We start from the raw sequence: 72,089 nt of genomic DNA, 5'->3' as shown, positions 1-72,089 counted from the left end.
TCTGTGAGTCATCTACTCAATTATAACAGCAGATTTTTCATACAAAGAGGCAGCAAAGCATAGGTGATAGAGATCTAAACTCTAAGATAACTAAAGAAAGAAGGAAGGAAGGAAGGAAGGTGATAACTAAAGAAAGAAGGAAGGAAGGAAGGAAGGAGAGAAGGATTTATTAAACACATATTGTATGCTATGCACTGTTCAAAATGCTTATAAATATTATCTCATTTGATTCTCATAACAATCCCAAAAGGTAGGTGCTATTATGATCCACATTTTACAGTTGAGGAAAGTGAGGCAGGTAGACATTAAATGACTTTGCCCAAGGTCACACAGGTATTATCTGAGTCTGGATTTGAACTTAGGCCTTCTTGACTCCCAGACCAGCACCTCTATGTACTGGGTCACCCAGATGCCTCTGTCTGCTTGGTGAACTAGGAATAGTCTTACACAAATTAGGTTTAAATCAACGTCTTACATAATATACCTCAATAAAAAAAATAAGAGAATGCACCATAAAAAATAGAAGAAAACAATCATTTACTAACCATCTAGTATATGTCAAGTATTGTGCTAATCACCAGATTATGTACTACTCATAATTGTGGCTAGAAGGAGAGTTCTTAACCAAACAAGGGATAGATGCAATCACAAGAGACAGAATATATCATTTGCTTATGAAACAAAAAGCTTTTCAATACAACTATGACAAGAAAGCTACAAATTAGAATTAATCTTTGCATGAAATATCTGTAAGTGTCTGGTATTCATGACATATAAGGAATTAACCCAAATATAAGACACAATGCCAATGAATAATTGGTCCACAGATATGAACAAGCAGTTCCTAAAAGAATTTCAAAATATTAATGACCACTTGATATATCGTTCCAAATCACTAATAAGAAGAATGCAAATCAAAACAACCCTGACTTTGCACCCTACAAATTAGAAAAGATTATGGTGGGAATACTTTAGTGTTGGACGGGTTATGGAAAAACAGGTACATCAATGTACTATCGGTGTAATTGATCCAAGCAATCTGAAAAACACTTCTTAATTATTCTAAGAAAGTGACTAAAATGTCCATACCATTATTTGACCCAGAGATGCCACTAGTGGGATATACTCCAAGGAAGTCAGGGATTTTTTAAGAAAAAAAAAATTAAACAAAGCAGATGACCATCTATTGGAGAACGGATAAACAAATTGTGGTGTGCTGTATGTCTATGAAGCATAGTAGAGTACTGAACTTTCACTTAATGAGACTTGATTCCAAATCTCACCTCAGACAATAGTCACATGACCTTGAGCAGTCACCTCATCTCTACTAGCCTCAGTTTCTTCATCTGTAAAATAAGCATGATAATGGTGCCTACTGAATTCACAAAGTTGCTATGAGGATCAAATGAGATGGAAAGTGTTTTATCAATCTTAAAGCATTATGTAAATTTTAGCCATTTATGAAAATAACCAAATATTAATAAACTGTAAGAAATACTAGGAATACAGAGGAGTTTTGGAAATCTTATATGAACAATTGCAGAGTGAAATAAGCAGAACAAGGGGCAGTTGGGTGGTGCAACGGACAGAGTACCAGTCCTGGAGTCAGGAGGACCTGAATTCAAATCTGGCCTCAGACACATAATAGTTCCTAGCTGTGTGACTCTGGGCAAGTCACTTAACCCCAACTGCCTCACACACACACACACAAAAAAAGAAAGAAAGAAAGAAAAGAAAGCAAAACAAAAAATAAGCAGAACAAGAAAAGTAAGAGATACTGTGTAAAAAAAAATTAACAACAAAACAAAAACCATGTTGCTGTTTAACTATAATAAGCATGGTTGGCCATGAGAGAGATGAGAAAAAAATCTCTCTCTTTTCTTTGTAGAGATGGAGGACTATGGGTGTGAATCACTGTATATACTGTCAGACTTGGCTAATGTGTTAGTTTTCATAAACTAATTTTCTTTTTATTCTCTTTTTTTATTCTTTGTTTTAAATAGGGTAGCTCCCTGGATAAGAGAAGGTAGAGGGATATGTCTGGAACAAATCTGATGTAAAAAAAAAAGATTTTTTTTAAATCAACTTAGTTTTTTCCAAATAGAAGTTAAGCTCCTTGGCTTTCACTCTGCATGTTCCCTTGTCTTTTTTTTTTTTTTTTTTGAAAATGAGATAACATTTGCCCCTCTCCAGTATTGTGGCATTTCTCCCATTCCCTGTGAATTTGCAAATATCTCTAATAGTAGCCTAGCAATCATATCCATGAATTCTTTCTGTACCTGAAGATGTGCAGTTCATCTGGGCCAAGTGACTTGAACTCATTGGGAATTCTAGATGCATCCTATGTATTTTAGGTATCAGCTTTCTATTAGCCATATGTGTTGTTTCCTTTCTAGTACAAAGGTAATTTTTCTTGCAGGGGAAAAAACAGAAACAAACAAACAAAAAAAGAATTAAGCTTCTTTACCTTACATCTACTGGCTGTTGTCCCATCAATACTGAGCAATAAGCCTTCTCCTTACTTGGTCCTCCTTTTTAATTGCAATATAGCAAAAATTCAAAACAAAATCCTCCTTTTACTGTACTTAGCTCATTCTAAGCTTTAGCACTCCTGATACTATTCTTATAATATTTTCTATATTTCTGTATTCATCTTTTAACTTGACTTGCTTCCATCCAGTCAATTCCATTCAACAAGCATTAAGTAAGCTTCTAATACATGTTAGACATCATGATAGATGTTGGTGATACAAAGACAAACATGACTCCCTTTTCTCAGAGACCTTTCATTCTACTGGCATGAGACAACATGTACACAACTGAGTTATTTTGAAAAGGGGGAGGGGGTACCTAATAACTTAGGAGAATTAGGAAAAGTCTCTTGTAGGAAGTGTTATTTAAGCAGAATTCTGAAAGGAGCTAGAGGTTCCAAGAGATGGAGGTGAGAAGGAAAAGCCTTCTGGTTATGATTGACAAGTGACATGAATGAATGAAGATAGGAAATGGTATGTAATAAATTTGGAGGGAATATCAAGCAGTTTAATTCTAATTAAGCATAGAGTTCATGATGAGGAACAATGTGTATGTAATCAGCCTAGAAAACTGGGCTTGAATTAGTGAAGGGTATTAAATACACAAATGTAGTTTATATTTTATCCCAGAGGGAATATGGAGACTCTTGAGATTTTTGAGCATGGAGTGACATGGTCATACCTATTTGGCGGTTGTGAGGAAGATGAATTGGAGAGAAAGAAGAAGTTGAATGCAGAGAAACTAACTAGTAGGCTACCATTATGTTTCAGTCAAGCAGTGTTGATGACCCGAATGACAGTGGTGACCATGTATGTAAAGAAAATGGAACTAATGCATAAGATGGTGTGAAAGGAGAATTTGCAAGCTGGGGAAATTGGTAGGTTATTGGGCATACTGAGACTGAAGAATCATGGATCACTCCTTGGTTGTGACCTGAGGTCACTCCACAGAAATAATAAAGTTAGGAGGAGAGATGGGTTTGGAGGGGAAAGGTAACAAGTTCTGTTCTAGCTATGTTGATTTGAAATGTCTAAAGAACATCCAGATAGTGATAGTCAGCAGGCACTATGGTATCAGAGCTCAGGAGAGAGGTAATCTGCCTAGCACTAATTCTGGAAAGCTAACAGGGCAAATTTCAAGGCACTCAGGCTATTTAATAGTACTTAATAGGGCTTTCTAGAGTAGTGAAGTATTTTCTTTTCAGTGTTAACTTTTCTTGCTGTTATTAGCACCATCATTTTTCTGGCCATGTATTATGTCACTAAAGGAGAGAATGGAAAAGAAAAGTATTTGGTGGTCATCTACTCCTTCTCAGCAGATAAGGCACTTTTTGGTGGCAGAACACTGGGGGTAGTTCTTCAGGAGCAGAGAATAGTGTTTGCAGTGGAAGCATTTCTGGGATGACACCACAGGGAATAGGGTAATAAAGTGAGAGATAGTGAAAGGCAGAAGCTGAGTGACTAACCTATACTTCACTTCCCTCACCCCCAAGAAAAATGAAATACAGCCTACAAGCAGGCTTAGTTCAAAGTCTTGCCAAACAAAACCATTTGCACAAGTTATCACACGGTCAAGAACACCAAAAATTATGTAATTAAAAGAAATGATCTATCTTAGAGTTCTAAGCCCTTCACTAAAGTCATTACATGGAAGTTACCCTGGGTTTCCAAAGATTGCACCAAAGGAAAATAAGCTCTGACAGACCCTACCAACCTGGAGATGATTTGAGCACAAACCTGGTGTTTTGCTGAATATCTCTCATTCAAGGACTAATCTAGTTATTTCTGGGAGTTGGTAGAAGGAGATGTGGATCATTATCAGAAATTAGCCACCAAGTGATATTATTTTTACTTACACAGAAACTCTTCAAGACCATGCATTAAGGTATAGTCCTTGGTGATGGAAACCAGCCATTGGGAGTAGTAAAAGAAGGAGTAAGTGCAAAGAAGATTCAGTGAGAGAGGGAAGGGATTGTGAGGTATATAAGGAACAAATAGTATGTGAGTGCTAAGAATGTGTAGAGCTGACAGGATCTGACTGTGCACTAACTTCTGATGAGAGAAATTGTGTGCACAGAAAGAATCATGTCATCATAGGTTCATGATACAAAACTTGGAAGTACCCCAGAAATCAGCTAATCCAACTCCCCACTTTATAGATGCTTCAGGATAGGAGACATAACTAGTAAAAAGACAAAGACTTCTCTTTTAGGAAGATATTCTCAGAAAATGGAAAGAACACTGACTCTAAATTCAGAGGACCTGGATTAAAATCCCTGTTCTGACATTTACTACCTTTGTGACATTGGGCAAGTCCCTTAACCCCTCTAAGCCTCGGTTTTCTGATCTGTAAAATGAGAGTTTGACTTCTAAAGGCTGTCAGTAAAATATATTCATATATGTATACGTATATATGTATATGTGTGTTGTGAATTTATGTGTATACCTGCATATTCATATAAACACATATGTGTGCATATACATACATATGTATCTCTATCTTCATGGCTGATCTGATAATAACCATCCTCCCTCCCTTCTGCCCCAACTCCCAAATTTGGCTAGGCTAGCCCTTGAATGCCAAATATTCATCCAAATACCAGACCTGTGCTCAAATCCTTTTCAGGTTGGTAGGGTAAAACTTATTTCTCTCTGGTGCAACCTTTAGAAATCCAGGTTAACTTTCATGCAATGGCTTTAGTGAAGGACTTAGAACTGTAAGACGCATCATTTCTTTAATTACATAATGTCTGGTGTTACCTACCACATAGTTCTCTGGAAAACTGCTCTGTTTGGCAGGGCTCTTGACCAAGCCTGCTTGTGTAAAAGTCTTTGGTCGTTTTCCTAGTTATGGTTCCTCATATTAGTATTTGGGACAAATCATGAAAGATTATTTAGATTTTGCCTCCTACAACTTATCTGAATTGATATATTCTGAATTCCCTATAGTTTCCCTAAGAGAAGAGAAAGTACCTAGGAGAGACAGAAGCAGGCCTAGAACTTGGGGCAAAAGGAACCATAAGTAGGTCCAAAACCAAACTGCCCAGCAGGGTGACATTCTATCCTCATTATTCTGAAATCTTGCTTTTTCACTCTTCTTTAGCGGCCCCTCCTCCACAGCATCCTTTCCAGAACAAATGTGCATTCATTATAGTATATGAAGCAACTATATAAACACACATTTATGTTTATGTGTGTATATAAATGTATGTGCATACATTTGGCGTATATATACACATATAGTATATGTGCAAATATAGTACATATATACATGTATGTGCATATATAGTGTATACGTATACATATATAGTATAAGTAAATACATATAATGTGTATATATGATGTATTGCACATATAGTATATCATATATACATATATAATGCATGTAAATATATCACAATGTATGTGTCTATATGGTATGTATATATAGATGGTGCATGTATAGAGAATGTATGTGTATATATAGTGTATGTGTATTCATATTGTGTGTGTATATATAGTACATATGTATGCATATACAGTATATGTGCATATATAGTATATGTGGATATATATAGTATATGTATATAGTGTTTTTGTCTATGCCTCAATATCTATATCCATCTACATAGATATCTAAATAAAGATAGAGATAGATATACACATATAAAGTATATGGAATTCCAGGGTAAAAAAATGAGGTGGTAGCACCTCATTTATTTGGCATTGGCCAGAAAGGAACTTTTCTACACAAGGGAGTTTTTTTTAATTAACTATAGCTTGCATAAGCACCAAAACTTAGGTTATTTTTAAAAACAATTTTCACTTTCAAAAATATATCATGCATTTCCTTGTCTTTGTAAACAGATACATGGAACAACATTTAACTTTTCTTTGATCACTAGGGATCATCCCCTACCATCTCTGTGACTTTGAACAATTCTCTCAACCTCTTGAGGCTCAGTTTCCTCATCTACAAAAAGAGGGGGGTTAGACTAAATATCCTCAAAAGTCCCTTCTAGCTCTAATTATATCATCCTAAGATGAATTAGTGTACTGTCCTCCAATATAATGGTGTCCTCAGTGGGTATCCAGGTGTTCAGTGCTGTTTGCCTTAAAAGATCCCAGGATTTAAGGTGTTTGTAATTTTTGCATCTGCTTTTATTTATTTATTTTTATTTTTTCCCCTTCTTGATAGATTATCAACTATCACTTCTTACTGATATCAATACACTTGATTCTATCTGTGCAATCTCTTCAACTATTTTCAATCTTCTATGGATCAGGAAATCAAGTAAATAATCCCATTAGAATTGTTTCTAAAATAAAAATAGATGGGCACTGAGAGAAGTTCCAACAGCTGCTTTATTTGTGTGAGACAATCTTGTATGAATAGACTGCATGCATCACTCACTGCTTCCTTGCTAGGTCTATAGAATTTTGAAGCTTTGGGGGTGGAATGTAGGAGGCTAGGAAGGGGTAGGGAGTTGATAATACTTTTTGGCTTTTTGAAAATTTTTAACATTGAAATTTTAAGCAAAATTGAAAGACATGCAACATCTTTTTTTAATGCTTTTACTTATCTAAAGTATTTTTCTTAGTTTGGGAATAGAAAAATGCATTCTGTTCAATTTGATTTTGTCATAAAATTACAGTGTTTGATTTTTGAATAATGAAGTATAATTCTAGCTCTTTTATGGATTATTATTGTCTTAGTAATAATAGTAACTTGTAATTATATGATGCTTTGAAATTTACAAAGTACTTTTCTCAAGATAATAACTGGGTTAAGGTAGATAGTACAAGAATTATTTGATGGGAGGGGAATGGACCTGTGACTTCACTGGAATTAATGAAAATTTCATTGGTAAAGCCAACAACCAGTGAGGAAACTTCTTTTGCCAATGCTGATCAGAATCTTCTCTGCAATTCATAATCAGACAGAGTTTCCTAGAGCACTGAAAGGTTTGGTGACTTGTCCCATGTATATCAGAAGCTAGATTTGAATGTAGGATTTCCTATCTCTAAAGCAGACTGTGTCTTTACTATGCAGTGCCCCCTCCATTCATGTTATTATTATCTCCATTACAAATGGAGAAAGACATGAGGTTTGGAGAGTTTAGCGGACTTGCCCAGAGTCACCTAGCTAGTAAGTATCAGAGTAGGGACTCAATACAAATCTGACTTCCAAATGAATGTTTTTCCCACCTTACTGCACTGCTTCTCAATATTAGGCAGTCTCAAGGGGCAGCAGGATTCTACTTATTTCCAATTCTAAAGCCTATGGACTTAATCTTACTTTTCTCTTTACTGAATATTTGAAGTAAGCAAGGCAATAACCCCCTTATTTTTAATGTCAAAGAACAAATGCATGCAGTGCCAACTACTCTCCTCCCAGGCCTGTCAGGCTTAGTCATTAGGACAGAAACATATCCACCCATTCTAGATTAAATATCTACAAGAAAAAGAGTACATTTAGTTCTGTATTAAAAACCAATAGGTGGAGTGTACATTTTCTAATGAAAATGGCAGTGCCCCCATAGGTTGAAATTCATCTTGTCCTTTCACTAGAGAGTTATCAATTGGCAAGTGTATTGATTGTCTTCAGTACACAGTAAGTATAATCCCATGTGACTACAGACAGCTTTACATTCAAGGACTATTGGACAAGAATCATTGCACAACTCTTAAAAATTATTTTAAGGGCAAAGACTGAATAACAATATTACATTAATTATTCCCAAAAATTTCCATTCTATTTCCATTCTATTTCATTAGGACAACTTTTAGAATCCAAAAATATCCTTTTTAAAGAATTTCAAGAAATCAATGACCTTGAAAAATCTTTTCCAAAATAGTTTCCTCCCCTCCCCCCATCTTGGCTTTTACATCCACAACTAAGCCCCAGGTCTTCCCTTCAATTCCAGATCAAAGCTATTCTCAGTACAGACAACAGAACTCTATGCACTCCACTAAGCAGCTCTAAATTTTGCCCCACTGCTTCTTTTTTAAAAAAGTACTTTTCCCTAGATGCTCATTCTCTGCCTGTGAAAATTTTCCCCAAGCAACTGCTCCCTACTTCTGTGCCTCTTTTATAGGCTTAGGTGGCTCTGTTCCATTAGGGAAAGCTACTCCAAAAGTTGACTTTCATCACATTATCTGCTTCTCTCCTCCCACTTTCCAGTCCTCGGATGCTACCTCCTACTATCCATCCTACACTATAAGCCTTTTCTGAATTTCATATGTTCTGTTTTCATGTTTTACTAATTCTGCCTTTGAAAAAAAAACCCAGCTATTTCTCCCTATTCCACAGAATCACACCACTTGGTCAAGGATTCAAGAAGAATAACGGAATCTCAGAGTTTTAAGGAAACTTTAAGGTTACTTAGGTCAGACTCCCATTAATGGCAGAAATTTCCACAAAAGGAATCCATCTTCTGTTTTAATATCTTCAAAACTTTATACTAGAACACACTTCATTCTTGTATCTGCCTCTTGAAATGTCTTAGCACAGTGCTAGGCATATCGTAGATGTTTGATAAATGTTTATTGATTGATTGTTTCCTCCTTTAAGAGCTAGCTTGTGTTACTACTTCTATGAAGTCTTCTCTGATTCTGCCTGCTGCACCCCTACAAGTGATTTCATGTGTTCAAGCTTTTTTACAGCACTTAGTTTTTATCTCTCCTAAAGATAGGTCCAACCATGTCACCCTCCTATTCAATAAACTCCAGTGGCTCCCTATTGTCTCCAGGATCAAATACAAATCCTGTTTGTCAGGATTTTGAAATTCCTTTCTAACTTTCCAGTCTTCTTACACCTTGTTTCCCACCATATACTCTTCAATCCACTGACATTGGCCTCCTGACTGCTCCATGAACTCTATCTCTTGGTTCTAGATACTTTCTTTGGAAAGGCCTTGAATGTCCTCCCTCCTCTACTCTGGTTACTGACTTCCTTGGCTTCTTTTAATTCCCAATTAAAATTTATCTTTTACAAAAAGTTGTTCCCAACCCCACTTAATTCTAGAGCCTTCCTTCTGTCAATTGTTTTCTATTTATCTTAAATACAGCTTGTTTGTATATAGTTATTTGCATGTTGCCTCTGCTATTAGATTATGAACTCCTTGACGGCAGGTACTGTCTTTCGCCTCTTTTTGTATCCGAGCACTTAGCACAATGCCTAGTACGTAGTAGGTACTTAATAAATATTGATTGATTGACCTCCTTTTTGCCTATCACACTCTATATTTTACTTTACTTCTATATATGCATATGTATGACAAAACAAATTGTAAGCTTTTTGAGGAAAAAGGCTGTCATTTTTTATTTTTTTTATCCACCATTCCTGACAGAGTGCATTGTACATAGTAGTCAATTAATATACTTTTATTTACTGAATTCTTTTAAAAATTTCTCCCAGACATTGGGTGCAAATCTTCCCAAATTTATTATAGTTTTGTTCTCTAGAGTCTAGGGAAACAAAGAACATGCCAGGAACAATTCACCCTAATCATTGTTATTTCTAACACTCCATTAGCCTAATTTACTTTAAGATTATTCCTATCTTGTCCAGACAGGATAACCATTAAAAATGAACATATTTGGAACAAGGAAGCTTTCACCACAAAAGAGGTCAAAGGGACTTCTCACAATGACTCTTGGCCTTTTAACTTGTTTATTATTAGGCTCAATGATTCTGGAAACCTCCTTGAGGCCACATTGCTTTCTATTTCTACACTTTTGGGAAAATATTTCTTCATCTAGTAGCCTTTGTATAGGAGGTTAGGTCATAGATACTCTGGATCCCCCTCCTCTTCATGGGAAACCTTACCACTGACAGGAATCTTCATATCAAACCAGTAATACCTGCTTTCTGCTTTGAGATTCTCTCTCCTATGTTGGCAAATTCTCTGAATATTGTCATCAACAAAATGGAACTGCTAAGTCATTAGAACAAGGGGCAGAAATTAGAACTAAAGTAACAATGAAAACTTCAGTCCAAAACAAATCTCTTCCATTTACATATTGCCTATATGCCTAAAATATTTGGTGGAAGTTTTAAATAAGAGACTGTTTTCAGCTGATGTTATTTGGAACCCTGTGGAAGATATATTACAAGGCTCAATCCATAAATGTTGGAATGTTAAATCTAAAAAAGAAACTATAAATATATTTTCAGCCCAAGTAGCACAATAACACCCCCAGCAATGATTATTACTATGCTAATTATGAATCATACTATCTTAGAGGTCATTCTGAAAGGTAAATTTCTCTTTCTATTCCTTTGAGGCCTCAGATTTATTCTCTTATATGAACTATATGATATAGTTTAATTGAAAAGACAAAGAGGCAGTCCTTCTAGAGCTCAATTAGCCAGTTTCTCTTCAACAGATCAAGAATAAATTAGATCATAGGATTGCCCAGGGCATGTGTGATCTTTAGAGGCAAAACTGGCCCCAGACATATATACACAGCTGCGGTAATGGTATATGTGGCAAATAATCTAGTGGTTTGTTTTAATTTTATACATGTGAAACTGAAACTTTGGAGTATACATAGAAATAGCATTTTTTTTCCTCCTGTTCAAAGATGATATTGATATCAAAGATAACCACAGCTTCAGGCATAGCCAAAGCTAACAATGCTTGGCCAAGAGGCCCTCCCGTACTGCCCATACACAAAATGTGTGATTTTGTTTGTGGCTATAGTTACAATTAGGGGTACATTTCACCATTTGGAACTCTGCCTCACAGATTCATACTTATCAGTGCTTCTTCTAAAAAAAAAGAAAAAACAAAACTCACCAACTCTGTCTTTGCAGTATACTATGGTGATTATACTTCAAGTCTGTAAGTTATGGTCTATTAAGGCATATCACTTAAAGGTGTGTCTTTGTGGTTTCTGAAAACTCTTCTTTTGTCGACTAGTAAACAGTGGTAAAATCCTAGAATGTACCAGATGTGGCAGTAATAATAGCCATGTTGCAAAAGAAAAAAAAGAAAAATAGGTATGAAGAGTATGCTTCAGTCTGCACTTAGAATTCATCAGTTCTCTTTCTGGAGGTAGATAGCATTTTCCATCATGAATCCTTTCAACTTGTCTTGGATCATTTTCTTTATCAGAGTAGATAAGTCTTTCACAGTTGATCATCTTACAATATTGCTGTTATTGTGTATTCTCCTATTCAGTTCATTTTACTTTGCATCAGTTCATATAAGTCTTTCCAGATTTTTCTGAAACCATCCTGCTCATTATTTCTTATACCACAATAGTATTCCATCACAATTATATACCACAGCTTGTTTGACCATTCCCCAATTGCTCAGCATCCCTTCAATTTCCAATTCTTCCAATATGCTATTATCATTAACATTTTGTAGGTGGATAGAAAGAATAAAGAAGTGAGGAAAAGAGAAAGGGAGGGAGGAAAGGAGTAGGGAGTGGAGGTAAAAAGGAAGGAAGGAAGGAAGGAAGGAAGGAAGGAAGGAAGGAAGGAAGGAAGGAAGGAAGGAAGGAAGGAAGGAAGGAAGGAAGGAAGAAAGAAAGGAAGGATTAATGTACTATGTATCAGGCACTTTGCTAAGTGCTTTACAAATATTATCTCATGTCATGTTCAAAACAACCCTGAGAGGTAGATGCTATTATCTTTATTTTAGAGTTGAGAACAATGAGGCAGAGAGGTAAAGTGCTTTCTCCCAGGGTCACATAGTTAGTAAGTGTCTTGGGCTGGATTTGAACTGAGGTCTTTTTATCTCTATCTACTGCCACCTAGCTGGGGAGAAATTGACCAGACTTTAAATAATTTGTCCAGGACCACTCAAGTAGTATTTGAAGTGGCATTTAACTACTGTTCTTCCTGAATCCAAGTCCATAGCTCTATATACTACCACAGGCTTTTTTTCATAACCACCAGCTCTGTATATGAAAAGTAGTTGTCACTAGCCCACAAAGCAATGGTTGTCCTTTATTCTCAAAGAGGACCAAAATGACATCACTATTTTAGGGTCAAGGTACAGTGTGTCCAACTGTGGCTTATCAGACCAATATGAGCTTGGAAGGCTCTACCACAATTTGGGCACAAATAATCCACATGAATATTTGGAATGGAGATGTCTCTAAATTTGTACATCTCACATTTCTTTTGAACTATTGAAATTCTGCTTTGCTCATAGAGCATGGTGTCTTTTCCGAAATGAGCTTGCCATGCTGGGCGGTCAAGATCCACTAGGTTCACCATAGGTCTGGATGTGTGTGTCAGTGTAATTGATCAAACATCTCAAATTTTGAAAATGGCAAATATTTGAAGCTATAGACCAGTGAGTTTGAATAGAATATTAAAATTCTAGTTTGTGAACACTTTGAAAGGGAAAGGAAAATCATAAGCCAGCATGAGTTCATTAAGAACAAGTCATTCCAAATTAATTTCATTTTTACAGGTTTATTAGATTAATACATCAGGAAAGTGTCGTGAATGTAGTTTATCTTGATTTTGGCAAGGCATCCAAAAAGATTTGTTTTTCATTTTTCAAAATTTGTTATTGTTGTTGTTGTTTTAATGGTATTCTTGTGAACAAAACATAGGGATATGGACCAGTTAGTCATGTGGGTTATAAATGCAGATCCTCTTCAATGATAGACACATCAACCCCCAACCCTCTTCACTATGGACTCTTCTCTTGATGATCTTTAAGGGGACTGGCCAAGGCCAGCCCTTATAAACATGAGCGTTATGCTTGGCCAATGCAATCCCCACATATAAAAGGTTGAGAAAACCTACCTCCATGAAAATGTAATGATACATAATGGAAGGGCGCTGATCCCCATTTTAGGGCATCCTTACCACATAAAGAAGTAAAGCTTTTTACTGACTGGTGAACTTAAATGGAAAATGCATTCAAAAGATATTGACCATACAAGGCATTTCTCTGAAACCTGGGGTTACAGTTGGGTTGACTGATTAGACAGTTGGCTTGATTGACTGGACACAGACTGAGGATGAATATGTGGAAGTCAATCTGGAAGGAATCTATAACTTGGCCCTATTCTGTTCAATCATTTTACCAATGATTTGGATAAAAACATAGTTATCAAAATGATGAATGACACTATTATAATGCAATTATGGATTAAAAGAAAAGAAACATTTAGAAAATATACTCCACTATAACTTATTGATATAAAAATAAAATTTCAGTAGAAAGGATATATCAAGGAGACATAAGTTAACAAAGGGGCCACTATCTCAGTTCTGAGCCTTCAGCATTGCTCTGGGCATGCAGACTGATTTAAGTGGGCTAATATTGTTTTATACTCAGAAGTAGATAAAGGACATCGGCACCATTTGAAAATGTGCTATTCTAATATGAGCACAATCATGTAAATATGCAAATGTATTAATCATAGGTAGGTCAGATGAAAATATAAACTTGAGTTGATAAAATGTATTTGAACTCACTTCTGGGAGCCAAGATGGCAGAGTAAGGAGAAAATCATCTGAGCTCTCCCATATTCACCCCTAAACAATTATAAAATAGCACCCCAAAATGAATTTTGGAATGGCGGAACCAACAAAAAGACAGAGTGAAACAATTTTCTATCTGAAGACAACTTGGAAGGTCAGCAGGAAAGGCCTGTCTCACTTGAGTAAAAGGCGAGCACAGCCCAGGGCAGGCAGCATTACAGCAAGCTAGCAGGAGGCCCTGAGCCCCAGCGCAGGTAATGATTGAGGCACTGAGGCTCCATTGCAGCAACAGATAAGCAACTATCTCTGCTACTTGCCCTGGTGAAGAACCATTCCCACTCCCTACCCCTGCAGGCCACAGCACAACATCAGGTGAGCCACCAGGACAGGCCCCTATGGCACCACTCAGCACCAGCCACCACACCCCCAGTCCCCCATTCCTCTTTTCACTTGAGCACCAGAGGAGCCACCAAGCCTCCACAGCCCCATTGCAGCATGAAGGTCCCACACAGGCCTCAGGACAGCACTAGCACAGCACTAGACAAACAGCTGGGGCCTATCGGCCCCCTCCAAAGAAGCTTGGGAGGGTACCCCTTGTACCTCAGGAGCAAAGTTCAACTTTAAAAGTAATGAAATGGACTGGAAAAGTTGGGCAAAAACCAAACAAAAGAATCTGACCATTGAAAGTTATTACAGTGATAGGAAAGATCAAGATACAAACTCAGAAAAGGACAACATTGTCCAATTGCCTACATGCAAAACCTCAAAGAAAAATATGAATTGATCTCAAGTCCCAAAAGAATTCCTGGAAGAGATCAAAAAGGCATTTAAAAATCAAATAAGAGAGGTAGACGAAAAAAACAGGAAAAGAAATGAGAGTAATACAAAAGAATCCTGAAAAAAAAACTTGAAAAAAGAAGCACAAAAAAAGGAAAAATATACTCAAGAATTTACTAAAGAAAACAACTCCCTAAAAAGTAGAATTGACCAAATGGAAAAGGAGGCTAAAAAATTAACTAAAGAAAACAACTTCTTAAACAGTAGAATTGGACAAGTGGAAGCTAGGGAGTCCATGAGACATTAAAAATCAATCAAACAAAATCAAAAGAATGAAAAATAGGAGAAAATGTGAACTATCTCATTGGAAAAACAACTGACCTGGAAAACATATCCAGGAGAGATAATTTTTAAAATATTAGACTACCTGAAAGTCATGATCAAAAAAAAAAAAAAAGAAAGATAAAGGAGGTATACATAACAGTTCAGGAAATTATCAAAGAAAACTGCCTTGATATACTAGAACTAGAGAATTTACCTATCACCACTGGGAAGAGATCCCAAAGCGAAAACTCCCGGGAACATCACAGCCAAATTCTAGAACTCCCAGGTCAAGGAAAAAAAAATTATAAACAGACAGAAGGAAATCATCCAAATATCAGGGAGCCACAGTCAGGATAACACAGGATTTAGCAGCTTCAACATTAAAGGATCAGAGGTCATGGAATGTGATATTCCAGAAGGCAAAAGATCTAGGACTACAACCAAGAATTACCTACCCTGTGACCAAACAAGACACAGAGAAATTCAAAATTCATAATTTTGATTAGATTAAATTAAAAAATCATTCCACAAACAAAACCAGCACAACCAAGATTAGAAGGAAAATAGAAAGATGGGAAACAACTTTTACAGCCAGTATTTATGATAAAGGCCTCATTTATAAAATATGTAAAGAACTGAGGCAAATTTATAAGCAGACAAGTCATTCCCCAATTGATAAATGGCCAAAGGATATGAACCAGCAGTTTTCAGATGAAGAAGTTAAAGCTCTCTATGGTCATATGAAAAAAAAAGTATTCTAAATCCCTATTGATTAGAGAAATGCACGTTAAAACAACTCTGAGGTGCCATGTTACATCAATCAGTTTGGCTAATATGACAGAAACAGAGAAAAATAAATGTTGGAGAAGACGTGGGAAAATTGGAACACTAATGCATTGTTGGTAGAGTTGTGAATTGATTCAACCATTCTGAAGCAATTTGGAACTATGCCCAAAGGGCAATCAAACTGTGCATACCTTTGATCTAGCAATACCACTACTAAGTCTGTATCCCAAAGAGATTATAAAAAAGGGAAAAGGACCTACATGTACAAAAAATATTTATAGCAGCTCTTTTTGTGGTGGCAAAGAACTGGAAATTGAGGGGATGCCCATCAATTGGGGAATGGCTGAACAAGGTGTGGCATATGAATGTAATGAAATACTATTGTGCTTTAAGAAATGATAAGCAGGTGGAATTCAGAAAAACCTGTAAAGACTTACATGAACTGATGCTAAGTGAAATGGGCTGTACCAGGAGAACATTGTAGACAATAATAATGTGTGATGATCAACAATGGATAACTTAGCTCTTCTCCGCAATACAATGATCCAAGACAATTCCAAAGGACTCATGATGGAAAATGCTATGCACATGCAGAGAAAGAACTGATAGAGTCTGAATGCAGATTGAAAAAATACTCTTTTCACTTTTCTTGGTATTTTTTTCCTTTTTGTCTTCTTTTTTCACAACATGATTAATATGTAAATACATTTACATGATTGCCCATATATAATCTATATCAAGTTGCTTACCATTTTAGGGAGTGGGGAGAGGAGAGAAGGAAAAAATTTGGAACTCAATTTTTTTTAAATGAATACTAAAATTATGTCTTTACATGCATTTAGAAGAAATAAAATACTATTGAAAAATGTATTTGGACCTTGTGGATATATTTTATGAATCTAGTAATCATCTCTGTTGATGGGTCTTGCCCCACCATACATACACATACACATACACACACACACACACACACACACACACATTCACACATCCACATACATGGATGATGTCTGCCTTACATCACTTCATCCTTTGATTAATTCCTATGTGTAGTCGGGTAGGCTACCTCTGAGTTGCATTTATTCTTGCACAAACGATATATCTTAATGTGTGCAAAGCCGTATTAATAAAAGAACTAACAAAATCCAAAACAAAACCTCGCAAAATATGCTAACGCTACTGACAAAGTATTCTTTTCAGTTCCATTACTGAAAACATTTCCAATTGAAAAGTTCAAGTTAGCCAACCTATCTACTCAGCACATTCACTTTCACAGACCTCAATATTGAGTTTGTCACTTGCTAGAGGAATAAATCCAAGTTGTCACTAGATGAATAGTGCTATCTTGGTAGGAAGGTAAGGGTTGGGGGAAAGGGGACATTCAATAGATCACTTCATTAAAGATGTTTCAACTGGGGGTATTGAATACTCCAAGGACAAAGATTCTTTGGATTTTTAGGCCAGATTTACTTTTAACCTTGAAATAGTACCCAATTGGGGCAGTAGTTTTTTATTTTGTGCCTATGTGAGAATGTTCTTTTCAATTAAGGATTCTTAGACCCCAAAGGCAGGATATCTAATCCTCCATTATGCCTTAGAGTAGATGAAAAAGTCAGGCATCTCAGAAGTTTTTTTTTTAATTTTCATTTTGTTTTGAGATGGTGAGCAAGAACATTGGCTGAATTGTCATTTCCATCTCCTCCATACCTTACTTGCTTGTCTTTTTGTTGTCCTTTTCACCATGTAGCCAGCTAATGAGGTTGATATCATAGATAGGCTGACTTTTCAGTTGACAGATGCTGGATAATGTTGGTACTCTAGCCTACCAGGGAGGGAGATATCCACAATTAGCACAGTTGTCATTTCATCTGCCCATTTCATGTCTCAATGATATTTACTGTTTCTGAGTGATAGGGTACAAGATGTCACTCAAGTAACATTCAAGCTATGGATCCAACCTTCTACTGCCTGGACTCTTTAATATCTTTTATAAAAGGCAATATGTTGTGTAATCCTATGTGGGAAATTCATTTCTGTTTAAGGACATTAATAGCAAAAGCAGCTAATGCAGAAAGGTTAAGTCTTAGGATCTCATATTTAAAGCTGGGAGGGTTTTTCCAACCCCTTCATTTCACAGATGAGAAAACTGAGATCCAAAGAGACTAAACAGTTAACCAGAAGTAACACATACAATAAAATAGAGATCCTGGAATTGCATCCACATCCTTTACCATCAAATCCAATACTTGCCAGCATACCATGCTCACCACTCTCAGAGTCATATGTGGTACCAAGGTCCATGATGAATATATTTTAGCTATTATACTTCCAGACCTGAAAATGTGAGAAAAGACCAAGCAAAGCATCTTTCCATGAAGTAGCAGAGAGAGTCCCTGTGGATCTTATAAGTAAGGGTATCATACTAGAGGGCAAAATTTCCATGTACAATTGCCTATAGCCACAAGAGGATGATGGGTGATACATGAGTAAACCAGTCATAGTGCTTCTCCTCTGGTCATAGTTGTATGAATACATAAGCCATCAATTTGAAACTTGAGAACATCACTATCAAGAAAGAAGAGATTGATTTCCTGCTTAGATCATGGGATCATAGAACTATAGGGAAATTCAGAGCTCAACTGATCCAACTCCCTCCATCTAAAGAGGAATGTTCTGAGTCTCGGAGTAAAGAGGACCATAATAATTCCCCTCCTCATTCCTCTCAGGTTCTATCTTCTTCCTTCCCTCATTCTCTCAGGTTTATCTCATTCCCCTCATTTACTTAGGGTTTTCACATTTGACTTCAGCCATCAGCATAAGGCCTGTTAAGACATTTCATCTGAGGCTGCATGATTAAGAGAAGTAGGAGGAATGGTATGATATATAAAATTGCATGCTTTTTTCCCAGGTTTTGGTGATCCCTTTCTCAGTCCTTTTCCATGGATGGTACATACAGTAAGAATTGTATTCAGTCACCTTCCCATTCATGCATTACACTATTCTAGGAAAGTAGAGGGCCCACATGCTAATCCTTTGGCTACAGCCTGTAACAATGCTTTGATCTAGTGAGTGGAGATCAATTGATTCTGAAGCATTCACCATCTCCAGTGCTCCTCTCCAACTATAAAATCAGAGATCCCTTTATATCAGTCCTTTAACAATTTTTCACTAGTATCGCGGAACCAGGAACTGTAGCTTAACATGGGGTATGGTGTTGTTCATCTTGAGTAGCTCCATCATGTCTTCCTTCCCCAGATAACTCATATTTTGGAAATCTCATTATCCTACAATATTGAATCTGCATGGTAATCACATCCCATCTGCTCCTTTTGACCCTCTGATTAGATTTTCTGACTAGAGGAGGAGGCTAAGGGCTCCAGGGCCTTATTTAAAGAGGGTATTCAGCACAAGTTTTCTCCTCATTGCTCTGAATTCTCTGTCATGTCCCCAGTCCAAGCACCTCCCCTTCCCCTTCTTTTCAGTTTCCTCTTGTCTGATGTATTTCCCCATTAGATTGTAAGTTCCTTGAGGGTAGGGATTTTCTTTGCATTTTAGTTAAATTTGTATCTCCAGCATTTAACACAAAGCCTAGAACACAGTAGGCACTTAATAAATGTTTGTCGACTGTCAGATCACAACTCCATCTGGTATGTGGGATACTGTCTTCTGGACCATCATCTGAAAATGAGGTTGGTGCCTTGGGAGTCATCAACCTATTTATTTATCTTGTGTACTCCTATTAGAATGTGAGCTCTTGGAGAGCCTTGCTTTCCTATTTATTTTCCCAGCACTTAGAACAATATTTGACATTTAATAAGCACTGAATAAATGTGTTTTGGTTCCTTCATTCACTCATCTCCTAAGCCTAGGGATGAAGAAGAAAATCCTCTCAGATTTTCCTGACTTGAGTTTCTAGATTCCAGTTAGAACCTATCAATACTCTGACTTCTACTTCAGAAAACTTCAAAAAGTCTTGATGACGCTAGATATTTATTTGTCTGTTTTAGATCAGCAAGCTTCATAGTTGGGTTCACACCTATGATTCAGCTATATCAACTCCAGCTTTTGTCAGAGTGAATGTCTCTTGCAACACAGTATTGTTCACCACCACTTGCAACTGTGCTTTGGAGGTACATTGACTCAGGAAGATAAACTGAGCTATGCTGACACCTTCCCTACAACATTTAGGAGGCATTCCAACCCCCACTCCTTATAGTCCTTATGTTTCTTTAGCACAGACTCTGAGCTCACTCAACTCTAGCTATCTCTGACTGATCAGATCCCTAGAATTCATCTACTATTCCTCTCCATCAATGTTCTAAGGGTAGTCCAAGAGGGGCTGTGAAGTTTCTCTAGTACTCTAGATGCATTAGTCCAACTGGTGTGCCATTACTATAAGTTGATATCAATTAGCCAGCCAGAGAATTAGCTTTTGGAACTAAATCTTTACTGAAGTGATTCTAGAAAGAAAATTTGTTTTAAAAAAAAATACAAGAAAAAAAATTCATCCCTAAAAGTCTTCAATACATTCTCCCATAAGTACATGCAGAGTCCAGGAAGAAATGGACTCTGCTTAGAGAGTACATGTGGCAAAGGAGTAACTCACATCTCCTGGTTTCAGGGAGTCATTTTCTCCCTTTTGTGGGGTCCTCATGAAAGTCATGTAAGGCAGGAATTCTTAACTCTGTGTGTGTGTGTGTGTGTGTGTGTGTGTGTGTGTGTGTGTGTATGCTATGGACCCCTTTGGAAGTCTGGTAAAACCCATGCTTCTTAGAACACTAGTTTTTTAAATTTGTAATTGAAGGAAATGCTAAATTTTGGTTACAGTTTAGTGAAAATAAAGACATTATTTTGCCATCTAAGTTCAAAAACACCCTAAGATTTAAGTTCATGGACCCTAGGATAAGAATTCCTATCCTAAGGTATTTCTGTTAGGCTTCTTGTCCTGAAGTTGTCTTTCCTCAATGTGTCTTTTTGTTTTGTTTTGTTTTTTGTTTTTCCCTTGATCCCAATGTAAACACAGCCATCTGTGTTCTAGTAACATTATTTGGACACCTATGGGAAGTCCAAAATCTTCTGTTCTTTCTAAATTCACAAGGTCATTCTTTGGAGGAAGGAGACCCAGACACTTTTTCATCTGCTTCCCACCATGAATGATTCCCTGTAAGACCCCTGGCCTCTCCTCAAGGGGCACCCTGTCACTCTAATTCTGGGATAGGAACTAGCTTGCTATTTTAAATACATGTTACTTTTCTCTTCAGTGAACCTCAACACAATTCCTGTGAAGCATCACTTAAACCAATGGCTTAAAGCACTCTTTGTTGTTGTTTAGTTGTTTCAATCATCTCTGACTCTTTGGGACCACATTTGGAGTTTTCTTGGCAAAGATACTGAAATGGTTTGTCATTTTCTTCTCCAGCTCATACAGATGAAGAACTGAGGCAAGCAGGGTTAAGAGACTTGCCCAGGATCACACATCTAGTGTCTGTGGCTGGATGTGAACTCAGGAAGATAAGTCTTCCTGACCCCAGATTCAGCACTCTATCCACTGTGCCACCTAGATGCCTAAAGCACTCTATGCCTTCCTAATTTGGATTAACTAGGTTGTTCTTACTTAATTTAATGCCTTTGACTGTTTATGTTCTCAACTGATTAAAGTAGTTACTTAAAGCCGGTGATTGAACCAACTAACAACCCCACCCTTAACCTTATTTTGCTATTCTACAGTCCTTTCTTCACACAACCACCAAAGAAATATGCTAAAAGCACAGGTATGACCATGTCATCCTCCCTACTCAAACTCCAGTAGCTCCCTATTACTTCTAAGATCAAGTTAAAATTATTACTCTATATTTAAAGCTTTCTACAACCTGGTCCCCCTTCTACTTGTCCAGTATTCTTATACTTTAGACCCTTCCAGGAAATCTAAAGATCAGCCATACTGGTCTACTTGCTATTCCTCTATCTATGTGCTTTTGCCCTAGCTATGTCCCATGCCTGGAATATCCCCAAGGAATTGAGGTGATTAATACAAGTGATTAATTGTGGGAATTGAATGAACCACACTAAATCCATCTTGTTATTTAATTCTGAAGCGAGTTCAATTCCTTTTCTATTCAATTATGGGTCTAGTCCAACTTCTGTTCCATATGAAAACTTTTTTTTCAACTTGTGGGGAATTGAGAGAACACTTTGTTGCATTGTTTGAACCTGGTCCTGTGTGGCTGAGAAGCTAGACCACTTCTACTTCATGCTTAAAGTCCCTTAACTAAGGGCCTAAGCTGACCAGAAACCCAATCAGATTTGAAGATTGATTTAAGGAGTTTTCTCACAATTGTACATCTCAAACAACCCATATTTCTTATCTTAAAAGTGACCCCATACTTATCAATTAGTTATCATTTCCATGTTCTTTTAACTGTTTACAGACCTGTGAGGAGAGCGGGACAATTCTTTTTCTGAATTTAGAGAACTGTACTTGTTTGCTCTCCCTCTCCCAACTTGGAAAATCCCTAATCTTTCATCCAATTAGGAATCAGATTATCTAATGTTGTATTGTTTCCTTTTATTTAATTAGCTTTATTTGATTATTTTTTAATATGTAAGTCTCCCTCTGTATTTGGGGTCCAACTCAAAGCTGGGAAATGTCCTGATCCCAATTTGCTACGCAGTTGGCATGCATTGCTTAATAAATCGATATGCTTAGAAGACTGAACCTTTTTTTCCTCAGTCCTTTCATCTTTCACACCCCACAGTTTTTGGCAAATCAGTTATTAGGAGTCAGAACTCAGACCACACTCCTCCTCCACTTTTGCCCTTGGAAACTCTTGATTTTTCTTAACACTCAGTTCAAGCATCACCTTCTATTTGAAGCCTAAGTCCTTCTTGATGCCACCCCTATCCCACATCTAAATGTCATCCCTCCCTCCCAAAATTACCTTGTCTGTATTTTGTATAAGCTCTGTATATAGTTATATGCATATATATTTTCCTCAATGGAATGTAAGGTCCATGATGACAGGAAACAGATGTTTCACTTCTGTTTCTGTATTCTCAGGTTTTAGAACCTGGGAAATAGTAGGTACTTAATAAACCCATATTGCCATAGTAATCTAGTGTTTGATCAATTCAAAGATCTCAGTTTTGGGGAAAAGAATTCATTATTTCACAAAAATTGTTGTAAAAACTGGAAAGCAATTTGGCAGAAAATGGGTCTAGTCCAACATCTCACACCATATATCAAGATAAGATCAAAATGTGTACATGGTTTAGACATAAAGAGTGATACCATAAGCAAATTAGGGGTGCATGGAAGAGTTTACCCATCAGATCTATGAATAAAGGAATAATTTAGGACCAAATGAGATATATAGAGAATTACAGGATGTAAAATGGATAATTTTGATTACACTAAATTTAAAAGGTTTTACAAAAAACAAAACCAATGCATTCAAGATTAGAAGGAAAGCAGAAAACTAGGAGGGAGGATTTTTTACAGCAAGTTTCTCAGATAAAAGGTCTCATTTCTCAAATACCTAGAGAATTGAGTCAAATTTATAAGAAGACAAATCATTCCCCAATTGATAAATGGTCAAAGGATATGAACTGTTTTTAGATAAAGACATCAAAGCTCTCAATTGGCATATGAAAAAGTGTTCTAAATGACTAATGATTAGAAGAATGCAAATTAGAACAACTCGAGGTACCACCTGACACCTATCAGATTGGCTAATATGACATAAAAGGAAAATTACAAATGCTGGAGAGGATTGGGAAAATAGGACACTAATGCACTCTTGGTTTAGTTGTGAACTGATCCAACCATTCTGGAGAACAATTTGGAACTATGTCCAAAGAGTTATAAAACTGTGCCTTTGACCCAGCAATACCACTACTAGGTCTGTATCCCAAATAGATTTTTTTAAAAAGGAAAAGAACCTATATATTCAACAATATTTATAGCAGCTCTTTTTTTGTGGTGGCAAAAAATTGGACATTGAGGAGATAGGGAAATAGCTGACCAAGCTGTGGTATATGATTATGATGGAATACTAATATGCTATAAGAAATGGTGAGCAGCATCGGATTTGACTTATGGAGAGAATAACATACACAGTCAGTTGGAATGGAAATCTATCTTACCCTATAGGAAAATGGGGGGGGAGGGGACAAGAGAGCAGAAGAATGATAGAAGGGAGGGCAGATTGGGGGAGGGGGCAATCAGAAGCAAACACTTCTAAGGAGGGACTAGAATAAATGGGGGGCAGGATAGGATGAAGGGAAATATGCTTAGTTTTTCACAACAAGACTACTATGGAAGTGTTTTACATGACTACACATGTATAACTTGTATCAAATTGCTTGCCTTCTCAATGAGGGTAAGTGGGGAGGAAGGAAGGGAAAAAATTTGGAACCCAAAATTTTAAAAACAAAAGTTAAAAAAAAGTTTTCATATGCAACTGGAAAATAAGATATATAGGAAATAGAGTATAGAAATCTATCCTGCCCTACAGGTAAATTGAAGGGGAAGGGGATAAGAGAAGGGGGGGAGAGATAAAAGGAAGGTAGATTAGGAGAAGAGGTACTCAGAATGCATGCCATCTTGGGGTGGTGGGAGGGAAGAGACAGGGAGAAAATTTGAAACTCAAAATCTTGTGGAAGTGAATGTTGAAAACTAAAATTAAATTAATTAATTTAAAAAAAACAAACAAACAAAAAAAAAGAAATGGTGAGCAGGATGCTTTCAGAAAAACCTGGAAAGATTTATGAACTGATGCAAAATGAAGTGAGTGGAACAAGGAGAACATATCCATAGTAACAGCAATTATGGCATGATCAACTATGAATGACTTGGTTATTCTCAACAATACAAAGATCCAAGACAGTTCTGAAGGCCTTATGATGAAAACTGCTCTTCACCTCCAGAGAAAGAACTGATGGAATCTGAATGCTGATTGAAGCTTAGCAATTTTTAGTCTCTTTTTTGGCTTTTTTGTCTGTATTTTTTTCACAACAAGAAGAATATGGAAATATGTTTTACATGACTACGCATGTATAAACTATATCAAATTGCCTGACATCTCAGGGAGAGTGAGAGACAGGACGAGGGAGAGAATTTGCAATTCAACCTTTTAAAAAACAAATGTTTAAAATTGGTTTTACATGTAATTGGAAAAATATCTAATTTAAAAATAAATGCATATTGGTTGATTGATGGCTTGGTCTCCCTTAAGTTCTCTTTGCCCTCTCCAAACTTTCCACTAGCTCCTTTTCCAGGAGGGGACATCCCTTTTTGTCTCATCATAATGTAAAACCCAGCCTTAGTAGGAGCTCCATTTGACATCTGGAGTATAGGACCTTCCATCCTGGAATCACTTGGGCTGCTCAGCTTCCCTCACCTATTTATGATTCCACAGTCTTAAAGAGATCACAGAGTCTTTTCCTTATATCTTACTTAGAGTGCCAACTGTTATGGATTCTCAGAGAAGAAAACTGCTCTCAGTTTTTTTTTTTCCAACCTACCCCATCATGATTAATTGACATCAGAACAAACTGGTGGTTTAAAAAAAAAAAGATACAACAAGATGACATACTAATCAGCACCATCACTATTCTAAGTGTCAACATTATGACCTAACCCTGGGATGCATTGCAGTATACATAAACTCTAGGAAATGACTAGTCCAATCCAAAACTGCAGACTCATATGAATGATCCACAAGACATAAAGGGGCTTGCAATATTTTATATTTGGGAGTAGACAATGGTTATTGCTGCCCTTTTCAAGTGTATTGGTCTAAAATAAGCAAATTTTGATGTGTAAATGAGTGTATCAATCAGCCAAATAAGATAAAAAGATAGTTAGGCCGGTATATTTTTTCACCCTGTGTCTATCTATGGCTATTTGGCTAGTTCCCCTCTCTTCCTTCAGTATGAAATATACTTTCTTATCCAAATAGTGATTATCTCTTTCAGCAAATTAACCTTCTATAAAACATTTGTTCTTTTTACTATGCTGCCAAAACTAGGGTTTCTTATTCAGACTGTCTCACCAGACCATAGCTCCATCACTTTTGGTGATCTTTGCCCATACCCAAAGGATAAAGGATAGAGGGGTAGATGACATTAATCCATACAGACAAATACACTCTCTTTTCTCTGTTTTTGGTCCTGAGTCTATGAGGTCATGCCTATTAATTCTTCTAAAGTAGGTTGACTGAAGCTTCACCCCAGTCTTGGTTTTATTTCTCAGATTAGTGCAGGACACTGTTTCATTCAACAACTATTTATTGAGTGCCTTGTTCAGGGCACTATGCTAGGTATGTGAGGAGATAGAAAAAACAGATACAAAAGGATCTCAGCTTTCAATACTCATTTCAACAAATCTGTGATCCCATTCTTTTAGGTATTCAGTCTATCAACACCTTCTTACCTCTTAGAGGAAATGAGATGATGCAATGGATAATACTATGGACCTGGAGTCAGAAAGACCTGAGTTCAAATCCAGTTTCAGGCATTAATTAACTGTATGGGCTTTGGCAAATCACTTAATCTGTCTCTGCCTCAGTATCCTCCATTGTTAAAGGATGATAATAATAGCACCTACTTCATACAGTTGTTGTGAGGATCAAATGAGATAATATGTACAAATCACTTTGCACAGTGCCTGGTCCATAATAGGTCAATTTTTTTTTACTTCCTTTCCTTCCTTTCTGCCTTCCTCAGGACTACTATTGATATCCTTTGGTAAATCCCCCACACTCAGTCCATCCAACATAAGATCATAGACCTAAAGCCAAAAGGAATCTCAAAGCCACCTAGTTCAACCCCTTCATGATGAAGATACTGAGGCTCAGAGAGTTTGTCACTTGCCCAAGTTCACACTGAGAACATCAGAGTTAGGATTTGGGCCTAGATCCTCTGATTCCAGAACCAGAACTTTCCCCACTATATCAAGATGCTGAAAACCTTCCTGTAGATCTCATGACATTGGGTAGATATCAATGGATCATAGGCTGATCACCAGCTAAAGTAGTCTGCCTCCTCTATTCAATCATATCGTTCTCCAATGACATCTTTCACACTGCTTTGCATGTACATTTCTTCATTTATGTCTTGTTCCAATATATTCACTCCCACAATGTACCTCAAGTAGTATGAATTTGTCCTCATGGGGTTGACATTTTAGTAAGGGGTCTATGACATGTACAGAATGTGATAAAAGCATAAAGAAAAAGCCAAAATGTTATGTTAGGTCTAAGGAAAGAAATTTCCATCAGGAGTTATCAGAGAAGGCTTCCTGGAGGAGATGAGCACCTGAGATTGGTTTTGAAAGTTGAAATTTAACATGAATAGATGTGGGTCAGATTGAGGGTGGACTGGCATCCCAACTAAAGGGCATGGCACAAGTGAAGGCAGTGAGATAAGAAAGGGTGAGGTATAAATGGTATATAACAAATTATTGAGTTTAGTAGGAACACAGTAAATAAGATAAATTGATGTGGACAGATGAGGTAGTACTAGGTTATAAAGATCCACAAATATTAGGGGAGAGAAATTTGGGTTTTATCCACTAGGAAATGGAAGGATTGAAAGTTTTTGAGAAGAAAAATGACAGAATCAGATCTGTATATATGGAAGATTAATCTGCCAGTTATATGAAGCATGGATATGTGAGGAGGGGAGATGGGAGATCGAGAAACTGATGTATACTATTGCAACAGTACTGTGCAATAGTCCAAGAAGTGGTAATGAAGAAGTCTTTATTAGAATATTGGCCTCTGGAAGAGAAAGGAGGATTTAGATGTGAGATACAGGGTATCCTAAAAGACTAAGTGCAATTTTAGCCTATTAAAACTTAAAATGGCATAAAGACTTTGGGGATACTATATACTGAGGAAATATATTCATGAGACTTGGCAATTAATTGAATACAGGAAGTGAAGGAGAAGAAAGAGCCCAAAGTAAAATTGATTTTAAGCATTAAAACTTAGTGAACATTAGTGCAAGTAGCAGAAATAAAGAAGTCAGGAAGACTAAGGTTAGGCAGTAAACAAAATAATAACTTCAATTCATCATATGCTGAGTTTGGGCTACCAATGTAACATTCCAGTAGAGATATCCAGTTGGTCATTGGAAAATGCAGACCTGGAACTTGGGAGACATGTTAAAGCTGAAGACACAGAACTGAAAATTCTTCTGGGAAGGATGACAGGTGAAGCTGTGATGAGACTTCCAAGACAGTGAATTTTAAGAGAGAAGACAAGAAACATGAACATAAAATCTTAAGGATCACCAATGCTAAGGACTCCATAAGAGAAAGTCAGAATGGAAAGGAGACAAAGGCACAACCAGAGAGGCAGGAGAAGTAAACAGGGGAGTATGGCAGAACAAAAGGCAGAGAAGGAAAATGGTAACTACCACAAGAAGTCCAAGGAAGATGAAGACTCAGGAAAGCCCATGGGATGAGGTATTAGGTAACTTTTGAAAAATACATTTTTAAAAAATGACATTCCTGATGTATTTTCAAAATGTCATAGAAAATGCTTCTTCCCCTGGAAGTCCTGCTCTGACAGAAGGAGACATCTACTCAAGTGCCTCGCAAAAGGGCTGAGGCTATAGCATCAGTTCCTGCCCAGACCAAAGGTCTCTACCAGCTCAATATCTTGCAGCAGCAGCAGTATCCACAGTAAATGAAAGGAGGCAGGGATAGGAGGGCAAAAAAGGAGGGAAGGGGGTAGGCAGCTGTATTCTTATCCAAACCAGTGACCAAAGCCTGCAAAGGTTTGGTTTCAATGAAACAAAGTCCACTGATGGTTGATGGATGATGACAAGGACCAGAGGAAGCACCAGTAAGGCTGCTTTTAGACTCCAAAGAAAAAAGAAAGAAAAAGAAAAAAGGGGTGGTGGAAGCTTATAAGTCAAAGTAGCAACTGATCTGGATGGAGAATTCTCTTGTTCCTGGGGTCACAGAGTGAGAAAAAAAATTGTGACTTCAGAGCAAAGGCTTACCAGGGAGAGGGTAAAATAACCAACAATGAGCATCAGAGGGAAAGCAGACTTCATGACAACTGGCTAAAGTTAGTTTTAAAAGGTAAAAGCTGAACAGAATGGGGAAGGGAGGGAGAGGCTGGGAGAGGGGCCATATTGTTCCCCAGAAGATCATTTTTGCACCTTAGGATTAATCCTTGGGAATTCTTGCTCCAAAGGCTGTCAAGTCCTCAGATTCATGCTCAGACCTCCACTGAATTGCCACTGGCAACTCTACTATGATACTTACCTGTAATGGGGGCCCTAGAGACCATTTTTCCTTGAAAACACTCTGACTCATCCTCCTACCTTAGCCCTTCCCATCACTGGCATCTTTGACCACTACTCTGTGGGGTCCTGGGGATGGGGCACCCTTTGAGAGACAAGAATGTCACCCTCCCTGCCCTGATCCCTGTGTCAAAGCACTCCCCTTATTAAAATGATACTGGTACATTTGTCTTTCGTATCAGCAATATGGACATCCCCCAACTTCCTCTGACTGCCAGGCTTCCTCTTGACCCTCTGAGGACCCACTCTTCCCAGGAACACAGGCAAAATCAAATGTCCCCATATCCCATGTTCTTTAGGTGTCAGATCCATATGCATGGTTTGGGTAGCACTGCATTTTACAAAATGCTCACATAGAGACCAGACTGGGAAGAGCCTTCTGGACAGTGGTCCTGGTCATCTTGCTCTTCATCAAAATGAAACAACTTTTTAGGTGGCAAGGTTAGGGAAGAGAGTGGTCTCCTCCTTTCCTGAGGGCAACTCATTTTGTCCATTGATCAATCACTTGGTGGGGGGGAGGGGGAAGATGGGGGCACTGCCATTTTCAGTCACATTATTGAGATTTTTCTTTTTTTTTTTTAAATTGGAAAAATAAAAAACAAAGCAAAACAAAAAGACCCTATGGAGAAATTAGCAGGACAGTAATAAAAATGAAGAAATCATTAAAATCTCAAACAAAGAATGAGTCTGCTGGCCCCAGGCTCCCAGTTAATCCCCTAAAACTGTAATCTCCACATTGTGCACTTTGTGCTGGTGCTTTTCTATCTCAACCCACAATCTTCTGTTCAATCCTCAGCTCACTCTCCAGAAGTTTTGCCCTCAGGTTCCTTATCCTGGGGGTCTGGAGCAAGATCAGTTTTAGTGATGGTCTGCCCACTCTCAGAAGTGCCTTCCACAGCCTAGTTGGCAGAGGTCAGGCCAGACTCTATGGCCACCAGCTCTACAGGGCTCACCACCATGGCCGTGTTGCCCAAGATCCCCATCTTGTATGGCATCTGAGCTCAGCAATGTCAGATTGAATAAGGGGTGGATGGTCACCAAATCAGGGGAACTGGTCTTGGCAGAAGAGACAATGATTGCATAGCAGAAGAACTGGGAGCCAGAAGGCAGTATGTGGACAGTCACAGGGCTAGAACCCTAAGGAGGATAGCCATGGCAAGATTGCCTATGGAGAATGACTGATACATTGGTGCTATAGAAATGGACAAGATGATGGTGAACTGAGGCTGCTAGATGGAGGGGGTGGGGGGGTCAGGATAGTGCTAGAGGCCAGGTACTAGAGGTAGGGCCTTTTTGATGGTTTAGGATTGTTCCTGGGCATCAGTACCACATTCTGCACTTTCTGAGATTTTAGCCTGTAGTCCTGTGTCTACTTCTTTTGCTCCTTCAACTGGAGTTCTAGGTCTGTCAAAATGTAGAGAAAGTGTTCTTGTCCTTGCTTTGTCTGGTTCCTCCTAAAACTAAAACTAAAAAGTCTAAAACTCTCTTGACTGTGTCCATCAGGCCAAAGGTAAGGGCAAAATTATCAAGGGCAGCAGTATCTGTAATCTGAGAAGGAACCTGAAAGAGCCTTTGATAAACATCCCTGGGTAGCTATTCTATTTCCTTTTGTATATTGCAAACCACCTCCTTCACAAGCTACACATCAGCTATACCCTTCCAGAATATCAGGGTGTCCTCTGAAATCTCTTCTGGATCTTTCAATCCTTCCTCAGTGGCTATGGTGACAACTACTGTAAGAGCTGAGTTTCTACTTCAGCCTAGCCTCCTCAATATTCTCCTCTGAATCCTCCACCAGCCAAAGTACATGTCTATACCAGGCTTGTCTGCTGCCCTGGCACTGGTGCTCAGGCATTGCTGATCAGGAGGTCAAATTTGGTGCTTCTGCAAGTATTGGAGCAAACCTTCTCATGCCAGTAAAAGTCTATCTGCCCAGATTGTATCATTTTCCTCTACGTGATCCCATCCAGATGAATGGCTGTCTTCCAGTCCTTCAGACTGGACTTACCAAACGGAAGAACAAAATGTGGGTCTGATCAACTGATCATTGAACTTGACACATTTCACATTAATTCCTGAACATGCACACTTCTTCCAGAGGAAGATGGCTTTGCTCTCCCACAGGTGATAGGATGAGTAATTTCCATCTCTTCCTTTGCTTCTATGGTGCTAGCCTCAGTCCCCTCTTCAATTTTGTGTATTGTGTGGGTTTCTATAGCTACAACCTCTACATCATTCTTTGACTCTGTTTCATAAATCCCTTGCTACACAGGCAAGTTACACTACAAGATCGCTTGAGTTTTGGTGTCTTCAGGGTTCTCTCCTTGGTTCCTTTCATTTGGCATTACAGCTACATCCCCCTACAGGGACACTCACTTTAGCATTAGCCAACTTTCATGTGAAGTCAGGAAGCTGAGAATTCATCTCCAGCAGTTGAAGAGCCAGTTGAAAAACTATTTTCAATAAAGTAGTAGAGACAAGAGCCAAATTGCAAGAGGTTGAACATTTAGTAAAGAAATGGAAATAACACATGTAGACAACTTTCTAAAAGTTGGTAGTGGAACAAATAAATGGCAGAAAAGAAAAGAGAATTTATAGGCCATGAGAGTTGAAAGAAGTGGTTTTGTTTGTTTGGGACATTTTGGGATTGAAGAGACCTGAGCCTATATATGGGCAGCTGGAAAGGAACCAATGAAAAGGAAGAGAAAGAAGATGCAACAGAAAGAGAGAATGACAGCAAAGTCCCAGAGGAGCTAGAAGGGATCCAGAGCATAGGCAAAAGGGTTGGCTTTGTCAAGCTGTTTGGAGGATAGCAGGTCATCTGCTTTTTGTTCAGTGTCCTCTGGGATAATTACTAGGTCTAACTGTGTTTTTTTATTCTGAGAGAGAGACCAGCCCCCTTTCTAGGTAGAGAGCCATATTGGAAAAAAAATATATTCTTAGGAACATATGTGCTCTAACGGTTGCACTCAACTCTCCTATTAATTGGGATTACAGAAGGAATTTGCAGCTACCACTGAAGGTCATCCTGTGGGAGTCTTGTCACAACGGGAGTATCTTAAGGGATATGTTTATCACAGGATGGAAACCATCATTCCTCAGAGAAATAAGGGATAGATTTAAATAAATAGAGCCCACTAGCAACTTCTCTGTTTGGCATTTTAAGGCCTTCTCAACACAGTCGCAACCTACTTTCCAAACTTTCCATACATTCCTTCATATACTCTCCAGTTCAGACAATTGTCCTTGCTCTTTCCTTATGCGTGACATTCCATCTTTTTTCTCCATATCTTTACACAGACTGTCCCCCATTCCTGGAATTCACTCCCTTCTTGCCTCTGACTCTTACAATACCTAATATCCTTCAGGGCTCAGCTCAGACACAACACCTCCTACAGGAGGGCCTTTCCTGATCTCCCTAGCTGCTAATATATCCTTTACTCCAAATATTTCACTATGCTAATTGGTGAGTACCCCACCTGACCCTCTATTTCAGGCAGAACAAAATGATCCTTCCCTTTACTCGCTAAACATCTTCTTACCACATGCCTTATAGCTATAAGCATTCTGTGCTCTCGCCCCTTTTCCATTTCTAGAATCATAATAAATCAATACTGCCTTGCTCCGGGTAAAAGTTTCTTAATCTACTTCCCTATAGCTCCACTTGCCATTCCTGTAAATTTCCAAACCAACATACTGCCTCTCCAACAATCATCTATATGTATATTCTCCTCTTGTTGAAATGTAAACTCCTTGTGGGGAGAGACTCTTTCTTTTTATAGCTGAATTCCCAGCAGCTCTTAGCATTTATTAAAAACTTAATAAAAGCATTTGTGCTGTCTCCCCTAAAAGAACGCATTCCTTGAGGGCACAGATTGCTCCATTCTTGTCTTCATATCCCCAGGACCTAGCACAGTCTGGCAGTTAGCAGAGGCTTAATATATACTTATTGATATAAAACCTTCTCTTGGACGAAATGTTTTGTAAAGCAGAAACATTCTCAAATTAGGACAAAGCAGAGATGTTTCACTATATGCCTAACCTTTTAAAGTCAACAATACTGGGGACAACTAGGTTTTCCCACTTCTCTTTTTTTTAATTTATTTATTTATTTTTATTTTCCAACATTCACTTCCACAATATTTTGAGTTCCAAATTTTCTCCCCATCTCATCCTTCCCTGACCCCAAAATGTCATGTATTCTGTATATCCCTTCCCTTCATCTGTCCTCCCTTCTATCTCTGCCCCCCTTCTCTTATCCCCTTCTCCTTCAGTTTTCCTGTAGGGCAGGATAGATTTCTGTATCCCATTTCTTGTATATCTTATTTCCCAGTTGCATGTGAAAACAATTTTTTTAACATTTGTTTTTAAAATTTGGGTTCCAAATTTTCTCCCTTTCTCCCTCCCCACTTACCCTCATTGAGAAGGCAAGCAACTCAATACAGGTTATACATGTGTAGTCATGTAAAACATTTCCATAGTAGTCATGTTATGAAAAGCTAACTATATTTCCCTTCATCCCATCCCACCCCTATTTATTCTATTCTCTCTTTTGACCCTGTCCCTCCTTAGAAGTGTTTGCTTCTGATTACCCCCTCCCCTAATCTTCCCTCCCCTCTATCATCCCCCTGCTCTCTTGTCCCCTTCCCCCCCCCCCATTTTCCTGTAGGGTAAGATAGATTTCCATACATAATTGAGTGTGTATGTTATTCCCTCCTTAAGCCAAATCCAATGAAAATAAGATTCACTCATTCCTTCTCCCCTTTCCTTCTTCCCCTCCACTGTAAAAGCCTTTTCTTGTCTGTTTTATGTGAGATAATTTACCCCATTGCACCTCTCCCTTTCTCTTTCTCCCAGTATAAACCTCTCTCACCCTTTAATATTATTCTCCAGATATCACCCATTCATCTTCAACTCACCCTGTGCCCTCTTTATCTATCTATCTATCTATCTATCTATATAATTTTTTCCCTCCAATTACCCTAATGCTGACAAAGGTCTCACAAGTTACAAATATCATCTGTCCATGTAGGAATGTAAACAGCTCAACCTTAATAAGTCCTTTATGATTTCTCTTTCCTGTTTATCTCTTCATGTTTCACTTGAGTCTTGTATTTGAAAGTCAAATTTTCTATTCAGATCTGGTCTTTTCATCAAGAATACTTGAAAGTCCTCTATTTCATTGACTATCCATTTTTCCCCCTGAAGGATTATATTCAGTTTTGCTGGGTAGGTGATTCTTGGTTGTAATCTTATCTCCTTTGCCCTCTGGAATATCATATTCCAAGCCCTATGGTCCCTTTATGTAGTAGTTGCTAAATCCTGTGTTATCCTGATTGTATTTCTACAAAACTTGAATTATTTCTTTCTGGCTGCTTGCAATATTTTTTCCTTGACCTGGCAACTCTGGAATTTGGCTACAATATTCTTAGGAGTTTTCCTTTTGGTATCTCTTTCAGGAGGAGATTGGTGGATTCTTTCAATTTCTATTTTATCCTGTGGTTCTACAATATCAGGAAAGTTTTCCTTGATAATTTCTTGAAAGATGATGTCTAGGCTCTTTTTTTTGATCATGGCTTTCAGATAGACCAACAATTTTTAAGTTATCTCTCCTGGATCTATTTTCCAGGTCAGTTGTTTTTCCAATGAGATATCTCACATTGTCTTCTATCTTTTCATTTTTTTGGTTTTGTTTTACAATTTCTTGATTTCTCATAAAGTCACTAGCTCCCAATTGCTCCATTCTAATTTTTAAGGAAGTATTTTCTTCAGTGTGCTTTTGGACTTCCTTTTCCATTTGACCAGTTCTGCTTTTGAAGCCATTATTCTCCTCATTGGCTTTTTGGACCTCTTTTGCCATTTGGATTAGGCTATTATTTAAGGTGTTATTTTCTTCAGCATGTTTTTGAGTCTCATTTAGCAAGCTGTTGACTAGTTTTTCATGATTTTCTTGCATCACTCTCATTTCTCTTCCCAGCTTTTCCTCTTCTTCTCTTCCTTGCTTCTCAAAATCATTTTTGAGCTCTTCCATGGCCTGGGACTGATTTATATTTTTCTTGGAGGCTTTGGATATAGGAGCTTTGACTTTGTTGTCTTCTTCTGGTTGTATGTTTTGATCTTCTTTGTCACCAAAGAAAGATTCTATGGTCTGACTTTTTTTGTGCATCTATCTGTTCATGATCCCAGCTAATTACTTGAGTTATAAACTCTTTGTTAAGGTTGGGGTCTGTTTCCAGTATGGAGAATGTACTGTCCCAAGCTTTAGGGGTTTTGTGCAGCTGTTTTCAGAGATACATCTAGGGACCTATAAGGTTTCAGTTCTCCCAAGGTGGTATGATCAAGGGTAAGGTGTTTACTCCTTTCCTGGCCTGTGCTCTGAGTGACCACAAGCATTCTTTTCTGCCTTGGAACTGGGGGGAGGATGCCCTCTCCACCGCTACTACAAACTCCACTATGCCAGTGCTCCTCCTTGCCCCAGGATCACCACCCAGAACTGTGACCCAGATCCAAGCACAGGCAAAGCAAGAGAAACCTGCATCAGCACCAGCAAAAGATCCCCACCATCTCATTCTGATCAGCCACTCGATTCCCCCTCAGTCTGTGGGCTGGAAGGTACCGAAGGAGCTGCCACCCTAGGGCTGTGTGTGGGGACTGGTCACCACAGTCACAGACTTTTCCTACTGACCTTCTAAGTTGTCTTTGGTGTTTGTGGTTTGAGAAGTCTGGAAACCACCACAGCTGCCTGTGATTCAGTCCTCTGAGGCCTGCTCCAGGTTCGCTGAGGCCTGTTTTGCCTGTGTGCCCATGCTGAACTGCGTTCCTCTCCCAGCTGGTCATGATAGACCTTTCTAATCACCCATCCACGTTGTCTTGGGCTGGAAATTTGTTTCACTCTCTCTTTTTGTGGGTTCTGCTGCTCTAGAATTTGTTTAGAGTCATTTTTTACAGGTATTTGGAGGGGTTTGGGGGAAAGCTCAAGCAAGCCACTGTTTTTACTCTGCCATCTTGGCTCTTCCTCTGGTTTTCCCACTTCTAACCCTTTTTGCTAGGCTTGAATGAATATTGGATTAGATAATCTACTGGTCTGTGCAAGTCCAGTTATTCTTATATTTCAGTAATTTCTTCCCAAACATTTGCTTATGTTATACAGACCTAACATATGGATTCCTTGTTAGATTTTTCTTAGAAAAAAAAATGGATAATCACTGTTTTAAAATTTTAAAAAGAAAAAGAAAAAGCAACAGGTTATGCAGCAGAAAACTATAAGAGTTCTTAACTCTCTGTGTGTGTATATGTGTGAATGTATGCTTGCATTCGCATGCCATGGACCCCTTTGGAAGTGTGGTGAAGTCTATGGATTCTCAGAATAATGTTTTTAAGTGCATAAAATATATAGGATTGCAGAGGAAACCAATTATATTAAAATACGGTTATCAAAAAAAAATTTAACCTCATAGACCCTAGTTAAGAACATTTAATCTAGAAAAGGAACACTCAGTCCATGACACACAAGAAATGCTTTTGAAGGGCACTCACAATGCTATAACAGTTAACAAATACAGTTTACCTTCTTCATTCAGGAAATGCAGCCACATTCTTTGTTGGAGTAGACTCTTGGAATCAGGAAGGAGACAGTAACAGTCTGTATTCTCCCTATTGGGATAAAGGACAAGATAGGGAAGAAGAAAAAAGATGGAAGGAGTAGATAGAAAGAAAGAAAAGGAAGAGGAAGAGTGGAAGAGGTAGAGGCATAAAAGAAAACTGGAGAAAGATGGAAGAAAGAGGGAAAGGAAAATTTTAAAGAAGAGGAAGAGGAAGAAAGAGGGAAAAGAGCATTTTCTTACTTTTACCAAGAGATTTCTATTCCCCTAAGCTCTCTGTTTTTCATAACTTCTTCGTGTCCTCTTCCATTTCTGAACTCATAAATCCCTTAAAAGTTCCAAGCTTTTTACTTTTGTTTTTGTTTTTATTTCTTCTTCCAACTCCATTTTCTACCTTTACTTGGCTACACCAATCCACTTAAAGAACATGGAGATGGCCTAATTTTCTAAGTTTGTCTTCTTGTCTAATAATAGCATATATCTACAATCAATTTCCCTGACCCCAGACTGACAAGAAAGCTTCTAACCCCTACTGATTCGGGAGAAGAAAGAATTATTACTGGCTCAAGAAACTTTAAATTAAAGGGAATAAATGAGGACTTGGTATGCCACTTCTGAATGGTTGTTGACTTCTGCTCTGAATCTAAATTTATTGGATCATGAAATGATGAAAATATTTATTGCCTTTTCCACAAATTTCTGTCCAGCATTTATTCAACTTAACTTGTCAAGACCACAAACTAAGTGGGATAAATTCCAAGAGGAAACAAATGTACAGTTAAAAAAACAGATGAGAGATTTCATTTGAAGAATAATCATCACCTTCAGTCTTAATTGAATGTATTATGTACAGTAGTAGCTCCAAAAAAGAAAGATCTCAGATTCCATTATGCTATTGATTTATAGGGTTCCATGTGAAATCCTAAGGCGATAATTAGAAGGCCCCCCAACCCTGCAAAACACACACACACACACACACACACACACACACATATCTACACACCATAATTTCACAAGAATCTGAGGAGCCGTGGAGTGCTTTGGCCTCTTGATCATGAGCTGTTCTTTGCAAGTAATTATCAAAGTGCAGTTATCAAAAGGACATTTCAAATGTCTTATTTGCACTACTTGCTACTTTCATGGCTAAGGAGGCAAGTGATATGACTGAATTATTGACAGGAATCTCTTCAGTGTGCCTCATGCTATATTTATGGTGATTTCATTACGTGTTTCTTTTCCCCTGAGGGTTTATGATGAACTTGTGGAACAAGCAAGAACTAAGGAAGTCATTTCTTCTAATTTCCTTCTAATTTTCTGCTCTTCAATAGAAAAAGGGAATGTTTAAGAGCCATCATTCTTCACCACCCCTACCCCCCTCCCATAGTTCTAGAAGAAATAAAATCATGACAAGGCCACAGGGGATTAGAATGTGAGGACTGAAAAATTAATGCAAATTCTACAGAGCTGAAAGTTCAAAGTGTTATTTTTAGTTCAATTGAGTATTGGGACCACTGCTAAGAGGGGTGATTGATGAGGCAGGATGTTTACAGTTCTAAACCATACAAGGATCTCCATCATCCTGGTAAATGCATTTCCTCAGGTCAAGGACAATCAGGAAGCAAAACATCCTACCTCATAAACAAGAAAATAAACAGGCTGAATGTACCAGGATAGAATGTACAAAGAAGAATCAATAACTATGGGCAATTTGAGAATATTTCAAAAGACCTTATTACATCTCTGAATAAAAATGTTTCCAACTTTATATTGCAGAAATGGAATGCTACAAATTCAGACTCAGTGATGAGGGCACGTTGTGATACATACATAATAAGTGAATTCCTATGAAAGGTGTAATCTCATCTTAGTTCACTTGTATGAACTGATGCTGAGTGAAAATAAATAGATCTAGGAAAATATTCTACATAGTAATTATAGTAACAATACTAAGAGGAAGTTGAATCCTGAGTAACTATAATGATCAATCTTGGTTCCAAAGAATAGATAATGAAATAGATCTCCCTCTTCTTAGTAGAGGTGAGGGACTACAGAGGCTGAAAGCTATATATAATTTTAAATACAACTATTTTATCAATTTTTTTTCTTTTGACTTAACTTTGTTATTGTTACAATGGAGAACTCAACACTAGGTAAGGAAGAAGAACAGCATCTCCAGAAAATAATTAGATGCAAAAATACCAAAACCATCAATAAAATATTGAAAATAAAACCAAAAAAAGTGTTCTACAACTTATGACATGTCAGGGGAAACCGAAGTAGTTATATTCACAGCCAAATGGATTTGCACGTAACTTTGTATGTTCTTTGATACATGGTAATTGTTGCATATTTATGTATCATTGATACATCTGCTTGTTAGCTATGCATAAGTTTACTATTAATCTATTTGCACATATGCTACTGTTTATGCATGATTTGTTATATAGGTCAATTTGTCATATTTTTGTTTCATTTACTGCATATATTGATGTGACATATACCTGCAATATATTCTTCATGTAATTGAGACCTGTAGCCACTAGAGAATATCCACAATATGGAACTGGATAAATATGTCCAAACTTAACTTAGCTGATTTACTGGAGATAGCAAATGTGTAACTGGGGTGGGTGCGGTGGGAGGGAGGAGTGGAAGGGAGTTGGTCTTTGAAAGCCAGGACCTAATCAGAGAAAAAAGGTATTTAATTTAAAAAAAAACATGTTTGTGTCCAGTAATCCCTTTATGAGGTAAGATCAAATATCTTAAGTGAATTAGAAAGGAAGCAATGGTCCCTGGATGAAAATAATCTGCCACATTTCCATAGTAACTTTAAAAGGCAGCAGAACACTTTTTAAAAAAAAAAAAAGTCAATTCATTTGATTGAGGCCATGCAGAAAATAGATTCAAGGAGAAATGCACATTTGGAGGAATGCACATCTCTACACAGGTAGAGAAGGAGAGACCCCAAGAAAGTCATGTGAAGCTATAAGAACAGAAACAGGGTGGGGTCAGCTACCAGCTACCAAGAGTTCAGCCAGCACTTGGGAGAAAAGTTGACTGAACACAAGTAGTGTTAGGATAGATATTATAATCCTTAAAAGTCATCCCTGGGACTATATACCCCAACTTTATAATTATATATCTGTTTTCTCCACTTGCTTTACCTCCCAGAATATGAAACCCTTCTTTAAAAAAAAGTGTTTACTTTGTCTTTAAAAACAGTGTTAACTACACAGATGTTTGTTAGCCTGAATATGCTTATTGGAACTGAAGTCCAGAGGTGGTAACTGAGGGAGAAAGATCTCTGGAGAAGAAAGAGAGCTAAATTTAACACCGAGGCATTTTGTAGAGCACTATCTCTAACCAGGGGCTCAGAGTTAAAAATTTAAAAGATGAAGAGAGCATTTTAGTTCTTTCTCTTACAATTTCCCAGAATTGTAAAAAGAAAAAAATGTTATATGAGTCTTGAGAGGAAAGGCTAAGGTTAGGAAGTCACAAGGGAATTGACTATAAAAATGTTGACATATTTCTATGGTCTATGGCAAGAGAACCTAAAATTTTAGTCAGACCAACTTACTAGGAACTCTCTCAACACTCTGATAAGCAATAAGAACAATGCTTTCAGGTTATGCCAGAATAATTAGAGTAATCAGTATTCTAATTTTCATTTGAAGACAGTGAACCTTCTCTTATCTAAATTTTTTATCTTTCCCAGCACTTAGCATAATGTCCCATACACCATAGGTACTTAATAAAAACTTCTTACATTATTGTATATAGATGGGCCAAAGTAAGTTAGATTCATTGACTTTCTCAGTCCTTTATTTTATTTTATTTTATATTCATAGGTTTAATTTGTTTTTTGTTAAGTTGGTTGTTCTTCAAGAGTATAAGATCCTAAATTGCATGGAAGGAACTTGGATTTTTGCTATGATTTGGAAATTCTGCAAAGTACCTGAATTGCTCTTTGGCAGGTAGGAAAACTGAACAGATGGGTAATCCTGCAGATATAGTAAACCTGTGCCATCGGGGATATGCTGCATATGTCACCATGACATGATGCCAACAACCGTGATAATGATTACTCTTCAACATGGGAAGATGGGCTCTTTTATTCTAAAGGAAGAAGAGGAATAAATCTCAGAGTCTTGGAGTTGGAAGAAATCATAGAAGCCAAGTAGTCTAAGTCACATGTAACCAAGAATTCCCCATAACAACCCCAGTTTTCATCCAGCTTTCATTTGAAGATCTCTAGTGAAGAAATCCAATTCCCTGCCAGGGCAATCTGTTCCCCATTTTTCAATAACTCTAATTGTTAGGAGGTTAGGAATGAAAAGATGTAAACTGTGTGAATCTTCTTCTGTATTAAAGTAGTGTTGAGCTTGATTTGGACTTTGAAGTAGCAAGCTCTGGTCTGACTTGCTACAACGCTATATTTGTGTGGTAGGAGTTAATAAATTGGCAGTGACATCTGAGATGGCAAATTTAATTTTGAAATAGTTACTCATTTCATCTTAATAGAATAATGAAATCAAATTATGCACATAGAAAGACCAAAAAGAAGGAAAGTAGCCATCCCTGCTTCTGCCTTTCATTTACTTGCAATATCTTTTCTTTTAAATTGTGTCTGCTAATGGGAGATAATGAATCTAGCACGTTAGCTCAAATTTTGAGCTAAGAATTCTCCAGAATCAAAGAACCTTTGTCTAATTCCCACCTGAACAATAGTCCAGGTGGCACCCAGCCTCTGAATAAAGACCTGAAGAATGGCCCACTCTACTTTTAGTTGCATCTGATTGTAAAGAATTTGGTGTGCCCTCCCAAATCTACTTATCAATAGTTTACCCTCATTGGTTTTAGTTCAGCCTCTGGGGGAAAAAAGGCTAAATTTAATCCCTCTTCTACATAAAAGCCCTTTAAATACATGAAGACAGCCATTTTGTGCACTGCTTCCTCCCTCACCTTCCACCCAGCCTTCTCTTTTCCAGGCTAAACCTCCCCAGTTCAACAACAGATCCTCATATAGCTTACTATTGGGCTCTGCTCATCCTCTGAATGAATTCACCTCCCTGTTCTTTCTAAAGCATGGGACCCAGAACTGAAAAGGATACTCTCAATGTGCTTTGAACAAGACAAAGTAGAAATAAAACCTCTCGTACTGAACACTGTCAACTTCAATGCTGTATAGAAGAACATTAGTCTTTTTTTTTCTGTTTTTCAACTTGCCCTTAACTTCTAGTCCTCTCAACACCCCTCCCACCCAGATCTTTGCCTTTTTATAGTCACAGAATCATAGAATTTTAGAGTGGAAGAGATCTCAGCAGTCATCTCCTCCAACCCCTAATCAGAAAGACTCTGCACACTAACACATTCAACAAGTGGTCATCCAGTCTCTGCTCTAATTAAGGACACAACTCCCAACGCAACCCATTCCACTTTTGAACAGCTCTAATTATTAGAAACTTGCTTTTCTTTTCCCCTGATTCCCAGCCTAAATTCACCTCTTTGCGGCTTTCAGCTGCTGGTTCTACCCTCTGGGACTAGGAATATTACAAGTAACCCAGTGTTATTTCTTCCATTCTCCAAAATCTTTCAAAGTAATTCTATCTGCCTCTTCTTTCACTATCTAATTATATAGCCTGTCCTGCCCAGATGACTTGAAATCACTAATGGCAACTGGGTACTTCTCACCACCTCCTCATTTATCATAAGTTTCAACTCACTATTTTTGTTATTTTTGCTCTAACCTTCCTGGGCTCCCCATGACCTCCTCAAAAACCCATTCTGAAGTCAGAGTAAACTGAAGGGGGCAGTGGGTGGGGCAGAATAGCAAAGTATAGTCATTTTTTTTTAATCCAAAGAGTAAGTCAATGGCATGTTAGCACATGGGGAAGAAACTGGTCTTTTAAGCTTAAGCTTAAAGTTGCTTTTTATGTAGCATTTTAAGGTTTTCAAAATACTTTATCTCATTCAATCCCAATCACAGGTATTATTATTGTCATCTCCATTTGAGAGATGAGGGACTTAAGGCTCATAAAGGTTAAGTAAACTTATCCATGATTGTAAAATTAGTGTCAGAGGTGACACTGCTCTTTCCTGTCTGTAAGTCTAATATTCCCTTCACTACCCTACTTGGCCTTCTTTGAATAGAAGACATGGGAAGAAATGTACATTTATAATAATTACAGCTTACATGTATTTTATACTTTAGGTAGACAATCTAAGTATAAAAGCTCCCATTTTACAGAGAAAAAGAGAGGTAAAGTCACTTTCCCATAGTAGCTAATAACTGTTGAAGCAAGATCTCTTGACTCTTGACTTGGGGTCATGTGCTTACTTCAGCATACCAACTTGTCTCAATATCTTAAAAGGAACACACTAGCCAGTGAATTTATTTCTCTATTGATTTTGTTCATAAACTTGCTGTTCTTTTTTTTCCCTTTCTCTTTTTACGGTATCTAATTAAAGTAGAAGTTTCAGGGAGATGAATAAAAACATCTTAAGCTGTATATTTCCAGGATTCAACTGTATATTATTAAACACAGGAGCCACATACCCTGTAGCTTATCACAAAGCATTTACTGATCCAAGCCTGCCAGAGTCCAATGAATACATCACACCACACACACACACACACACACACACACACACAGATACACAGAAGTAAACAATGTTATATGTTCTACTAAGTGATATATGTTTTATTTATAATTATTGGACCAGGCAGAGAAGGTGATATTAAATAATTCACATGAAAACTAGTATGTCAACCAAGTATCATGTGGTTTATATGTTACCCTGAAACCTGGAAAAGGCAATGTGGAAAGAAAAATGAACTTTATGGGTTCAAGTCCCCATTCTGCCCAGGTGACCTTGGGAATATCATTTAAACTCCTTAGATCTCAGTTCCCTCATCTATAAAATAAGGAGATTGAACTAAATGGATTCTGTGAAGCCCCTTCAGGCTTAAGATTTTATGATCCTATGAGAAGGCACTGACTATCTTTGAACCTGTAAAATGAGGGAGTTGTACTCAAAGGATTTCTAAATTCCCAGCCCTAAATCTATGATCCCATAAATTGAAACTATTTACCCTTCTATTCATTTAAGACACAGGAGAGTGAGAAGCTATGTGCAGCACTATCTACTCAGGAGACATATGATCAGTAAGAATTACTTGATAGGGTAAAAACAATAATGAGTTTAGAATTAGAACCCTGGCTTTGCCCATTTCTATTTGTATGATAACATCAAATTCATTTAACCTAGGTATCTTTCCTCAGTTGTAGGGGGTGGGAGGGAAGGAACAAACATTTATTACGTGCCTACTATGTGCCAGGCATTACACTATGCACTTTACAAATATTATCCCATTTGGTTCCCATAATGACACTAGGAGGTAGGTGCTATTATTATCCCCATTTTATAGTTGAGGAAACTGAGGTAGACAGAGATTGAGGGATATGTGCAAGGTCTCACAGCTAGTGTCTGAGGTTGGATTTGAACTCAGGTCTTCCTGACTTTATCTGCTGTACCTCCTAGCTGCCATCTGTAAAATGAGGGAATCAAATTGGAAGCTGTCTAAGGTTCTTCCAAGCTCTGGTGGTCTTGAAGACTTTCCATGCCTTTGGTTCTAGCTGGACTAGAAGGTCAATGTGGTTTCAGCATTAACAAGCTATCTTTAAAAGAGTGGCCAAAGAAGAAAGATTAGATATGGAACAGAGGTTTGGGCCACACTGACACCGGGGAAGAATTGTGGCCCCCCCAAACACATCTCCCAGTCAGCCTTCAGTAGACTTATAGGGCAAATCTCATTGCTTTTTCTGGCTCCTTTTCCTTCAAGGTAATATTATCTATTCCCAGATTTATCCCTTTGACAGGAGAGATTTTGAGAAGATATTAATGCTTTTCCACAATGAGAACTAGTGGGCCTTCTTTGAAAAGTCTCTTTCCAATCAAGCTTTCTCACTCTCCATTCTGACCTGAGGCAGAGTGTTCATTAAACCCAATAGAAATTTAGCACTTGATGGTGACCTTCAAAAGTCATCACTTTCTGAGTTTCATCTGTCCTCATTAACATCAAGAAAATTGTGAAGTCTGGGAAAAAGCCAAAAAGAAAATAACCAGGCAGAGTCTGGAATTTTCAAAAAGCCTTGCTAAAGAATTATAATGAACATGGGCTCATAATATTATCATTAATATTATTAACATCATCTCCAAATAGTTGTTGGATACCCACAAAGTACACAGCATAGATAGTACTATTCAAGGTTGCTTACCTGTCTAATTTTTGTATTAGAAGTTGTAGTGATAGAAACAGCTTGGGTACTCTTTGGGGGACTTTCTCACTTTCCTTGGCTTACATGCTCCAACACAGGAAACTGGGAAAATCTCTGGTAAGTACCAAATATAGAGCAGAGTGAGACTGACTCCCCAGTTTCAAACATTTAAAGTAGGAAAATAAAAAAGAAACCTTGAAATGAGTAATGAATGCTCCCCAAGATTTTTGTAAGTAATCAGAGTTACTTTACTGTTCAAAGTTAAGCATCCTCCCTAGATCAATAAAAGCAAACACCAACCCTCAAGAAATAAACATTCATTCCCAGGATTGATGATTTATATATTTATGGTTTCAAATATGGTGGCACAGAATGAGATCACCCAGAAGTCCTTTTTAGCCAGCTTCTTATCTGCCAGTCATAAGAGATTAAAGTAAAATGATTTATTTCTTTCTGTCTTTATCATTGTTCTCTTTTGCTATTCCTTACTGTTCCTCTGGCACTGTTCTTTCCAGTTTTACAAAATAATCCATTCCCTCCATGCAACTTCTCAGAATCAAAGCAAAAAAAAAAAAGTTGTTAGGATTCAACATTTCATTGCTATATCTCTGATATGAGATGTGGGGCAAAAACCTTGATAACTCTTTCTGACTTCCAAGTGTTAATAATTTCCCCATTCTACCACTTCTCTCTTCTCTTCTCCAACAATTTCCAGCATCATGTACTGGCTGTCTTTTGTTTTGTTTTTTTTTTTTCTCCAGCATACATGCCCTTAGATCACTACTATTTTCCAAAATAAGGAGGAGGGAGAAGGAAAGGCAGGCAGATTCAGGTAGGGGGTTGTTTTGCTTATAATCAAAGCCATAACTAAGGTGAGGCAATGAGAGCTTTGTCCTAGGTGAAAAAATTCCAAAGTCTGGAAAATTCTTACCATCCATTTACCAGAGTAATAATAAATGTGGGGGCTTCTCTGGCAAAGGCTCCTTTTCCCTTTTCCAAGACCTATTTTAGTCATGGGATCATAGATTTAGAGCTGGAAAGGTTTTTGGAACTCCAATTCCTTCATTTTTATAGGTGTGAAAAGTGAGGCTTAGACTTGCCCTGGGTCATGCAGTTAGGATCTAATTCAGGATTTGAATTCAAGTCTTCCTGACTCTGAATCCAACACTCTACCTACAGAGACAACTACATCCTTCCTGCTATTGAAAGGGAGGGAGAGGCCAAGAGAGGAAGACAAAGTGGCTTTTTTCTCCTCACTTTCCCTCTTCAAATTTCTGGTATTCCTCTTCTCTATGTAACACAGCCACCCAATCATGAGTTTTTCAGGCTAGGCATCAGTGAATCACCAGAGTTCTCTAATCTTTGTACGTCATCTCCTTGGTATCAGATGAGGGCAAAACTTCTAGGGTTTTCTTCCCTCTTCATTGCTACCACTCTTATTTTATAGTTCTTTATTCCTTTTTTTACAGTCTCTTCCAGTTACTAACCCCATCCATTGCTATTCAAACCTTCAGGTAAAAACATCATTCATATGAGGAGAGGGAGAAAATTGTGAAGGTCCCAGACTCAGCTACAATCTCCACCACCACCCCCAGTCAAAATGTGTGTGTGTGTGTGTGTGTATGTGTGTGTGTGTGAAAACCCTGAAAATTACACCAAAAACTACATGGAATGTGATATTCATATGTAATATAAGATATACATCGTAGGTATATATAGATATATGCTCATAAAATTCCCATGCTTTTATCAGTCACTTGCAATCCTCCCTAGAATTGGCCTTCAATAGCAGTAGGCACCAAGGTACTTTATGGGTGACACCTTCACTCTTTACCCTATAGTTTGCCATAGATGGTGACCATCCTAAGAATCTGGACTGTGGCTTATTGTTGCTTCAGGATGCATTGTCTCTATTTTCTAAGGTGGAAATTTAAGGGAGTGCAATGGTCATATGCCTAAGTTTTGGACCCATGAGGACTATCAGATCAATCAGCTGTTCCTAGGTATAGGAAGAGCTTTTATGTGGCAATTTTCTGATTGAGACTCACAAAAGAACCCTAGCACAAAGGTGACTGGGGCAGCCAGGTGGAGCAGTGGATACAATGCCAGGCTTGAAGTCTCATCTTTCTGAGTTCAAATCTGGCCTCAGATACTTACTAGATGTGTGACCCTGGACAAGTCACTTAACCCTTGTTTGCCTCAGTTTCCTTATCTGTAAAAATGAGCTAGAAAAGGAAATGGCAGACCCCTCTAGTATGTTTGACAAGAAAACCCCAAATGGGGTCATGAAGAATCAGACACACCTGAAACAACTGAACAATTAGGAAAATCATTCCAGTAGCTAAATGGAGAGAATGGAGTCAAGGAGACAAATTAGAAGGCTAGTCTAGGTGAGAGTTGATGATATGCTGAACCATATAGTGGCTATGTGAGTGGAAAGATGCTGCAAATTAATTTTGCATTTTTTTTTTGGTGAGGCAATTGGGGTTAAGTGACTTGTCCAGAGTCACACAGCTAGTGAGTGTTATGTGTCTGAGATCTAATTTGAACTCAGGTCCTCCTGACTCCAGGGCTGGTGTTCTACCCACTGCACTACCTAGCTGCCCCAAATTTTGCATTAATTTTTAAAGAAATTACAAGATTTAGCAGCTTGGATATGTAATGAGTGAGAGTATTTAGGTTTCAAACCTGGATGACTGGAAACATGGTGTTACCCATCACAAGTAATAGAGAAGTTCAGAAGAGGTAAAGATTGGATGGGGTGATGTAATGAGTTGTCCTTTGGACATCTAGTTAGAAATGTCCAACCACTACCTGATGATGCAGGATTGTAACTCAGGAGAGGTACTAGGACTGGATGCCAGAAATCAGTCATGAAATCCCAAACAGAAGGAACTAGCCAGGAAGAAAAGCTAGTCACCAGTATCAAAGACTGCAGAAAGGTCAAGAAGGAAGAGGAGAGAGAAAAGGCCGTCAGATTTTGCAATTAAGAAATCATTGGTAACTTTGGAGAGAGCAGTTTCTCTTAGTTATGTGATGAAGTCGGAAGCCAGATTGCAGAATGTTTAGAAGAGAACTAGAGGAAATGAAATAGAGGGACTAATTGTAGACTGTTCTTATAATGTTCCCTGGAGGCCTGGATGATGGGGGTCTTGAGTCACTCACTGACTGTTGTCTACAGTACTCAGTGAACATTCCAAAATGGCTGATATGGCCCAACAAAAGCTGAAATTTCAGGAATAACCCTCCAACCTGGGCGCACCAAGGCAGCTATTTCCACCTTTTTCCTGACATTCGTGATCTTCCTTAGAGATTCCAAATGTGTTTTAGAGTCTCTGATACAGCCTACTAGGTATGATGTCCAGGAGAGAAGAGAAGTAATGCAGACATTACTCTGGGGGAGTTTTCTGAGACAGTGGAAAGAAATACCCTTTATATAGGCAAGACTTTTTATTCCCCACTATGGCCGTAGAGGTATAGTCCTCTTAACAGTTATAAAGATGTATTTCCTCAAGTTTTGCTCACAGAATGACCTAGCTACAAATGATCATCTGAGAGTGTTGTCAAAGTTGAACACTCCATTCCCTCAATCTTTAATCTCTTCACTGAATGGTCCTACACATCTTGAATTAATGGGTCCAAGGAGAGTCAATAGTTTAATGAGCCCTTGCCAGGTTTTTTCATTTTTTCCTTACATCATTCACAGGTCTATATAGTTTTGCACTATGGTAGGCTATGACCCAGCTTATATATGTTATAAAGGAGGAAATAGGTCAAAAGAAGCAAATGGGATTTCAAGGGGTATGTTCTTAGGTTATAGTGTGAATAAGATTTCAAAGAAGAAGTACCCAATTTGTAGAATACATAGGATTACAAGCCATTCAGGCTTGGGGGATGCTAGTGAACAATAGCCCCCTGCCTTGGCAGCTAGATCATAATGGTTTCTTTGCCTCCTGCATGAGGGTGAGGGGGGTGGGGAAAAGCATTTATAGAGGGCCTACTATGTGTCAGGTATATTGTTAAGTGCTTTTTTTTTTATAAACATGATCTCATTTGATCCTCACAACAACCCTGTGAGGAGGATGCTATTATGATCCACATTTTATAGATGAGGAAAGTGAGGCAAACAGAGGTCAAGTGACTTATCCAGGTTCACACAGTTAATAAGCATCTGAGGTCATGTGCGAGTTCAGGTCTTCCTGATTCCATCCAATGACTCTATCCATTGCACCAATAGCTGCCTCTGTGCAGAATAGCTGACTTTGCACTAATGTTGCATATCTGGTAACCTCTGCATGTATACAAACACCCAATGAAGGGGGAACATTGCAGTGCTATATCTTGAGCATTGTTCACTCTGCACCAGCTACACTTGCCATAATCTGAGCGTGGCCCTCCTCCACAAAGAAAAAGGGAAAGTCTTGGGGTTCAACTGAACCAGAACTATCGACATGTAACCTGGCTCTGTTTTCGACCAAGTGCATGCTTAAAAATTAAGTAACCCTATTCATTTATAATCCTCTGGCTTATGACAGGTCAGTCCTTCACCTTTGACAATTCCTAGGCTAGGGTAGCTTTTCAAATCATCCAGCATACTGGAATCTCAACTGTTATATTTTTATTGGATGTACTCAACACACAGGTACCCATTCTGCTCAGCCTAATAACAAAAGATTAGATAACCTACCTTGGTGGGCTACCTTGGTACAGGTTCAGTGGTTAATCAGTGAATATTGAATTCAAGTCTGGCCTGAGAAACTTACTAGCTGTGTTATCTTGGGCAATTCACTTAACCTCTTTCTGCCTCAGTTTCCTCAAGTGTAAAATGAGCATAATAATAACACTTATCTCCCAGGGTTGCTGTGAGGACCAAATGAGGTAACATTTGTAAAGTGCTAAGCATGGTGCCTGGCACATGCTAGGTGCTATATAAATCCTATTATTATTATTATTATCATTACTTAATATAAATTACTTCATAAATAAATTAATATAAATAATTTATTACTTAATATAAATGTAAATGAATTGATTGACATACCTGAGCTTGAACCTCCCCAATTGTAGCAGAAACAGAGAGTTAAATAGTATCTTAGAATGAAGCCTTCAAAACTTCTTCTTATTTGGGGAGAGTCACCTTCACTCTGGTCTCCAGTATATGAGCTTTTCACACAGGGACCTGCTTGGTTAATTTCATTTTTTTCTTAGAATTTTCTTTAACAATTTGTCTTTCTTCTCTGGCCAGTTTTATAAGTCGTAAGTGACTAGGAGGCTTATCTGTTTCTCAGGCATCCAGAATAACCACAATCACATTTCATCATCAACAGTTTTCCTGAGTACTTGAATTAAAAAAAAAATGTTCCCTGCCCTATGGTCACTACACCTTTAATCATCATTTCCTGAAGTACCTTTTTGAGCCCCAGATGTAACTGAGAACTCTTTCAACCTCCTCTTCTCTTGTGTTGTAGTTAAGAACTTGGAGTAAAGGTCTGTAGCTCCTTCCAGGAGCCCAAGGTGATTAGCCAGTGCCCTCAAGCATCCATGCAGTGCACTAGGCATTTTTTCCATTTTTAACATAACCTCAAATCAGGTGCAGATCCCCCTAAGGCTCTTTAACATTCTCCTGCCTTTTCTGTGTCTGTCATCTGCCACTCTTAACAGTATCTCAGCAGCATATGCCAACCAGAGTTCAAATCTCTACCTTCCTTCTAGGGCAACATTGTCTCCTAAGGATAATGGCAATATCCAATAAGAGATTCCTCAGGATATGGCTACAGTTAGCATCTTTCTCAGAGCCTGCCCAAGGACCTCTGCCCATATTTCTGGTGACATGACCATATTCAGTTCTGGAGGGTATTTCTCCCGCCCACTTTCCTAATTTCACTATATCTGACATCGTTTGGAAGGTCAAGTGTGTTTCAATTTCAAGAATTCAGTGTCCAAAGTGGGGTGGGGAGCCAAGGTCGATCACTTTTCCCAACCACCACCTCAATCTCCAGGTATCACTCTAAAAAATGTGAAGATCAGGGACAGCTAGGTGGTGCAGTGGAGAAAACACCAGCCCTGGAGTCAGGAGAACTCTGAGTTCCAGTCTCAGATACTTACTAGCTATGTGACCCTGGGCAAGTCACTTGACCCCAACTGCCTCACAAAAAAAAAAAGTGAAGATCACCATGAACTATTAAAACTCCCATTAGATAATGTTCACATAGTCCTCCTTCCTAAACATCTTACACAATTGATTGTGCCTTCTCAGAAACTCTAAAGCAGCTTGTAGTGTTTTTTCATTGGTGGCCTCATCATGGTCCCACAGCAGTATGCCAAGGAGTAATAATACTCAGCTTAGTGTATCAACCCTCTAGTAACATAACTTGGCTCAAACTCATACCACATTATAATCCAGTGTCCCCTAGATCTGAAACTTAGCCCAGAGTTTTCATGGGGTGCTATCAGGCTCAGACACTACAAATGAAAAAGATATGTATAGAACATTAGGTGTCAAAGGGTCTGTGCTCTTCTTTCTTTCTCTTCCAGAAGAGGGCAGACTTGAAATTCTCACAGACCACATCTATTGGGATGGCTCAGAAGCAGAATTTTCTCTTCTAATTCCACTTAGTTCCTCTCTCACTTCAGGTAAAAGGGAGAGTTTTGCTTCCTGAACTAGAGCTAATGCCTTCAGTAATCAAAATAACAATAAAAATGATAAAAGTAATTATGTAAATGTATATAAATAATTATGTTAATAACTATATGATGCTAGGCATGAAATAACAATAACATAATAATTATATCATTATATAAACATTTATTAATTATTTTATCATTATTGTTATCATTATGACTAGCATTAACATAGTACTTTATTATTTACAAAGCACTTTACAAATATTATCTCATTTTCTCCTCATAACGATCCTAGGAGGCATATTTTTACAGATGAGGTAAGTGAGGCTGAGGGAGGTAAAGTGACTTGCCTAGGAACACACAGTCAGTAGGAGTTAGAGGCAGAATTTGAATTGAGGTCTTCTGACTCCAAGTCCAGTTGTCTATCTATTGTGCTACCGAGTTTCAGTAGAAACATGGCTCAAATTGCACATTTTCCTTCAGGGGAAATCTACATGAGCGCTGAGTTCAGGTTTTAAGGCTCTGCCTGGGAAAGTTATAGGATCAGTCACAAAATCAAACTGCATATTGATAACCCCAAGAGAGATCTTTTAACCTCTTCTGCCAGAACTATGGGATCTATAGAATACACACCTCTCAGGGCCATTCTTTCATGCATTTATTTAATCTTGAGTAATATCATGGAATGGGAACAAACTCACTTATAAAAAAGAAAATCAGGCTTACAAAATATCATCATCATTGGGGGACAGAATAAAATAGCATATATACAAACATATGTATATATGCTAATATTTTATTTATACTTAAATATGAGATATATTAAGTATACTATATATTTATACTATTCATATTATATATATATATACATACATATACAGGGAGAGAGTAAGAGAAAGAGTGAAAGAGAGAAGGGAGAAAGGAGAGAGGAGGAGGGGAAGAGAGAGACCGAGAGACAAAAACAGAGAGAGAGAGAAAGAGACAGAGACCGAGACACAGAGACAGATACAGAGAGAGGCAGAGACAGAGAAAAAGAATATATATTTTTGAGCTCTACCTAAACAGTGAGAAAGACAGAAGAGGGGAGGTGAAAGAAGACATCCACTAGCTTTCATAGCTCAGGGGAGATGAGGGACTACATCTAGAATTCACTGTTTTTCAGGTGCTCCTAATTAGATGGCTGAAATCTTGTCTGCCTGTGGAGGATGACAATGCGCCTGCCTCAGAGAAAGCCCAGCTCGGTTTCTGCGCTGCTTCCCCATCTCTATAGGCTCTGACTCCTGCTTCTCTTTTGCTTATGCTGTGCTCTTAGCCTAAGATCTTCTTCTGCTCAAGCTTTGCTGGCAACCAAATCTAATTTCCCAATCTCCAAATTCCATGCAATGTTTCCTCCATCTTATCACCACCTAAAGAGAGTGGAGTAAAGAGGAAGGAAAACAATTTCCAACATGCCTAGCTGTTTCCCCCTCCCCACTCCCACCCCCATTACCATTGCTGTCTGTCTGTCTCCCTCAGACTCTCTTCTCTTATTTTTTCCCCTCTTTGGTATCTACTAGTTGTCATCAATAGTCCACACATACCTTCAAGAAAGAGCACTAATTCTTCTAGGAGAAAGGAAAGAGATAGACTCAGTTCTGGCTATCTACATTAAAATGTTGGAATGGATGTTTTGAAGACCTAAGTACATAAATTACTCAAAGAATCATAGAATGTCAGGGCTAGAAAAGGGAAGGGAAGGAAAGAAGCATTAGTTAAGTGACTATGTGCCAGGAGCGGTGGCACTTTACAGATATTATGTCATTTGATTTGCACAACCCTGGGAGGTAGGTACTATTATTGTCCTCATTTCACAGTTAGGAAACTGAGACAAACAAAGCTTATGTGACTTGCCCAGCATCACAGAGATGGTAAATGTCTGAGGCTGGATTTGAACTGATTCCAAGCCCAGAGTCTTCACCACTATACCACCTAGCTGCCCCTAGGGAAGAGATGTTAGAGACCAGTTAGTCCAACCTTCTTTTTTTATAGAGGAGGAAATGAGACCTAGAGAGGTAAAGTGAACTTTTCAAAGCCACATAGATAAAGTGACTGAGACAGGATTTGAACCCAGACTTCCTGACTTCCAGACCAGTACTCTGTCCACTACAAATTTATTTTAAAGGTATTGTATTTTTTTTTGGTGGGAAATCAAATGATGGGAGGAACACAATTGGGTGGAGGGGGATGTTAGTTAAATATTACTTTCATCTTCTCAGGAGCATAAGGGCAAATTGATCACCATAAATTACAAACTATATATATACTTAAACTAATACATTCTCAAACTTTATTAGACTCAGATACTTTATCTTATTTTGAAGATCAATATTCTGGAAAATTCACTTTTAAGGTACTCAGTCTAATTCATAAGGTTGATCTTTTCATTAAAAGAAGTTCCAGAACCAAAAGAAGTAATGTTGAATATTTTATTTTAATCTAAAAGAGATAAAAATGCGAGGCATCTAGGTGGTAAGTGAAGTATTGGGCTTGTAGCCAGCAAATTGTTGTTGTTCTCGCTCAGTCATGCCTGACTCCTCATGACCCCATCTGGGGTTTTCTTGGCAGGGATACTAGAGTGGTTTGCCATTTCCTTCCAGGTGAGGAAACTGAGGCAAACAGGCTTAAGCGACTTGTCCAAGGTCACCCAACAAGTAAGTGTCTGAAGCTAGATTTGAACTCAGTAAGATGAGTCTTCCTGACTCCAGGCCTGATACTCTATCCACTGTACCACCTAGCTTCCCAAGAACAGGAAGGCCGGACCTCAAATATAACCTCAAAAATTTACCACTTTTGTAACCTTTGGAAAGTCATTTTCCCTTCTTCAGCTTCAATTTCCTCACCTATAAAATGGGGATAATAATAGAATCTATCTCCCAAGGTTGTTGTGATGATAAAATAATATTTGTCAAGCACTTTCCAAATGTTAAAGCACTAAATAATACCAGCTACTATTATTACTACATATTGTGCAATATCAGACCTCAATTCAACCTACGTTACTAGTATTGATTAGTATTTATGAAAAAATGTATTCCCTTTACAGTTAGAAGATAGAAAGTTTTAAAAATTAACAAATATGTAATCAAGACCAACAGTAGGCATGGCAAGGTGATTTCCAACTCAAAATGAAATTTGGCAAGCAAGGTATTTAGAAAAAGATTACAGAATCAATCTCAAGAACAAGTTTAAGGATGCTTATCCTCAATGAGAAGTGTGCACGAAAACTGAATGCCCCAAAAGGTCTCTTCTTCGCTGCAGTCAAACATGAAAGAGAAACATGGGACTTTGGAAGCTGTCCAATGTGCTAGGTTTAAGATGGACTGCTGCTGTTCTTGGAAATGTTTGTGTTCAGAACTCCACTCTGCAAGATCTGTAACAAATATCGTTTATCTCTCATGGTTTTCAATTGCTTTCTCTCCCACAGAAACAGAAACAGAAATAGCCTCATCCTGGATTAAACCCTTCCTGACCATGACAATAACATGCAGGAATGATTTCCATCTCTTTTCATATTTTGGTTCCTGCATTCCTTCTGCCCCACTCCCACTGTCTCGTATGTTGTTCTGTATGAGAGTGAATGGAATATGCTTTTCTCAGCATAATGAAAAGCATTGTCATGAGTCCAGCTTATACAGAGACAGTGCCTATGCAGTATGATTTAAGGGGTGTTGCCAAAAAGATCACCTGCCCAAAAATATCTCTCCTTTCTCCCTGCCTCACCCCCAGTGCCTGATATTCTCAACCTTAAAGATTTAATCCTTTGACTCTAGGCAGATCTATTTTAAAATGTATTCTTGTCCTTGGAAAGTTAATCATTAGTATTTATTAAGTGCTTACTTTGTTTAAAGTATTTTATCATGATAGTTGGGGAATGTGGGCAGGTAAGTGGCACAGTGGACAAAGTGCTGGTCCTGGAGTCAGGACACCTGAGATCAAATCCCAGCTCAGACACTCACTAGTTTTGTGACCCTAGGCAGGTCACTTATCCCTGTTTGCCTCAGTTCCTCATCTGTAAAATGAGCTGGAGGAGGAAATGGCAAACCACTCCAGTATCTTTGCCAAGAAAACCCCAAATTCAGTGACAGAAAGTTGGATATGACTAAAATGATTCAACAGCAACATAATTGGGGAACCCAGAAAAATTTTCAGGAGGAGAACTGACTAGTAAGTTTTTGTAGTACAGGGGTGATGTTTAAGTGGATTACCTGAGAAAAAGCATTCCCCTTCCCCTCAGAGAGAGACAATTATTATCAGAGTAGAATATAAGACTGACCACAACCCTGTCTCCTTTGGGCAGAATTGACTTATTAACACAGAGGGATAAGACCCAAGAAGATTTTAGCATTCAGGAAAACCATTCTTTTTTGGTTTCCTGGGAAATTACCCACATGGTAGGCATTTATCATGAACTTCACTAGTGACCTGATCTGCTTGAAGATCAAGAAAAGGTCATTTTTGGAATGTGTCTTTTTCTCCTGGATTTCCTGTGATTGTGCTTTATACTCAATCAGAAAAAAAAAGCTAATTTACTGGTAGGTCAAGTGTGAGATGATACAGATTGCCTATCTAAAGGAACAACTGTTCTGAGATACTTTACCATCACCCTAGGCTGTGTTTGAAAAATCCAGGTGTTACACATTGTGCTAGGCATGAGAGAAATGCAATAAAAACAAGGCTCTGTCACTGCCCTTAGAAGAGTATATTCTAATAAAGTAAATAAGATACAAGGGACTCTCCCTGATCAATGTGACATCTGCTTGAGTGTACTTATTAGCACCATGGTTAGAGGACTCATTCAATCCCTGATCGGTTTGCACTTACACAGGTTGCCTCCAAGATGGTGGCTGGCTAGAAAGAAGACAGACACTTGTCAGAAGAACTATCCCTGTCTGTGATTTACAATCTATATGGTCAATCTTATAGATAAGCTGTCTTTTTTCCCTCTTTTGGCCTATTTTTTCCTAATCAGAATCTAGACCAAAACAAAATAGAATAATTTTAACTAGGGGACTTAAGGAACTAGAAGCCCAAGCATTCACATAGTCTCCTTCTCACCAGGAACCGGTAATGGCTTCCTTGAGGCAGGAATTTATGATGGCTACATGTACCCATCTTTAGTTTTCTGAGCATAGGTCAGAAACTCAGCTTCCTAAGAGTAGACTCTCAACTCAAGACATTTCAGCAACCAGAGCACTGACAGAGTTCTTGACAGAAGCAAACATGTGCTCACTCATTTGGACCAAAAAAAGTAGTTCATAGATGATACAGGAATATCAGACTCCTTTGTAAAGAAAGGAACATTGTAATTCCCTAGGTACTATGATCTCAGAATCTAGCCCTTTAACCAGAAAAAAATAGATCCCTACCCTTGGGGATTGCCTTGTGAGTAACCTCAAATTTGAGTTTTCCCAAATTTAAAATTAATCATTAGTCCTTCAAGCAAAAAGAGAGAATATCCCATGTGGCTCCTGAGGCTGAGTCATCAGAGGAAGGATCAGGGTAGAAGAGAATGAAGATGCAATGAGGTTTTTCACCTATAGCCCCACCCCCTTATTACAGTGAGTTATTTGGATAACACGATTCTGAAGGGGGTTGAGTTAGAGTTAATAGCACCAGAAAGGTTTCCTTTCAAGGAGAGTCCAAATCCTCATATGGGGTTAAATATGGACTCACTGGAATGCAGGAATCATGAGTAATTTATATTTTTTCTGTATTAGCTTATGAGCTTCTCTTAGTCTTCTGAGTACCTTACATGTTTTCTGTGTCTGTGTATGATTTTGTGTGAATCAATTGCATCTTCTGGAAAATACAATAAAGAGTGTCTTAACTGATATACATTTATTACCTTGAGTGCTTGTGTGGTCACTGAGGACCTCTTTTATCCACACTTGGGGAAAATTACATATAAGCTATACCTAAACTTTATTTTGGAGATTTCCCTGGATTAAACTTGGTAATGCGAGCATAATAAGCCAAAGAGAGAAAATCATCCTCTGGGGGTCAGTCCCTATGACATTCCATATGAAACTAGCTTTTACTAGCCCCTGGGCCATGTGTTATACATATGTACAAATAACTATAATACAAAACAGACTGTGGTAAATACATAAAAGAGGTACAATGTGTTATAAGAGTTTTCATTTTAAAATCACCTCAAAAGGCCACGTAGGAAAGGAGCACAGGATCTGTAAGTTTTGGTGGGGTTTCAAAAATTCCAGGAATTATCAGAAAGAAGAGATTCTGGGTGAATTCCCTTCACCTAAGAAAGGTAGGGCTGTTGAGTGCTGGTAATTAAAGGTTAATTAATGGGATGGAAAAGGGGAAATACTAAAAAAAAGTGAATATCATCCAAGTCATGACCAAATAAAGTAAATATGGTACAAAAGTATCATACAAAGTCATGCTAGTGTTGAAAGGGTAACAAATCCAAGGTTTAGACTGGAGGCAGAAAAAAGGGTTTGTAATAATTGGTTAAAGCCAGGGAACGCAGCGTGTATGCAGAGAGAACCTAATATTTGCTTGGCATAATGACAATAGATTATAACATATTCTTCTGCCATAGATACCATTCTTATATGGTTCTGGCATGCTAGCCATGACTCTTCCTTGCTCTTTCATGTTAGAGATACCATTATCTAAGACCCTAAGTGGCCATGGGGACAAAATGAGGTCAAAGCTGAATACAGGGTGAAGGGGAGGAGACCAAACAGGTGAGGATAGAAGACACCAAAGACTAACATCATCTACTTCACAATTTTGCCTAAAGCTGATGAGGTCTTTAAGTTATGAAGAAGGAACAGGGACCTAAAACCAGCAGATTAGGTGGCCAAAGATCAGCTGAAGGGGTCTATTGCCTCATTATGCCATTAGCTCAGAAAGGGATAGAAGGAAAAAGCAAGAGTATGACATTTAACTTCACTATCCAGATCTCCAGCCAAGGAATACAGTCCTACTGTGAAATCTTGGTGTCAGTCAACCAACAAGTATTTATTAAGCACTTAGTATGTCCCTAGTGCTGGAGATGGACATACAATGAATGAAATAATCTCTACTCAAAAGGAGTTCTAACATAACATAACATTCTAACAGAAAGTGACAGAGACATAAAAGTGTGTACAGAATAGCTATAAAGAAAAACTACAAAATAGTGCGGTAGCGGAGGGCATTCCAACTAAGTCATTGAAAAGCCGGGTAATTTGTCACTACAAAATAACCCCAGAGAACAATTAGAAACTTATAAAAATAAAGCTTTTGCAATTGCCTGATACCCCAAAGGGAATGAATCAGACCCCTTGGCAAATAGGAGGACAGAAGTCATGGAAAGTTGAGGAAGGAGATTCTAAGACCTTAACAGTCATTTGAAAATGGAGTGTCAGCCCCATACATGGAAAATGATGGTCAAGCTCAGTTTGAAGAGGAATTTGTATGCTGGTACCCACTTAGGAGTTAGGGAAATCTCCCAAGGCTGTTTCACATCTACCTAAGGGAGATGTGTATGTGAATTGGTGGGTGAAGGAAATGAAGGAATTAAATGCTATTTATTAAGCACTATATGCCAGGCATTGTGCTAAATACTGAGGATACAAAAATAAGTATGTATTCTAATAGAGGAAGACAACAAGGGGAATTGGAGATGGAAAGTAGGGTATAAGGGGTAGGAGGTAAGACAGGAAGAGCATGGCTTAAGAAGAGCCAGGAAGTACATAGTGGGCTTGAATCTAGGATAAGTAAAGTGAATGTTCATCTACCAGAGTCCATGGCATCAAGGGTAAGAGCCCATGCTCCAGTGAAAAGTGAAAGTGTGAGTACAGGTAGATAAACATACAGTCTTCCCCTTTTGTGTCTGATACTTTGGAAATATATATTCCAGCCCCAAAAGAGCAGTGACCACCTGCAATGCTTAATTTAAGAAGGATCTGAAGTGGCATCATTCATTCTGGGTTATCCACAGGCACCAAAATGAGATATCAATACAGTCTCAAGGGGCAAAGAAATTGGGGCGGCAGAAGGGACAATGAGTCATCATATAAATGGAAAGGTTACTCATCCATTGGCTGCTGACATACAATGGTCCAGGATCATGGTAGAGGAAGTTATACATGTAGGTAAATAGTGTCTATTGGAGGAATATGATGCAAGATGAACTGCAGGGAACTCTGATATATACTATTATACACTATTTATGCATATGTCATATATATATTCAGAATATTATTTGTAATGTTATATATCATATGCTCACATGAAAACTGATGGGTATTTGGTCTAATAGATACAACTCCAATATGGCAGTTTTATAGGAAGATAGATATATAGCATTATGTATATATACTATAATATAGAGATACTGCTATATATATACGTTTATGTGTGTCTGTCTGTAACTAGGTTAGTTATGAATAGTGTATGAAGTTAGCCAAGCTCTGACTTGCACGAGGATGGTGGGACTAGGAGCTATATGAAGAGAGATGGTTTGCAAAATGGACAAATACATAGTGAGATGAGCTGGGAAAGTAGGTGATTCTAGATACCAAGCCAGCCCTTCAGTGAAGTCTTCAGTCCTCAGACTATCCATAAGTCCACTCCCTTGGTACAGTAAAAAGAATGCTAGATGTGGATTCTGAGGGCCTATGTTTGATTCTTGACTTTTATACTACCTCTATCACCTTGGACAACTTAATTTAACCTTGCTTCCGTTAAGTTTCCTGATAGGTAAAAAGGAGGGGTTTAGGATAGTTAGCCTCTAGATCTATTCCAGCTCTAAATCTGACTCTACTATCTGTCCCTTATTTAAGCTGTGAACTTTGGAGGAGGCTCATTTCCCAAGCTATTGTGGAGAATGGGAGGATAGGGTATGGGATGGAAAGTCAATGTATTTATCAGGAAATGTGAGGTTAGGGTTTTGATTGTTTTTTTTTTAATTATTCATTTCTGACCAGATTAAATGTCTTACTGTTTAAATGTTGCTTCCAACTACTACTGTTGTCTGACTGTTGCCTTTTATCTAGGTTGGTTAGCATGGTGAACATTTAACTACCATGAACTTCATTGACTCTAGAAGTTTCTGGTTTTCTATATTTTTTGGTCTCTTCAGTTAGATCTCAAAACCATGAGAGTCCAGAGGTAGTAGAATCCATGAGCTACTGGGAACCTTAAAGTTCAGCTAGTCTAATCCCCTTTTGTTAAAAGCAAGGAATGGAAACCCAGAAAGTGCAATGACTTGCTGAAAGTCATGTAGGGAACAGAACAAAGATTTAAATATAAAACTTTAATCTCCAAAGAAAGTGAAATTTTGACTGTCCTTCTCAAAATACTATTTTTGATTTTCTGTGTGAGATTTGACAAAGTGAAAATCTCATCAGCCTTTAGTACTACCTACCAAGTACCCAAGGATGGCCATTCTGTGACAAGTATTACAGCAAGTCCTACTGCTATAGAAATATAACAAAGACAAAGACATGTGCAAATATATTACTACTCTTAGGAAAAAATAGAGGTTACTTATGACAGTAACACAGGCCATGGAAAAACTGCCTGTGTTACAACAACATGGACTCCATCACACTCATTTTCATTAACCAGTAATGTATTTGTTAGACTCAGTTCTCTAATTCGTACAAAGAGCTGTTCTTGTCAAGGAGGCATCATTAAAAGTAATAGAAAGAGCACTGGGTTTGGAGTCAGAGAAACCAAGTCTGAATCTCAGTTCTCCTATTTGCTAGCATATAATCTTAGACAAGTGTTTTACTTCTCTCCTGGCCTTGCTTTCCTTTCTAAAAAATGATGAAAGTAAAATACATGACCTCTAAGGTGCCTTCCACCTCAACCTATGTTCCTATTCCCCTAAGTATTTCCAAACCTTCAATTACTATATAAATGTGTTCTTATTTTTGTTGTTATTCAGTTAACTATCTATCTAATTAACTAACACTTAATAAACTCTTGCTATGTGACTTCTAGGACAAGAAAGAAAGTTCTTCCACTTTGCTCTGTCTTCTGCCTTTCCTTTCTCAACACTAAAAACAATATATTTGTTTTTCCTCTCTACAGGGATGTGTTAAGTGGAGCAATGTCTGGACAGAAGGCTGATTAAGGAAGCATTCCCAGGGCCATCCAAATTCATTTTCAAATGTGGCTGGGATACACAGTGGCCCTATGCCATACGGATAGGGGTATGAATATGACATTTCCTTTTCTTGTGTCTCTTTGCAGGAATACAAGGAAGATAATTGGGCTCAGCCAGAAAGCACTCCACTGAATCCTTATACCAAGCACCTGCCAGACAGGGTTTCTTCCCTCTAAAAGTTTACAATCAAAAACACCTGCCTTAGTCATTTCCTTTGTGCTCTACCACAAAGAATTATAGGAAACAGAGCTGTGGAAAGAACGTCACACCAATAAACGAAAATGATTCATGTCTGTGATTTGGAGCAGTCACCTGGGGGCATTTGAAGACACCTTTTGTCTTCTTGCAGGATTTGTTATATCCTGAAGCGTTTAGGCTTCGTGCACTCTGGAATGTCAATGGTGCAGCTCTCAGCCATTTGTCTAAAGCTAGAAGGACACAGTCAACCTGATCTCTTCTATTTTTCATCCTAAAATGCTTTCTACCTGATAACCAGATACTGTCAATTTCCTATTACCCAAAAATGGATCTTTTCTTTTCCTCCTCCAGTAGCACTAACACAAAATTAACTCTTCTTTTTATGGCCTTTGGGAAGTTAAAAAAAAAAGAAAGAAAAAAAGAAAAGAAAAAGAAATAAAAAAGAAAAAAAAACACAATTGCTCACGTTTATATGGGGCTTTCCTTCCCACCCCCTTTTTTCTTCCCAAAGCTCCTTCCACAGTACAACTCCAAGAGATACAGGGAGGGAAAATATTATTTCCCCCACATTACAGAGGAGAAAACAGATTCAGACAGGCTCTGTGATTTGCCTGCAGTCAGTTACTTATAGTCTGAATCTAAGTCTAAGACTTCTGTCTTCAAGACCATTAGAAAACAGAATAATGAAAAAGGCACTGATATGCTTCCAATAGGCAACTTGCAGTGGCTTCTACAAATACCCAGCTAGCTCCAAAGCTAGAACTGCCAGGGTAGCCCAGAAAATGATTGGTAATTTATGTTCTCAGCTAACGTCCCTCATTAATTACTCACTAGTTCAGCGCATTCTCTTGGTGTTGATGATGCCAGCATTATAGCCTTGTCTCTTTTTAAAGTGTTTTTTTTTAACTTTTGCACCATGCAAAGTGCATATTTAATTATTTGATTCTGAAGCACATTCTGTACCAAATTTTAACAGCCTTTAAATTCAGTACCTCAAATCTGGGATTGTAAAAACAGTGCTGAAAAGTGTCATGCTCACAGCTGGTCTAGGAAACAATTTCTGTAATGTTAAAGATGCATTGAGAGTACTGCTGACTAACTTTTTGGCTCATTGTGTACACTAATCCAGCACTCTGTCCCTTACACCAAGCTGCCTGTCAGTGTGACCTGTGTTCAAATCCAGTCTCTGACACTTACTACTAGCTCAAGGGCAAATCACTTATTGTCCCTGGACATTAGGTCAAATCTAAGAGTGTAAGTTAAAAATCATTTGTGGTCTTCACAAGTGGAATAAATTCCCTCAAAGGGATTTTTCACACCAATAAATTCATAATTGATCTAATAACCTGATATTCTGATATTCTTGAATATCCCAAATACAGTCAATATAACACCTTCTATAACACTAAATCATTATAAAAAGAAGTTTATGCTAATAGGATATTAAATGTAATGTGCATCAGTATATCAGTACAAGTGTTCCCACCTTTCAAAAAAAAATCCAATACAAAACAAGGAAAACAAATATATAGGGTGATTAAAGTTTGAGCCTAATATTGATGCTACAAAAATATTCACCTCACAATTCCTTTAAACAGTGAGCTTTCTTGATCTACTCAAACAATTCACAATAATACTATTTCCTCACATCTTTTCATAAGCATATCAATTTCATAAAGCTGGATTCACTTTTACAATACTATAACAACAAAAGTAACACCTTGATTTGTCATATTTTGTGGTTTGCAAAACATTTTCATATACATTATTTAACAACTATGAAATTGCCTATGAGTTCAGCAAGAAAACTCTTACTTTCCCCATTTTACAGATAAGAAAATCAAGGTTAAATAACTTTTTTTCCTGGAAAGGAGAGACAACCAAAGGGACAAAAAGGATAGGGAATAGCCATCTCACAAAGAAATTTACTCCTGGTTCCAGTCCTTAATGGTAATTGTGGGACATGACAGGGAGGAAGTGACCCCAAAAGAATTGGACAGATCAGTATTACAGGAAGCAGTAAGTCTTACATTATGGAATTTTTAAACTCACACAAGCCCAGGCAGTGAGGGGCAGGGTGGGACAGCAAGGAGTCACTAAAAGCAAAAATAGGTACACTGAGGGAAAGACATGACTACAGTAGTCAACAGGGTCTTTGATGTAAAAGTCTTCAGGACCTCAGAGGAGAAGAAAGGGAATCAGTAGTGGTTCTTCAGAGAGGTAACCCTCAGAATCCTAGCTCCACCAAGCTTTTCAGGTCAAAGTAAGTTGCCTGAGTCAGAATCACCTTAACACTAGAACGGTTCATTGAGGCAACTAAGGGCAATGGATTATATAAGGTGAGAGGAGAGTTCTCATTCATCTGTTATTTTCCTATCTCAGATGTCATAGCAAGGAGATGTTCAGAAATGGTAGAAAAGAGCACAGTGAACTAAATAGGATATTTCCATGGCATGTGGAAGTTATCAGAAATAGGCAGGAAAAGGTGACATGCCCATTGTCTAGAAATAAAAATCAGCTTGCTACAGGTCTCAGACAGTCATATAAGTTGTAATTGTTAGCTCGTAAGTTATGACATTTGTAATAAGGAGAAACCACCAAATAAGGGTTTAGTCTCTAAAGCATGCACAGACATTCTCTGCCTGGTTCCATTGCAAGCAATCATGGGTAAAGGTGGAAGGAGCCTGTTTCCAGCCATGCAGTTGAGGGGCTAGTACCATATGATAACAGAAACTCTGACTGAAGAGCTAGACTGATGACTGCTGACCCAGGAGGTGTCAAGCTAGAACTAAAGTTGCATTCAAATGGGACAACTCTTCAACTCCTCTGTCTTTTCCTTCTTGGTAACCAGTGAAACAAGAACTATTTTTAGCAGTTATTAGAGAAAACGGCAGCTATCCTTTCTCACACTTAGTTACCATGTGTTTCTGAGTAAATGGCTCTGATTTCTTTTGTGTTTGTTCTTTCTTGATCTTAGGCAACTGAGTATCCAAAGACTGAATTGATAAGGTTATGATAGCGTGAACTTAGAAAGATTGAAAAACTTATCAGACATCTGCACCAGCAACCAGCATAGGTAGAAGAGACCCCCAGAGTGGTAGTGGACAGTGACAGAGAGGGCACCAGAAGATATATGTAGAAAAAATAGTTACTCATGTCTGGATGGCAACATCTAAATGAGAACTTAATGAGGATTTCATGAAGGAAGGAAAGGATTCTGAGGACCAAGAGTTTTGAGTTATATCTTAGCCCTACATATTCTCTACACCAGTGCTATCAAACTCAAATAGAAACAGAAGTCAACCATATATAAGGATCCCTGCAGTCACATATTGACTTTGAAAACCACACATTAATATTATCTATGTTCTATTGTATTTTCATTTATATTGTTAAATATTTCACAATTATATTTTCATCTGGTTTGACCCCATGTAATGATATAAGTTATTCTATATATAATGTTATAAGTCCATATGTTTGACTCCACCACTCTACACATATTCCTAACTACCTTTGTATTTTAAGTTTGAGAACAGTATCCGCAAGGACTTTGTATATATAAGAGGAGAATGTACCCCTAGTTTTAGAGTTTTTTTTAAACCACTATTCTTGTAACACCTTAATAACAAATCCCTTTTCTAAAAACTAATCAGCTATTTTGACTGATAATGGCTAGCATATTTTGAAAGCTCATGAATGATACTGGAAACTCCAATCCCTCAGGGTTATACCAAAAACCCTGTGGATGAGAAATCAGCCATCTTCTGACAACCTAGTCTTTGAGTGAAAGTACTTACTTAGTAAGGGGTAAAGTCTGGGGGTAGGGAAGAGGGCACTACATATTACCTTTCCATTAATTTCTTCTCTGGAGAAAATTATGACTACCAAAAGATTCTACCTACAGTTTGCTGGAAGATCATTGGGGTAGGGGAGAAATTATGTCATTGGGGGAAGTAGTGATGACATGAATATGATGGTTTGCTTCTGTCTTCATTTTTTTAGTAGTGAAGAAAGCAAAGAGAGCTCTTTGACTTGATACTTTAAATAGTGGTTGTTTGTTACATGAAACACCAGTCTTTCCAGCTCCACCTTTTCTCAGAAATATAACGCAAAAAATTAGAAACTGCTAGAGGACAACCAATGTAGTAAAACATAATTTGGACTAATCTAAGAAGGCCGATACAAATTAGTACAAAATCCCAGTTATAGATTTTTAAACCCAAATTAACTGAAAAGGGCCTATGAAGGAAGAAGCTATCTGCATCCAGAGACAGAAATAATAAATAAAAGTACATATAGTATGGTTTTACATATTCACATATACTTGTGTCTAATGGTAGCCACTTCTAGGGTGGCAGAGTTGAAGGAAGGGGGAAAAAAGAAAGTTACATAATAACTTTATTATATATTTAAAAGGAAAAGCAAGTTGTACATAATAGATTTGCAGTTTCATGTGCAATCCTCTTTTTTGTATTTTATTTTGTTATGGAAATGTTTGCTTGATTTCTTAAGTTCAGAATAATAAATAAATAAATAGAATAATAAATAAACAAATGAAGCCTAAAAATGTTGAGGTGTATAAAGGAATTCAAATAAGACTAAAAACAGGTTCATTTGTTGTTAGGGAACTTTCTTTAGTTAGTAGATAAGAATGATTGTAATTAGAATCATAGAGTCATAGCAGTAGAAGTGGTTTCATAGATTATCCAGTCAAATAATCAAATCCATTATTTGTTTTGGTTTGAAAAGTTTGTTCTCATCAATATTCCTAAGGAATATTGAAAGATGGGAAACCTAGTAAAAGTGATGCAGAGTGAAGGAAGTAGAACCAGGAAAACAACACACACAATAACAACATAAGTGAAAAGATTAAAATTTTAAAATACTGTATAAATATAATGACCAATATTGACCCTAGAGAATAGTTGAGAAAATATGCCACCCTTTGTTGCAGAATATTTGTTGGTTTTACTGAATTGGTTGTTTTTGGTTTGCTTTTTTTTGGTGAGGAATCTTTGTTACACAATCCAGCTTTCTTGGTAGGAGAGAAATAAATGAAATTGAAACAAGTTCATAATATATGAATATTTAAATATATATAAATATATAATTGAAAAAGTTTATACCTCAAGTAATTGGCTGAGATCATGAGCAAACTTCACAAAAAGTCAGACCATAGCATCTTTCTTTGGTGACAAAGAAGATCAAAACATACAACCAGAAGAAGACAACAAAGTCAAAGCTCCTACATCCAAAGCCTCCAAGAAAAATATGAATCAGTCCCAGGCCATGGAAGAGTCCAAAGAGGATTTTGAGAAGCAAGTACAAGAAGTAGAGGAAAAACTGGGAAGAGAAATGGCAGTGATGCAAGAAAATCATGAAAAACAAATCAACAGCTTGCTAAAGAAGACCCCCAAAAATACTGAAGAAAATAACACCTTAACAAATAGCCTAACCCAAATGGCAAAAGAAGTCAAAAAAGCCAATGAGGAGAAGAATGCCTTAAAAAGCAGAATTGGTCAAACAGAAAAGGAAGTTCAAAAGCTCACTGAAGAAAATAATTCCTTAAAAATTAGAATGGAGCAATTGGAAGCTAATGACTTCATGAGAAATCAAGAAATTGTAAAACAAAACCAAAAGAATGAAAAGATAGAAGACAATGTGAAATATCTCATTGGAAAAACAACTGACCTGGAAAATAGATCCAGGAGAGATAGTTTAAAAATTATTGGACTACCTGAAAGCCATGATCAAAAAAAGAGCCTAGACATCATCTTTCAAGAAACTATCAAGGAAAACTGCCCTGATATTCTAGAACCAGAGGGTAAAATAGAAATTGAAAGAATCCACTGATCACCTCCTGAAAGAGATCCCAAAAGGAAAACTCCTAGGAATATTATAGCCAAATTCTAGAGTTCCCAGGTCAAGCAGAAAATATTGCAAGCAGCCAGAAAGAAGCAATTCAAGTGCTGTGGAAACACAATCAGGATAACACAAGATTTAGCCGTTTCCACATTAAGGGACCAGAGGACTTGGAATACAATATTCCAGAGGTCAAAGGAGATAAGATTACAACCAAGAATCACCTACCTAGCAAAACTGAATATAATCCTTCAGGGGAAAAATGAATATTCAGTGAAATAGAGGACTTTCAAACATTCTTGATTAAAAGACCAGAGCGGAATAGAAATTTTTACTTTCAAATACAAGACTCAAAAGAAGCATGAAAAGGTAAACAGGAAAGAGAAATCATAAGGGACTGATTAAAGTTGAACTGTTTACATTTCTACATGGAAAGATGATATTTGTAACTTATGAGTCCTTTGTCAGTATTAGGGTAGTTGGAGGGAAAAAAATTAGATAGATAGATAGATAGATAGATAGATAGATAGATAGATAGATAGATGGATGGATGGATGGATGGATGGATGGATGGATGGATGGATGGATAGATGGATGGATGGATGGATGGATGGATGGATGGATGGATAGATAGATAGATAGATAGATAGATAGATAGATAGAGGACACAGGGTGAGTTGAAAATGAAGGGGTGATATCTAAAAAATAAAATTAAGAGTAAGAGAATTATACCAGGAGAAAGAGAAAGGGAGAGGTAGAATAGGGTAAATTATCTCACATAAAACAGACAAGAAAAAGCTTTTACAGTGGAGGGGAAGTGGGGGGAAGGTGAGAGAGAATGAGTGAATCTTATTCTCATTGGATTTGGCTTAAGCAGGGAATAACAAACACTCAATTGGGTATGGAAATCTATCTTACCCTACAGGAAAATAGGGGAGAAGGGGATAAGAGAATGGGAGGATGATAGAAGGGAGGGCAGATTGGGGGAAAGGATAATCAGAAGCAAACACTTCTAAGGAGGGACAAGGTTAAAAGAGAGAATAGAATAAATAGGGGGATAGGATGAAGGGAAATATAGTTAGCTTTTCACAGCATGACTAATATGGAAGTGTTTTGCATGACTACACATGTATAACCTGTATCGAGTTGCTTGCCTTCTCAATGAGGGTGGGTGGAGAGGGAAGAAGGGAAAAAATTTGGAACCCAAAGTTTTAAAAACAAATGTTAAAAATTGTTTTCACAAGCAACTGGGAAATAAGACATGCAGGCAATGGGGTATAGAAATCTATCCTGCTCTACAGGAAAATAGAAGGGGAAGGGGATAAGACAGGGGGGGTTAATAGAAGGGAGGACAGATTAGGGGAAGGGGTATTCAGAATGCAAGCCATCTTGGGGTGGGGGAGGGGTGAGATGGGGAGAAAATTTGGAACTCAAAATCTTATGGAAGTGAATGCTGAAAACTAAAAATAAATTAATTAATAATTTTTTTCTCTAAAAAAAAAGAAAGTCCAAGGACTCATGGGGGTGGGGAGGAAGACTTTTCTAAGCAAAGGTAAATTTCAGTTCAACTCCTCTCCTGAATTATGAAAAAATTCTTAATTGTTGGAGTCCAAATCCATGAGGTTTCACTAAACTACTCCCTGAATACTGGATAGGGGATATTAAGCAAAGAGAACATTGCAGCTGCTATAATTTGTTTTTAATCTGTGGCTCCATGGAGATTTGTTTGTGATTTAATTTGGTTCTTAATTTTAGTGGGACTGTGAATATTCATTTGACTGCTCTATGCTAGTGATAAACTGATGTGCACTGACAAGAATGACACTATAGGAAAGGAAGATTGTCACCTGCCCAGCAATCACTCAGAGAGCTTGCAAATCAAGAAAAAGGCAAAAAGAAAAAGAAAAATGATAATAAAAAGTAGCTAATTAAGTAAAACTAAAATATAGACATGTCAGAGTAAATACCATAACGTTGGTATTGAAATCAGAAAGACCTGCATTCAAATCTGGCCTACCTGTGTGAACCTACTTAAGTCAATTAGCCATTATGTGCTTCAGTTTCCTAATATTTAAAAAAAAAATGAGAGGATTGGATTCCATGATATTCTATAGTCTCTTAAGACTTTAAATCTATGATACTATAATTGATAAGAATCTCTACTTCAGTCAATACAAAGGATGTCAAAGTCTGGCCTAATATTACTTATAAATCCTTTCTTAACCTTATGAAATGCAAATGTCATGGAGAAAATACCTGGCAATTTCTTAAAGGAAAGGTAAGCTACCCAACTCATTGAAGAACTTTGGCATTTGTGGCGTCTCTTCAATTTCCAAGTATTCCAAATTCCCGGTAGTCTCAGTGCTACTATTTATCTTAAAATCTATCTTGGTTTCATTTTTCTCATTTGTAAAACAAAGGAGTTGGTCTATTTTAAATCTTCACAGGAGAGGCAGCTGGTAGATAGTCAGTAGGCCAATAAGCATTTATTAAATGCCTACTATATGCCAGGATACAGCACTTGACTTGAAGCAAATCCTGCCTTGGACACTTAATAGCAATGGCACACTGAGGAAATCATTTAATGTCTTTCAGTTTCAGCTTCCTTATCTGTAATAATAGTCCCACCTCACAAGGTTGTCATAAGATAATGTATATAAAGCACTTAGCTAACATTAAAGAGCCAAATAAATACTGGATGTTATTTTTGCTATTAATATAAGAGAATTCCTAATCAGTTACAGGTTGAACAAGAAGGCCTCTAAAGTCCCTTACAATTCTGAGATTCTGTTATTTTTTCATTCTTCCCTGAAGTTATCCCTCAAAGTGGTCACGGTATGGACCAGAATTCACTTCAACTCTATATAATATACAATCTAATCAACTAAATAATCAGCTGGCTGTTCTTCCAATTCTACATATACAAGCCAAAGGTGGGGCCATCTCCAGTCGTCCTGATCTATATCTTGCCACTGGATCCAGGAGGCTCTGGAGGAGAAAGTGAGGCTGGTGACTTTGCACAGCCCTCCCTCACTTAAATCCACTTGCAAGTCATGGCATCACCTTCCTGATGTCATGGTCCTCTTCAAGAATGAAGGACAAAAAACAACAGTAACAATAAGCCCAAAGGACTATGAACTTGTGTCCATGGAAACACATTGAGTAGGCCTCAGAGCCAGCACTTGAACTGAGGTCTTCTGGCTCATTTTAGTATTCTGATTTATCCTGACTTTGAAGTGGAAACCTGGGGAAGGTTGCCAACTCTTCTTCCTGAGGGACCCTGGGTAGGAAGGTAAGGAGATCTAGTGCATAGCCTGAGTAACTTGGACTGACTGAAGTGAGTGAGTTTTAATTCTGGTATTCATTACCACATTCCTGAAATACTGTTTATTGCTGATACAGCATAGGACAGGAACAGCTAGGTGGTAGAGCACTGGTGGGATCAGGAAGACTCATCTTTGTGAGTTCAAATCTGGCCTCAGACACTTACTAGCCGTATGACGTTGAGTGAGTCACTTAAGCCTGTTTGCATCAGTCTCCTCATCTATAAAATGAGTTAGAGGAGGAAATGGCAAACTGCTCTGGTATCTTTGCCAAGAAAATCCCAAATGAAGTCATAAAGAGTCAGACATGACTGAAATGATTGAAGAACAACAACAAAAACACCATAGGAGAACATAGTAGAATAGCTCAGCTTTGCTGGTTCAGCAGTAGAGTAGTTTCCAAACTTTCCAAACTAGTATACCTCTTTCAGTAAAACATTTTTGAACACATATACTCAATATATGTGTATTTATTTGTAGTTTATATATGTTTACATTACAAAACAAATATAAAAACATATTTTAAAAGGATGAGAGCAAAATGAATTAACAATATTTTAAATTTTTATTTATGTTTCATTAAAAAAACAGATTTTGCTATTAAGAGCAATGACATTGAATATGCTCATTATTTTTGAAAAATCTCTGTGCATATCCTGAGGGGTATGGCAGATATAAATAGTAATGATGTTATCAATTAATTATTCATGTAATTTGATCAGTGTAGTTAGCCAAGCAGTTAAATTTCTTTTTTAAATCTTTTTTAATTGAAAGCTGTGCAATGCAACAATCAAATAATAGCTCATAAGAGTAAGTAAATATAACAGCTTTTCATCGGGAGTCATGTTTTCCTCTATGT

At 37.8% G+C, this 72,089-nt stretch overlaps 1 pseudogene; it reads right to left on the bottom strand.

Moving 5' to 3' along the window:
- Positions 1-29,883: 29,883 nt before the first annotated feature.
- Positions 29,884-50,951, bottom strand: LOC114029888 (annotated as a pseudogene).
- Between the last annotated feature and the right edge of the window lie 21,138 nt (positions 50,952-72,089).

Source organism: Vombatus ursinus, unplaced genomic scaffold, assembly GCF_900497805.2.
Source record: "Vombatus ursinus unplaced genomic scaffold, bare-nosed wombat genome assembly UNPS02014942.1, whole genome shotgun sequence".
In the NCBI taxonomy this organism is placed as follows: Eukaryota; Metazoa; Chordata; class Mammalia; order Diprotodontia; family Vombatidae; genus Vombatus; species Vombatus ursinus.
Note: the sequence above shows the minus strand (reverse complement) of the source record. Positions and strands in the feature narration are given on the sequence as shown.